Genomic DNA, 72,089 nt, shown 5'->3' on the forward strand with positions numbered 1-72,089 from the left:
CCCTACCTGAGGTGGTCACCCAAGCTCAGCACCAGGTTTATCATTTGTAAGGCACAGGCATCCCTTGTGCCGCCCTAATGCTGCACTAACAAAGCCTTGGCTGTAGCAGTATCCGACACTGCCACATCTCTGGGAGTAAGAGACAAGACACGGAGACAGGTCAGGAGAGGGCAGAGAGCGTAGCAGAGAGGTCCCACAAACACCCCCAGACAGGAAAATCTGTGAGAAAGACACTTTCTTTGCACAGAGAAAAAGTAGAAGAGGAAGCACATCCACCAACAGGCAAAAGATACAAGAAAGACAGCACTGGTCAAGTGCCTCTTTTTTTCCAACGAAGGACAAAAAGAAGCCACCTAAATTTGCAAGAAACAGACTGAACCTAGATTTGAGAGCAAACTTCCCTAGTGAAAATGAGCAACCACAGGGGAAAGGCTGGCCAGATAGAATTTGAAATTCCTGCCTTTGGATCAGGGATGTTCCAGATGTTTTTAGGTTTTTAGATGAACATCTATGAGGGCTAACCGAGGTATAATTGACCCTTAGGTATTGCAGAGGATTCAATAAAAAAATCTTTGCTGAGATCCATCCCTATATGCCCTCGGTTTGTGTTCCTTCAGCTTTTCTATCCTAAGGAAGAAACAAACACAGAAACTCGGATGTGCCATAATTTGTGTACAGGTATAGGGTAGTCCTATCATGCCAAATTTCTAAAGACTGAAAATAAAAGGAAAAGAAAATAAGATAAATGCAGAGAATGGAAAGGAACCTGAGAAACAGTGATAAAATCGTTAAGATACAGAATGACAACACATTTAAGGAACGAAGAGTAAATGGAAAGAAATTATGTATGTGAGAACCTTGTCTTTCCGACACTAGATGGCTCTGCAACCCCGAGGAAAGCTTGCCTTGCTGGGTATCCTTCCTTTTGCTTCGGAAAATAAAAGCAGCAAAGGGAAGCAGTGGTGGTGAGAATGCTTCCAGTCCGTCTTTAATAAAGAAGAGCAACATGGCAACTGCAGAGACTCTCTTCTAGATTAAAGAGCTCAATTATGCCAATGTATTTTGATTGTATATGCTTTGTGCTTCACAACAGCCTTTAAAATACTTTATTTAAGGTTATTGGACATAGTGTGTAAAAGTATACATTGCATTGCTATATAAATATGGATTGCTTAAAATGTGTGAGAAAATAAGGTTTAACTACTTGGTAGACTACCATGGGATAAAGCCCTGGAGGGAAGAGGGGCCCAAGAAATCTGGATGACACTCAAGGACCACCTCCTCCAAGCTCAGGAATGATGCATCACAATGAAGTGGAAGTCAGGCAAAAAAGCCAAGAGGCCTGAATGGACAAACAGGTCCTGGACAAACTCAAGCAAAAAAAGAAAACCTACAGAGGGTGGCAGCAAGGGCAGGTAGCCTGGGATGAATACAGAGACTTTGTCCAAGCAGCCAGGTACCAGGTTAAAAGAGCTAAAGCAGTGGCAGAATTAAATCTGTGCAGAAGTGTCAAGGGTGACAAGAAAAGATTCTATAAATATGTGGGCAATAAAAGGAAGACTAGAGAGAACATGGGCTCACTCCAGAAGGAAATTGAAGACTTGGTTACCCAATGACTTTTTTGCCTCTGTCATCACCAGCAAATGCCCCAGCCACATCACTAAAGTTGCAGAAGGTGAAAGTAGGGCTTGGGAGAATGTAGAATCGCCTGCTATAGGAGATCAGGTTCAAGGCCATCTAAGGAATCTGAAGGTGCAGAAGTCCATGGGACCTAATGACATGCATCCTCAGGTCCTAAAAAGGCAGATGAAGTTGCTATGCCACTATCCATCATATTTCAGAAGTCATGGCAGTTGGGTGAAGTTCTCAGTGACTGGAAAAGAGGAACTATAATCCTCACTTTTAAGAAATGAAAGAAGGAAGACCTGGGGAACTACGGCAAGTTCATGGAGGAAATCCTGCTGGAACCTATGCTGAGGCACATGGGTGATTGGCGACAGCTAACATGACTTTACTAAGGACAAATTGGGCCTGACAAATTTGATGGCCTTCTCTGATGGTGTTCCAGGACTGGTGAATAAAGGAACAGAGACTGACACCATCTACATGGACTTGTACAAAGCATGTGACACTGTTCTGCATGACATCCTTGTCGCTAAACTGGAGAGACATGGATTTGATGGACAAAAAAAGCACTTGGTGGATAAGGAATTGGCTGGTTGGTTGCATTTAGATTTGTGGTCAATGGCTCAATGTTGAAGTGGAGACCAGTGACAAGTGGTATTCCTCAGAGTCAGCATTGGGACTGGTGCTATTTAACACCTTTGTCGGCGACATGAACAGTGGGACCGTGCACCTTCAGCAAGTTCATTGGTGACACCAAACTGGGCAGTGTGGTCAATGTGCCGGAGGGAAAGGAAGCCATCCATAGGGACCTGGACAGGCTTGAGAAGTGGCCTGTGTGGACCTCTTGAGGTTCAACAAGGCCAAGTGCAAGGCTCTGCACAAGGATCAGGGCAATCCCAAGCACAAACACAGGCTAGGCAAAGAAAGGACTGAGAGAGCCCCAAGGAAGAAGACTTGGGAGGTGCTGGTGGATGAGAGGTGGGACAGGACCCAGCTATGTGTGCTTGCAGCCCAGAAAGTCAGTCGTATCCTGGGCTGCATCCAAAGCAGCGTGGTCAGCAGGGCAAGGGAGGAAATTCTGCCCCTCTACTCGGCTCTGGTGAGACCCCACCTGGAGTGCTGCATCCAGCTCTGGGGCGACCAACATAAGGATATGGACCTGTTGGAGCAATCCCAGAGGAGGCCACAAAGGACTAGAGCACCTCTCTATGAAGGCAGGCTGAGAGAGTTGGGGTTATTCATCCCGGACAGAAGAAGACTCCAAAAAGACCCTGTAGAAGCCTTCCAGTACTTAAAGGGAGCCTACAAGAAAACTGGAGAGGGACATTTGACAAGAACATGTAGGAATAAAACAAGGGGTAATGGCTTCAAATAGAACGAGGGTGATCTTAGATTAGATATTAGAAAGAAATTCACTGTGAGGGTGGTGATTCACCGGCATAGGTTTCCCAGAGAAGCTGTGGATGCCCCACCCCTGAAGTGTTCTAGGGCAGGGCAGCCTGATCTAGTGGAAAACGTCCATGCTCATGGCAAGGGGATTGGAACCAGATGATTTTTAAAGTGCCTTCTAATACAAACCATTCTGTGATTCTATGATTTTATGACCATGTGGATCTTATATCATGGTTCATTATAATACTGGCACATTGAAACATTTTAGTAAGAATCAGTAATTTAATATCAGGTATGGTCAATTTTACAGAAGGACAGTGAGCAAGCAGTGAGTAGTACAAGAACACAAGGAGATCTGAAAGAAGTTTGGGTTTAGGGAACTTTAATAACCTGTCTTTGATACAAAATTTTTAAACAACAAACAATGCAACTCCATAAATAAACACGTTAATTGCAAAAAATATATATGCTTTTTCTTATTATGCTTTTTATTTATATCAGAATGGTAGAAGAAGATCCACTGAAGTCAGAGTTTTCTATATTATGTTATAAAGCATCAGTACTTAGAAAAAGTATTATCAGGAAGGTAATTTAGTTTATAAGGATTTAGTTTCCCTTGGCACAGAGCCTGTCCTTCTTATTTTAGCGTGCTGTATTAAGCTACTAAAAACTTCCTTAGATTTTTGTCACTTTGCACTTATCTTTCTGTATTTTTGTTGGTCTCCTGGTAGGGAACTCTGCCTATATCAATCCATCCAAACCACTGTTGCTAGGGAAGGTCACCTTCCTTTTCTTCTATTCTTCCTTTGTCACTTCACTCTGAAAGCTGTCAATTGGTGCAACATATCAATTCTTCATTTTCTCATATTTAGGGGCTTACCTACTGTTTTCTCTATGCATCCAAGTTATGAAGAGCAATTACACAACCTTGCATTAATGGCTTATTTCTTAGAAGCTTATTAGAGCTCATAATGCAAATATTTGCTAATAACATGAATTACATGTATGAGTGGCACCTGAATTTGTTTTTTTACATTGTGATTTACAAATCGAAGTTGTTTCATTGCACTCCTTAGACATCTGGTTGAGAGAGAAACATTTCTTCAGCCTGCGAGGTTTAAAATCTCTATGATAACCTTACCCAGGTGGAGTTTATCTTAGTTTTATTCCTATTACCTGTTGCATTCTGCAATATCTATTAGTGAATGACTTAATTAAAAATGACTTTTGATGCTGTGTATCAGAGTGAAGAAATATGAAATAAAAGTCTAGGAGGAACCTCTGTGAAGAAAGTGTTTCTGAGAGGGCAGAAGGCACTGGAGTAGAGGCAGGAGATAAGTGTTTGGGATGGTATGAGACTGTTAGGATTTCTCCAGAGTCTCCTTCATGCATCTGAATATGTACATTTGAGTATACAGACTCAAAGATCAAAGCCAGTGCCTTTTTTCCATGGGCTGAACACAACCTAACAAACAAGATGGGGGAAGGGCCCTGCTTTACTGCCTTGAGCTCAGATGGTCCCATATCTTGAAATACCATAGTAATTATTGTGCATGAAAGATAATCCTGATCTGTAGCAACCTCAGGGGTTTAGTGTGACGTCTGAAGGCGTATGCAAGGGACAAGCAGCAGAGACCATTTTTTCCAGTGTAAGGAAGAGGTAAGAGTAATGTACAGGTCTGTGTTCACATTTTATGAGAGACATTGAAGTTCATGAGAAAAGTGCAGAAGAGGGAAGCAGTAAAAGAGGAAGAATAGAAAAATGAAAGGTGGTTTGATTACACTGAATTTACGTTCACAAGTAAAAAATTAAAGGTCCAGAGACAGAGCAAAAGCTGGCAGCTGGAAGCCGAAGCCAAAGCCTTACATGTCTGATCACACTGTTTGATCAAGGGCAATTCTCAGGTGAATTGTCTGCCTCTTGTTGAATTCATATGAGTGCTGGACCTCTTCCAGAAACTGCTGAGGCAGGAGCACTCTTGGGAGGAGAAATGGTCATGCAGAAAGAATGGAGGTGAATATGCTTCATGACAGATCTTTGTTTGTCTGGGCTGTGCCAAGGGATGCTGTGGGTGAGAGGGAGAACCCCAGCAGCCGCCAGAGGCAGATGGCATGTCATATCCCACCTGCATGGGTGTATCAGTCCTCACACTGATCATCCCCTGACTCCATTCAAACACCACTCAGTGAAACCTGATGTTCTCATATATGTATCAAGTCATTATAGTGAAATAATGACCCTCTCTGGCTAAGTAGTAAAGCCAGGCTGTTTACAAAAGAGTTGTGGAAGGTCCTTGAAGAATCATAGCCATCACCTCCCACACAGCAGGCAGGAGAGCCAGCTGGATAGAGGTTACATGTCTGCCCAAGAACCTGAGCTGGTGTGTGTGATGGTGGGTTGGCCATCTCCGTGCTGCTGGCACAGTGCACAGAGCTTCTTGCTCCGTGTGGTGAAGGAGCCTGCAGCCTAATGGGAAAGGGAGCCTCCATAGTCTGGACTAGCTAGTTTAGGTTTTTCTTCTGAGTATGTAGCAGCTGTTACTGGGTTTTTTTCCCTTGGGCTTTTTTTGAATAAAAACTCTCCAGCAACTCTGCATTTGAGAGCTGAGCCAGCTGCAGGTCCAGCTGAAGGCCAAACGGCTGGGACAAACCTTATTCTGTGCTGAAAGTTGAGGGAAAAGAAACGCAGCAGGTTTGTTCCGACTTAGGCTGTTCAAATAAAGCTGCATGAACTTTCACACTTTATACTATTTTTTATGATGTTTTTCAAAATGAACCACAGATGTTCTACTTTGTTGAGTTTTTTTATCCCTGGTTGAGTCACCTATTATCCTATTATGCCACATCTGGGCAGCTCAAACAGGAGTCTCAATGAAGAACTCTCAGAAAGAAAGTCAATATTTTATTTGAGTTTTAGATAACCCTCTGCACATACCTAAAACCATAATGGAATAAACGTAATTTCTACTAATGACATGGTGTAAAATGTTGGGAAGCAATGGATCCTGTTCAAACTGCTGGTGTTTCCCATCACTTAAATTGAATCAATGAGGATGAGTTAGGATTAAATTTTGTCTACAGTTTGCAGCTTTTCTTTAAATATTCTGCTCTGATTGCAACATAGGAGTAGAGGAGATCGAAAAGTTTCTGAGAAACCTTTGATCTTAACTGTATATCTTTAGCTCTCTTGAGCAAATGGGATCCAACCAAACAAATCAAACTGGAAATATTATGTAAAATGTCAATATGTTGGCAAATGGCCAAAGACATGTTCTGAAAAATGCCAAATGTCACAGCAGGGCGTGGAAATAGTCCTTACTTCTCCTTTTTAAAAAAAAATGGTCACATATTCTGTGACAAAATATGTCAACATGTTATGGCAATATCCTTTGGGGTTGATACCTATGTGCAGGAAAAAAGATAAATTATCTGGCAAGAATAAATAAATGTAACTCACTCTGTAGTCTGCTGAGTCCTTCTTAGAAAGAAGAACAGAGATCTGGCTGTAGACAGCAGATTGAGAGTAGTAGATGTCAGCCCATTTGAAACAAATGTTCCCATCCAAACACATCCCTGGGCTTTTTTACTGAGGTTTTTTGTTTTCGAAGAGTTGCGTAATAATACATTCATATCCTCAGAATACATGTTATAGTTTTAACAGAGCATTGTCCTTGGAAAGTTTTCAAAGTGGTTCTGTATATTTGCACTATCTGTAGTTAGCACACTAAAAGTCAGTGATTCATTTCCTGCCCAGTGGCCGCTTGTCGTTTCATGCTTCATTTTTTTTTTTTAATTGGCTGTACCTTTACAAATATAATAGAAAAATCACTACTTGCAGGTAATGAAAGTAAAGGAATTAAAAATGAAGAGACATAACAGAAAATGTCAGCCACGGAAACTCATTTGCAAATGCCAGTGCAGACCAGTACTTTGTATTAAATAGCTGTGGTAAGTGCCTACATATTTGCAGTTAGAGAGTCAGTAGTTAGAGCCTTGGGTTACTTCTACAGTGTAAGTTCCTGAGTGGTGAAAACTAAAAAAAGGTCCATTTTATTGCTTAATAATTGACAATTCAGTGTATTCTTGTTTGGAGTGAATCTGTTAATCATGACCCTGAGAGTAGCTCAGTTGGTCAGAGCATGGTGCTTATAACACCAAGGTCATAGGTTTGGTCGCTGCACAGGCTCATTCCCTTAGGAGCAGGACTCGATGATCCAGATGCAGGTCCCTTCTGACTCAGAATATTCTGTGATTCTGTGACTAATGCTTTGTATATCTAGTCATCAGTAATTTTTCTTTGAAGGTGCAGTCTCTCTAGAGACTGTCAGGTATTATACATGTAGGTGAGGTCTGAGGAGTAGAGTTTTACTTGTGACGTTTGGGTCTTACCAATTCCAGAGTCTGCCAAAACCAGGTCCATGCTAATGAAGTAAACCTTATTGTATGTTGGATTACCTCCCTAAATTTGGTCTATTTTTACTAAAGAAAAATATAAAGAAGCCATTGGACTCCTCTAGTCAGTCAGGTCAGAGCAAAACAGGAGTCCACAGGAGGCTTTAACCAAAGCATTCATGTATTTCTATGGCTCACATCCTATGTTTGTCCTAGGAAGTGACCTAGCAATGCCAAGGGCCATTGGGAGAAAAGCAGCAGCAGAAAGGCGAGAGGTACTAATTAATACTAAAGATACACTAGCAGTAGACAGTGAAGTGTCCTGTCATGCTCTCAGAAGGAGTTAATTTGACTGAAGTCATATACTTGACGAAGGACTTTTGGTTACAAAATCTGATATCTTTTCTATTTGAATTCAGGAAAATCCAGGAAAAAGAGGCACTGCACCTCTAAGAAAATCCAAGATTATATATGATCCCTGATTCTATCCTCTGATTTTATCTTCCTGGGAAGATCTGATCTTCAAATAGCATGAGCTAGTGTCAAGAACTGTGACTGGTTTAATGTAGAAAGAGAACTTTGTGGCCCTCCATTTTGGAGGATATTGTAGAAGTCATCCACAACAATAAAGGGTCAGATCAGGGGGTCTTTTATTATTATTATGACTGGGTTTTAATCTGTTTCTGACCATGGAAAGTGGAGAGACTGAATCATCCAGATTCAGATACTGAAAAGATCAAAGAATCACAGGATGGGCAAGGCTGGCAGGAACCTCTGGAGATCACCCAGTCTAACTCTTCTGCTCAGGCTATTTTGTTCACAGCCATGCCCCGTCAGGTTCTGAATATCTCCAAAGATGGAGAGCCCACAGCTTCTTTGGGCAACCTATGCAAGTGCGCAGTCACCCTCACAATAAAAAAGTGTTTCCTGTGTTTCAGTTTGTGTTCTCTCCCCATAGGGTACTGCTGAGAAAAGCCTGACTCCCTCTCCTTCCCCTCAGGTATGTACACACATAGATAAAATCCCCCTGAGACTTCCTTTCTCCAGGCTGAATGAAGAGTCTCATCTCTCTCAGCCTTTCCTCATTTGAGAGATGCTCCAGTTCCTTAATTGTCTTTGTAGCCCTTTTCCAGACTCACCCCAGTATGTTCATGTGGTTTTTGAACTGGTGAGCCCAGAACTGGACCTAGCACTCCTAGCACACCAATGATGAGTAGAGGGGTAAGATTCCCTCTTCAATCTGCTGGAGTCCAGTTCCTAGTGCAGTCCAGGAGATTGTTGAACTTCTAGACTGCAAGAGCACATGCCTATCTCATGTTCAACTTGGTGTCCATCAGGACCCTCAAGGCCATATCTGCCTGATTTCCAGACCTTCAGTCCCCAGCCTGTACTGGTGTCTGGGGTTACTCTTCACAAAATGAAGGACTCTGCATTTCCCCTTGTTGAAGTTCATGAAGATCCTGCCAGTCCATTCTTCTGGCCTGTCCAGGTCCCTCTGCATGGCAGGACAATGCTCTGGTCTATCAACCACTCCTCCTGATTAGTACTTCAAACTTGCTGAGTGTGCACTCTGTCCCATCATGTAGGTCATTCCTGAAGTTGTTAAACCTGTTATTCTCTACTCATTGTTGTCTTTGGGAGATTAACAGAAGCAGGAGTGCCTGTCAATGCCCTTACATGAATGGGGCTTCTCTCATGGTGTCACAGAACAGTGTGAGCCACCTGGCTTGTGGACAGACCATCAGTGAGTGGCTTGGAGGCAGGCAGCAGTATGAGCAGCCCAGGGAAACAGCTGAGAGTGAAGACAAAGGCATGGGGGTTTCGGGCTGGGAGGGAAATGGATGGCTCTACCTGAGCTGCTGGAGGACCACCAAAGTCACGTATTCAAAGTGGATAAGAAAGCTACCAAGGATTTCCAGGATAAACTGGCAATGAACCAACTTCCAGATCTTTCAGCTGGTCTTCAGTTTGTGGATCAAGGTCAGTGGATGGATGCCAGATGACTGTGAATGGCTCTGGAATTTGCCATATTACTTAAATTTTTTCTTGTAGTAGTGCAACAGAAAAGGAAGCAGGTGCTAGCAAGGAAGATGGCTGCAGATCATTAATGAGCCTAATTACTCCAGCTCTGTGTCTTGCTGAAAGTCAGCAGTTCTGGTGTGACTCATGACAAAGTGTGAAGGACCAGAAAACAACTCAGTTTGCAATGATAACAATTCTGTTTCAAAACATATGAAATGGTCAGACAGAAGAGGATGGAGCATCACAAATGTAGATGACTCTGAAGTGGACACTGAGGAAGCATCTGAGTGTATGAAAATCAGTTTTATGGTTAAGTCTGGGTGCATAAATAACAATTGTAGGCTTTTTAATATTGAGTACACATTGCATAAGATTAGCAAACAGTGTAGTCACAAGACAAAACTTCAACGATTTTCTGGAGAGTGAGGGATTCTGACTGGAGCTGAAAACCAGACATCTCATTCTTCAGTGAACAGGTAAACTCAAACATCCATTTGGAGGTCATTACAGCTTCTGAATTTGCAGTAAAGAACAGGTGTAGTATAATACACGGACAAATCCAAGCATGATTATTTTTTAAAGTGGTTTGTGCAATGTTTGGGCATTTGTCAGCAAAAGCAGTTAACAGCTTTCAGGAACAGTTGTAGGGTCCTCTCACTGAGAAAAGGACCTTGCAAAGTAAAATCAGGGTACTATCAAGCTGCATCCTGACACCAGCATCATGACTGGCTTTACTGACTGAAGTTCTTGTCAAATTAAAGCAAGAAGTGTTATTTTTTCATAGATATTCACTATCCAGCAAAGGCAATCAGCTCCATCGCTGGATTTTACTTCTAATTTGCAGGACCCCACATGTTGCCTGACCATCTACATGAGTACCTGCTGTACATGCAGCTATGCATATACGTACTTCTCTTTGCTCTCCTGGCATCTCCAGACTGTGCTGCAGGCGCCACAGAGGTTGTGTAAAGCCTGGAGAAGTCTCTCTAACACACCTTATTCTCTCCTGTTGCAGCATTCTGGGCAAGAATTTGAAAAGGATGTTCTTGCTGTATTACAAGCTTCACCACCAGAGCAAACCTGGGCTGTGTTTACTCTCCTTTTTGCTGTGTGAAAAAAAACATTGTTTATCACTGATCTCAGTTGGAGCCATTTGATGGTTTCTTTTTCAGCTCACTTTGCTTCCAATTCAATAAGAACTAAAAATAATAACATAGATAATCTAATTGCAGATCAGTAGATATCCTGGCTGCTCTCAGTCTCAGAACATGTATCCCACGTACACTGGATGCACACACACTGCATGAGCTTTCTAGCAGCAGTAGCTTTTCACCTAGGACAAGGGTGACATTTGTGAACTGTAAAGCCTATCAATGTTACCCTGCCCAGCTGATACAGTGCAGAGGCTTTCTTAAAATAAATAACATATGTTGATCTCTTTCTGTGATTGCATACCACAGACAAGGGGAAAAAATGTTTAAACCCTTGAATTTCATTTGCTCTGAAGAAATCTCTGCTAGAAGAAAACAGGAAAGCATTTGTAATATTAAAAATAGATTGCTTCCTGGAAGTAACAACCATGATGTTCTTATTAACTTTTTTTCCATGTTAAATGCCATATACAGAAGCAGAGCCACTCAGCTCCTACTTTTATTTTAAATTTGCCTGAAATACAAAATTTATATTGTAAATTTTAAACTTTGATTTTATTCTTTCTCATTTATTTTTATGCAATAATTTTCTATTTAAAATATGTTATTATAGGCTGTGATGGGAAAGACTGACTTTAGAGAAGCATCTCAACCTTAAATGTCATAAGTAAGCAGGGTAAATATTCCGGACTGTTACCTCAGCTTTTACTGGTTGTTGTGGCAGGTAAAAACTAAGTATCAGAGCAGAAAGATTATTACAAAAATAAATATTCTGAATAACATTACAAATTCTGCTAAAACCCTTGTCATAGGCATTCTGAGTTTCAGTGGCAGCTTGAAGCACATTGTACCTTGCTGCCCTGTTGATGCCTGAAATACAGACTAATTCCCCATGAAATTAACTGTTTATACACACTTGAGTTGTGTCCCCATGTTTTGCCTTGGATAAACAATGGCCAAAGTGGTTTATATGCTATGGTTGTTTTCCTTCTGAAAGGTGATTCCTTAAACAACTTCAATCAAAAGACGTGCGAAGATGAATGATGATTTTCTTTTTCCAAGGCTCTTTCAACCCTTGTTTAAGGTGCCTTTCTACAGTTAGGCTCAATTTTTCTATAAATGAATCACTGCTTTCTTGCCATTAATTGCAATCTTTTATTAGTCAATGATCCTTATTTTTACAGTGTAAATATTACACTTCAATATTAGGTCATTGCCAGTCATCTTGTTAACCAGATAAACCCAATGCCTTATTTCAAAAGCATGCAGCTTAATTCCAGGACAGATGAGTGTTGACGACATCCAAATGTTGATAGTAAAATTAGTTTATCCACATGCAACCCTTATCCTGTAAGTGGGCATGGCTCAGTATTAAAACCTTGTCCCTCCAAGCACATCTCATTTGACCTCCGTTGGCCCCTGGGGCTTGTCCCTGCTGGTTACGATGTAAAGCCCTGACTAGCCAGAGCAAGCTCCATCCTGGTCTTGCTTCTCAGGTAATTTGCTACAAGTTCTATGTGGAAATAGATAATAAAAACAAAAGAAATAGAGGCTTCCAACTACCTAAACTGGAGGACACAGAGTGAGAAGACAGTCTCTTACACTTTATCTTTTCCCAAGCCTGATCTCTTCCCAAGATCTGACTAAAACATGCAGCTTGGCCAGTGCAACAAGTCATCCTTCACACCACTTATTTTTTGATCTGTTTTACTGCACTCCTTTGGTGTGTCTGGGTAGCAGGGCCAGTTGGGCAGAAACATATCTGCTACCCTGCCTAGTCATCTTTACCTGTTCTCACTTCATTCAGGAGGTGAAGGGAATCATTTTCCCAGGCCAGTTGTCTTCATCCCTGAGCTCACGGTTGATGACTTCTCACCTTACTTACCAGGGACAGAAAAGGGAATGTTCAAGCGTGAATTCAAACTCCATTATCTCCCTACAAATTTGAGTTGGGTTATTGCAAAACCTCTCTCCTCCTTTGCTCTCTTATAAAATCTTGAAACCTAAATTAAAATAAATCAAAATTACCACTAAGACTAAAAGCACCACATGAACTTGACTTAGAAAAATGGAAACAAAACCAGATGATCAGATAAATGCAAGCTAATAGGAGCAGAAGGAAAAGAAATTGTGGTTTACCTAGTGAGGAATGCAGTGTTGGGAAATACTCTAAACTGCTTAAAAAGCACATCATTCCCTTTAAGGATGGATTCATGGAACATCAACAGCTGATGCAAAAAGAAGATCCTGTTTCTTTGGAGAAACACACCAAATGCTTTGGAAAGGGGATGTAGCACACTTTCTAAATCATGAAGCAGAAAAAGATACAGACACCTCGTTTCTTTGTAGGTCTTTGTTGAAGGTTCCTGTTAGTCCGTACTAGCTCTTTCCTCCACCATCTCAGGATCTTGCTTGAGATGGCCTGGAATGGTATGACCTTCCCCAGAGCTTCTGTCCAACATATCCCTCTATTATACATCAAATTCCCTGAGACACAACCACATCTGAATGTACTTGTGAATTATATGCCCTGTGATTATTTCCAGGCATCCAGAAACTAGGGTGTCTTCCCAAAGTCAAAACAGAGAAAAGTGTTTATCAGTAGACCAGAAGCCACGATTATTCAAGGTGATGGTGCTGACAGGTTCTCCCCTCTCTCTTATCCCTTTTTGAAATGGCAGGTTTTAAGTTTTAGGACTGATTTAAGTGCATAATCCTAACTTTTTCCTTTTTTTCTTTTTTTTTTTTTTAAAGAAGGGGAATGCTATAATATCTTTCAGCACAATTAGGTTGATATGATGCTGGTGAAATGACAACGCTTCCATTAATTTCAAGGAGCAGAAGCTGACTTTCTTATTATCCCTCATTTGCTATTCATTATGATGGGAAGAAACCTGCTTAACTGATATACTACCTGATGGATGAGCAAGTTACAGAAAAGTAAGCAGTAGGAATAATGGTTGTAATGGTAGCAATCAGAAGCCAATAAAACACATCTGATGCTGACCTCAATTAACACCAACATGCTCTCTCATTTTAGCAGTAATATCAAGTGACTGCTACAACATAGTTAAAACCCAGAGCTCCGTTTTCAAGCGATGCTTGTGACAGTTCTGTTTTCAAAACAAACAATTAGAGGCCACAAATCAGGATACCAAGTTGAAATGTGGTCTCCTGAGGATCTCATGATCCTGAGCTTGAGCTGTCAGATAAACACAGTACTGCTACAGAGCGAGTCACATTGCTTTTCTCATTCCAGATGATAAACAGGTGTAACCTGCAATTTTAAAATCCTGCCAGGAGTGGAGCAAACATCTACAGCTGGGATGACACAGGCATTCTTCCAGTTTATAAAGGCAGATAATATGAGATACTCACTGAGCAGCAGGCTTAACCTTTGAGGTTAGAAAGTTCAAACCAATTTGTTGAGAAAAGCTGAAGGCTTATATTAACAAGTCGTAGGAAAGGACTGGACAAGGAGAGGGACCTGGACTAACGGTGATATGGAAACTCCTACAGTCAAGACCAGTATTCAGGGTGGGTAGCTCAGGCTGTACTGACCTTAGCAATTTTGTTCCTTTTTGAAGGAACATTTTAGAAGCAAATCTTCCACTCCTGCTCATGGCTGAATTCTTTGCTCACATTACAGCTTGTGTAAACCAGGATCCCTTCAGACGATGCCAGACAAAAGGGTGAGCTCTAGAAACACAACTGACGTGCCCCAGCCACTGAAGGGCATTCGGGCTCCGAGTCAGATTAAAAACAGTTCAAAGCAACCTCCCCTCGCCACATACAGCGTGGTCACTGAGTCCTTGGCACCAGCTCATGAATCATGCTACAGAGTTGCACTGATGCTAATGTAGACATAGCCTTATAGACAATTCCTCTTCGTCAACAAATCCAAGAGTACTTACAAGAAATTACCCAGGTACAATGGCAAAAAACCAAGTGAGATTCTCCAGGATGACAAAAGGCTTACTCACCTTCCAGTAGAATTAATCTGAGCCTGCACCTTTTTTAATGCCTCACCAGCATTTGCAAGGGAGGGAATTCCCCACACAGCAGAATTTTGCCTGTCCTTCCCAGGATAATATCTCACATGACTGGAAAAAGACTCTCAGAAAAATCTTGAGCCAAACAAAACTGGGCATGTCTTTCTATGGATCACAACTGCATGTGGAAGCCCTAGCACTTGTGAGGATCCAGGCACTTATTCTGAGCTTTCCAAGGAGCTACATATGAAATTACATGTACTGGTGTCCTCCCGGTACTTGAAAGGCAATAGCGTCTGTATAATGGTATAATGCATGTAAAGATGTAACTGTGGCTCTGGCTGGGCTGGCTGCTGCTTTCTACATTGACTGCAGCAGAAAGCTCACAAAGGTCAGTGCAGAGTCCAAACATTCCAGGCAGACAATCCAAGAATGAACCATCATTGGTACAAGTGAGTGATGAATAATCCAGCATTAATTGCTAAAATGTTACAGTTGTCTATGGATGGAAAGAGCAGTTTACCCCCAGGCACATGATGTGACTCTTTGGGATGGTCCATGGCCAGAATTTGGACCTCGATGATCCTTGTGGGTCCCTTTCAATTCAGAATATTCTGATTCTGTGATAAAGATGTTTTTATCTTGGGTCGTAAATGGCTATACACCTCTTTCATTAGGACAGCCCACTTATCCCAGTTATTCCTGCTGTAGATATTTAAGCATATGTAAGCATATCTCCTGTTGTGTGGATTGAGGCCATCTAGCTCTTTTTTAGGTTTAAGTATTGAATTCTCTCTAAATGAAAGGATTGTCTCCTTTGAGTCAACATATCACCTGGACAGGAGCAACAGAAACTTAAGAGTCAGATGTCATCTATAGTTTGATCCTTTAAGCTTGCTGGTTGACATCCATTAATCATCACAGAGCCTTTATTTCTCATCTAGTATCATATAGACATATTGAATAGAAAATGCAAGAGATTAGACCCCTGTGGTAGCCCCCAGAAGAGCTCACAAGGCTGAGGACCAACTACCTCAAAATATTTTCTTGGCTTTCTGGGGTTAACTGAAAGACTGAAGTGACTCTGGACCCTCCAAAAGTTGTAGCTACAGTCCAATGAGATGCAAGGTCCCTCTGTATGGTCTTTGGAAAGTCAGTGAAACTGGGAGAGGCCTCTCTCTAATGACTGGAGAAAAGCTACACACACATGGTCAGAAAAGACCAAAAAGGACAACCCAGAGCACTGCAGACAGTCAGCATCACTTTGATCCCTGGGAAAATTTTGAAACAAGTACTCTTGCAAGATATTTTTTGGCATATAAGGAAATGAAGGTGATTGGTATCAGTTAGCATGGACTTAAGAGTGGTAAGTCATGTCTGATCAACCCGATTGTCTCCTGTGATAAAGTAACTGGCTTTGCAGGTGACAGGAGAGCAGTGCATGTTGTTTACCTAAAGCCTTTAGTGAGGCTTTAGAGGTTGCTGCTCACAATGATCTTGAACCCCATGTTGAAGCTCTACACACTGGATGGGTGGATAACTAGAGGGCTGAAAAATTGGTTGAATAATCAGGGTTTGAGGGTTAATGGGTCATCCTCCACCTAGAAGCTGGTAACAAGTGGGGTACCATGGGTGTCCATCTTGTAAACTCTTGTATTTAACATCTTTATCAATATCTCAAAGGGCGTGGTGAAATGCACTTTCATCTAACCTCAGAGCTGGCCATGCTTCAGCAGGAGCCTGGAGCAGAGACATTCTGTAGTCCCTTCCAAACTCAGTTATCTCTAGAACCTGTGAGAAGACATTAAATGCACTCCATGCACTTCTTTCAGAGAATATTAACATTTGATGTGTAGCATGCATCAGCATTCTTTGCACTTCATCACAATGCCTGCTGCAGGCAATTTCCCTGTCTGTTTTTTGCCTAGTGGGTATGTCCTTCACAGGAGACCAAGATGGGTCAAAAGACTTTGTTGCTGACAGTTCACATGCTGAAGCTGTGGTTTGGTTTTCTCTCTGTTTTCACTCATGCAGTGAATTTCAGCTCTCAGCTCTCACTTCATACATTCTAGCTGTCACTATGGTTTCAAATCAGTCCAAGGTTTCCCACTTAAGGAGTTAAAAAGAGGTGCAATATTCCAGCACTAATGAGTCAAATACTATAGCTGAAAAAGGGCTGTGTGTCCTGAAATAGATTGGAGAGGATCAGTGCTGTAACCAAGTTTCCGTGTGAACCTCTGACTTTTATAAATACCAGAGACTCTTTCCTTTAGGATCCCAGGTTTACCTTCCTCATCTGGCTTGTTGCTTCCTTTAGCTGCATTGGGAGGGGACTGCTGTTTTGTAGGGAGAAGCCTGGGTTATTGTTGTCTAACTGGACTTGTTGTTTTTTTCCACAGATACTGTCCCATGGGCTTCAGAAACTGTGAGGCCAGTGAAAGGTGATTTTTCTATGCACGGTTCTTGCAGAGACAGCAAAACTTAAAATATTGGCTGGATTAAAATCCAGGGTGAAACACTCTTGGGTTTCAATGAGAACAAAGTTTCACACAGTTCTTTCTGCAGGATGATGCTCCTCACAGGGAGGAGGTTTATAAGAGGGAAAAAATCCTGCGAACTTCAGAGAAAACTGGTTCCCTAGACTGTCTAAAAAATGTATTTGGTCATTGTGGTATAATATGTATGGCATTTAAGCTTTTGCATAACATCACTCTGATGGTTCTTGCACATCCTGGGCAGGAAATCACTCTAATATGATCACACTGTCTGCCTGTTCTCCCTTCCTGACCCCTGCAGTAACTTTTTAGTCAACTAACTATTTGAATCTACTATTTTCCATTTTATTACTTTATATATAGTCCAGTGCTGGCAAAAGACTTCAGATGGAGTTTGTGACTTATTAGGCACTAAGAAATCTGACCGCGAGAACAGGAGCCACAGCTAGTTCAGCTTCTATGCTTAGAGGGCAGACCTGTCTGCTTTCCCCTTTTATTTCAGTTTCAGGTGGTATTAGCATATTCTTCCTCTAATGAGTTTTATTTTAACATGACCTTGTCTGCAGAGAGCTGAGTTGAGAGAAAACCAGATGTAACTTGAGTTTTCCCTACTGCTTTCCTAGCAGAACAGCAAACATTTGTTCCCAGGGGCTGATTAGTTCCTGCTTTGACAATGCCAGTCACAGCCTTGCTTGCATCTCCATCTATTCCCAGCAACGACTAAGGAAAGCTATACCAGAGCCTTTCTAGAGTCTTGCTCTAAAGATAGCAGGGAGGGTGACTGAAATGTTAAGGTGTCAGAGTGTAGTGAAACAAGGGAATAAGGAAGAAACAACCTATTTAAATAGTTAACACCTAGGGTCTAACCTTAAAATTTTAAGGTAGAGTATTTTTAAGGGAGAATAAAGTAAGTTGTGTCTTAAATTTCCTGTGGCCCCACCCCAGATTTACAGAGATATTTGCAGAATAAACTTGTTTACAAGCTTACATTATACTTCTCACATGGGAGAACACTTAAAGTGAGCCAGTGACTTGCTGGAAAAGGACACAGATAGTAGTGAGGTGTCAGCTGAAACAGGGAGCTGGGTTTTCCAGAGGGCAGCTTTATCAGACTCTTTGTTCTGTTTCTTCAGCCTTATGGGAAAGGCTTGGAAGAAGTCAGACAGGTGAACTGCTGTGTTACAGTCTTGTGAAGGCCTCTAACCTGTATTGCATCACACATGGTTTGTACAACCCCTGGATCCAGATCTCTCACATACCTGCTGTGCATGGCCTGACAGAGCTGCAGCAGTACTGTCAGATATTTGGTGCTTGTCTGCACCAAGTACCAAGCTTTAAACCTGACAGGGTGTTTCTGCTCAGGCTCATATTCAGGGCAGTTTTTCATTTGTCTGCAGAGAGGCTGTTGATGCACAAGTCCCACCAGCTGCAGGACTGAGCTCAGTGTATCCAGCTATGTTTTGTCACTGGGGATTTTACTGAGGCCCGAATATTGACTCTCTCTTAATGGTTGATGCCACAGGGAAACATCCATAGACACTAAAGTAAACAGCCTTTACATGTCATGGGCTTTCAGCAGTTGTTTAGAATTTCCATGCTTTAGGCTCGAGGAAATTTTTCCTTGTAAAATTACTAACTACACAGGCATCCCAATGGTGTCAATGAGCTTTCCCTCTCCGTGCATTGCTGAGCACGGTCTCATGTTGTGTTCAGTGAACTTTGAGCTAGAAGCATGGAGTGATAAGAAAAATGTGATTTAGTTTTTCCTTTATGAATTACCAATTTACATTCACCTTTTGGTTTTTTCCATCTTAAAAAAAAATGGTAAACAGGTTGACTTCTTCACCAAGACTATGGGGAAGTACAGGATATATATATTTAGCACCAGTCAATCTGCTGAGAATGAGTAGGAAACTCATCAGTTCCTGAGGCTGTAATAGGTTTCCTCTGCACAACATGTTAGCAGCCTGATGGAGCTGAGGATATTCTGCCTATGTACTTGAAATGTCAGGAATGCAGTGTTTATTTGCAGCAAAAAGGCTGAAAATCAGGGCCCAAAATCTCTCTCCCAGAAGGTACATGGCTCTTCAACAGGCTGCTAGAGAGGTACAAGCTGTGCAGCTGGTACTTGGTGATGATGAAGCATCACTGAAATCGAACTGCAGGCTGCAGCCACGCATGTGAAGTACAGTGTCTGGTCCACTGTCCTTCACCCTCTCTTTGGAGACACAGTCATTTTTCAAGGGCTTGGAACCACTTAGAGCAATTTTAGCAGGATTTGTTTTACCAATGTATATGGTGCTCATTGCAGAGCACTTTGTGTGTTGGAAAACCCACATTTATCATCTTTTACATGCAGCCCAAAAACGGCAACACTTGCAGAGAATTAGTGTCAAGACAATGTTTTAGTTAACAATTAGAGCTTACAAGTTCACTTATAAAAGCTTCAGGGGATCATATTGCAGTACACCAAAGCACCATTCTAGGAGCTTTAGCAGTCGACAGTGGAAGCCAGAGGAACAGTAAATCAGCAGGATAAGCACATAGAGAACTTCTCCCAAACACTCTGTCTCAGTTTCCCATGATTTGCAGCTCAGAGATTTCCTGAACTTGTGATGGTGTTTTAGGTATTTAGTACTTCTGAATGCTTTCTTCTGCCATTAATTTGCTCAACAGTTTGCTCAACTGATGTAAATTTTTACAACCTGTGGAAAAGAATTTCACAAGTTTACTAAGCACAGATGAAAACTGTATTAATGTGTTTGCAGCTGATGGTCACTAGTTCTTATGCTGGAAGAGATAGAAAACAGGTTTTCCCTTCAACTCTACTTCTGTAAAACAAAACCTATGTGAGGAGCGACCAAAGTACTATCTATTCTCTGTATTATCTTATTGTCTGTGACACAAGTAAAAGGAATGCAGAGAACTCTTTTGATGAAGACTTTTACACATCTGAAGGAATATCTCCAAGTTTACTTGAAGTTCCTTCACTAGTGAAGAAAAACCAAGTACATAGTGGATAGGGGAAAATGTCTTTCTTACCATTTCAGAAAATGCCCCAGATGGGAGCAGTGGGTGACTCTCCCCCATTTGCAGCTCACAGCCACATAGACATACTGTGCTACATCCGAAAAAGGTTGCAGTGGTTTTAGTTTCACAAGCAGTGTTAGCTGGAGGAAGGACTGAAGCTGTGCCTCTCCACTACTGCCAGCACCCACAGCTTTCTCTCCTGCAGCTGCCGTGTCCCTTTTTATAGCTGTGATGCTCAGCAAACTATGTCCCAGGAGTTGAGTTCAAAATAACCAATCAAGCAACCAAATAACCCCACCCCAATTTGTTTTCAGTCATCTCTGTCCTTTGCTGGCACAAAAAACCCCACAGAACACAGGGTAAGAGTTAAGCCCAAGAGTCCTAAGGCAAATTTAGGGAGTTTCTTCTATTGAAGAAACTGCCCAACTCTGACACTTAATGTCAGAGTGTCAGAGAAATGCTGGGCTGAGCTATACTGAAAGTATATATAGTGCAAGTACAGCTCATGAAATGAGATGTACCTTACATTTTTTGCCATGATATATAAGCTCTGATGAACTTTGATCTGCCCAAACCTAAGGATATGCTATTAAAAAAGAAAAAGCATCATATAATGAAAAATAAAAAGCACTTCATCAATTCAGATGAGAAATCTGTCACAGACACTTCTGTGGCAAAGAGTTCTTCACCTTAGGCTAGTGAATTTTTGGAGTAATTGACAAACTGGTTTATGACATGGTGATTTGAATATGCATATTTATGTGAATATATTGATTTGCTTGAAAGCTATATAGTGGTCAGGAATTTTAATGATGTTTAGGAGTCAGAAGAGGGGAAAAATTTTTAAACATGCAGCAATGATTTTTTACAGTCTACTTGTAAAACTGTTAATTGAATACAAAGATTTAAGACTGAGGACAGATTTTGCAGCCTTCTCTTCAATGTCTAAGACATCTATCTCATAACGCAAAGCCCAGTTTCAGCAGAATTATAAAGATTCCTCCTTATTTGATTTCAAAGCTGGCCCCATAACAGACTCAATGAAATACAGCTATTAAGGGACTCTACATGATACAATATTGATTTCTTTAATAGCTATATAATTATACTGAGAAGCAAATTGCTCATCAAACTTAATAATCCTCCTGAAAAATTAGCAACATTAGCCTGCAAGCAGGCTTGAAATGACTAAAGCCATTGTTCTGATAGCATTACCAAACATATATTAATAGTTGTATTGCATTAGCTGCACACTCCCTGCTGTTTTAGTACTTAACTAAACTGAAATGCTAAATAGTTGTTGCCAATTTAAGAAGTTTATCAGACAATATAAAGATGCCTTTGTGACTGTAATACAAAACTACACATAAGTGCACCAAAAAAGTTCTGCTGGTGAAGTTATCTCCTAAGAGCTCTGTTTATGGGTATTACCCAAAGTTTAAAGAGAGCTTTTATACCCCTGAGTCTAACTGAGTAAGTCACTGATAAGATAGGCCTGGCTTTCCCTCTGTTCTGCTGGTTCATGGTGGTAAATGGTGCTCCTGTTTGTGCTGCATTTCAGTCACCCAGCCCCTGCCTTCTGCCCCTTATCCCTCCCTGCAGCCAGCCAGGAGCCAGCACAAACAGCCTGGGAACGGGGCGACGCTGCACACAGGAGACAAGTCCAGCCCAACCCCGGGAAACCTTTCACCAGCCAAAAATAGCAGTGCTGAGAAGATGCCGGCAAAGTCGGGTCTTGACATTGACTGATGTTTGCCAATGCTGCGGTACATCCGTCATGCGAGTCAGTTGACAAAACACGGTCCTCTTCTGACTGTCCCACACCCTCCTTCCTCCCGACGGAAGCCGGGTATCTTGCGGAGACCTGCTTCGGAATCATGCCAGACAGATGTCACCTTCTCACCAAGGGGCCCTATTTACAGGTTTGGGGAGATGCAAACAGATTTTACAGGAATACTCTGATTCGAAAGGGAAAGACTGGGAGATAGCTGTCTATAAAATCCTAAATAACATGAAGGAAGCGGGTAGGGAAAACTTGATCAACGTACTGGAAAATAGCTTTGGCCATCAAGTGAAAATCTGCATGCAAACAGCTCTTGCTGCAGGATGTTGCAGATGTTAAGGGTTACACATGAGTTCAAAAAGTGGAAAATCCATCAAAGGATGTTAAACATAAGGGTCCATTGCTGGTTCAGATGCCTTGCCCAACTCATCAGCTCTTAAACCATAGCCTGAACATGGTGAACAGAGAAATAAATGGAGCAAATGTACAAGTGAAACCCTAGAAAACGTCAGGAACTGTCCTTCCTAGGAATAAAGGGGCCCTACTTCTGCATGAAACATGCACTGTAAAGCAGCCTCTACGTAACTAGCAGCAAGCAGTGCTGGTCTTCCAATTTGACAGTGCAACCTGAAGGTCTCTAACAAGCAAAACCCCTTTGCTCTTCCTTGGTTCCTGGTGCTAAAGCACAACTCTCCAGTATAAGTACCTATGCATAATTAAAAAGGATATACACGATTATTAAAATTTTCTTTCAGTCTTTGGCTCCTCTCCCCTGCTCCGTGCAATACAGCACTGCCAAGTCTAGGCCGTGTCAGTCCCAAAACCAAGGCCACCTCTGCCTGCTGACCCCCACCAGCTGCAGAGTTAACCAGAGTCTACAGATCCAGGGTCTGGTACACTGGGAGTAAGTGATGGAAAACAACCTGCCATCTTCAAATGATTCAAACAGACTTTGCTATGTGCCCCACTATCATGGGGCACACAGCCATCACTACAACGGGTGATGCTGGGCCAAGCAGAAGTCTAGGCTGCTGAGCTCTCACTGGTACTGCTGCTTAGCGAGGCAGGACGAAAACTACCTTACATCTCTCTACAATGAGTGGCAATCATGCTTCTGACTGTAGTGTGAAAATAGACTGAGAGAAATAAAACTAAACACTCTTTGCGAAAACATTGCTAATCAAGTCACTTAGCATGACTATACTGAAAGAGAGAGCAGCATGGAGCTCAGGGAAACAGCTCTGTAGGATGGTGAACAGATTCAGCTCTCCTTGGAAAAGATAACTGAACTTCATTTCATACATTCCAACTTATAAGGAAGTCTTTTTTTGACCAGGACTCAGGAAACCACACGGCACTTCCATATTACCTGGCACCAGAGGCTGTGTCTGACATTACAGCTGGGTCTGTAAATCGAATTCATTTCCCCCCTGCTCTGCCCCAAAACTTACAGAGCAGTCATCATTCACCATAACATGTCATCCTAACAAGCTGCAAGGAAGAGATACTTCACATTTGAACCAACCGGTGGCAGACAGTGAACAATGCCTAGGTAACCAGAACACCCTTCATCATGAATCTGATATGTTTAACAGCTAATTAAACCTGTGTAGGGATTAGGCTTTACATTGTACAGTTTTATGGCAACAAAACCTGAGCTTCCTAAGATTACATTGACCAGCTCCTTATCTCTGATGCTGAGATGTTTATCAGCACCATATGTTACAAGCTCCTGCTATGTTTCCCAATGACCTTCGGGGACTTAATCAGCCTGAATGTCAGGGGTTGAGGAGCTGAGGACATATATCACAACACAGAATGCAACACTCAGCCAGGCAGAATAAAAATACAGGGCTGAAGTCCAAAGGAAAGGTCTCTGTCGGTTAACTCCTGTCCCTAATAAATTTGTCAATTAGAAAGAACAAACGTTAACTTTGTTTTCCTTGCCCTTGCTGTTGCTTTGTGAGGTCCCATACTGCGAGGTAACACAGGGTGTGTACTCAAGTATCAGTGATGAGGGGAAACCTCAGATGATTCATGGTTTGGGAATGTTTCGCATAAAAATAGCAGATTCCAGCTTTGTATCTGGAGGCTATCCATGCTACCCAGTTACGTTTTGCAGCCTTGGAACCATAAAAAGAGATGCCATTAAAAGGAAATTTTTGTCCCCAATGTCAGCAGCTCTGTGATTGTAGTGGTTTTAGTAACATACTGCTTTTATAATTAATAAGCACTCTGTCCCAAAAGTCTCCAGGCACGGTCTTTCGGGACGCCCGCATTAGAAGACATGGAATATTATCCTAACACTTTTATTCTCATGTGAAATGCACTTGTTTGCAATTGGAGATGCATTAATAAGAAAAGCTTAGGCTGGATTTGCCAAGACATTTCCATGCAAAGGATGAGATACATTTTACAGTGTCTTTTGCAGGGACAAGGATCTACCTACCATGCTTGAACACCCCTGCATTCTTCAGGTGGGCTGTGTTTACATTGATAAGAGCTGACATGAGCCATCTCCAAGCCCTGAAACTGCCTATTTCTGGCATGGCTGTGCCTGATTCCCCACATCCTAACCCACCAGCCATTACAGTTCATTCTGGCAGTTCCTCTGAACAAGACAAGTCAATCCCATCACTGCTTCTCCTCACTCCAACCCAGCTGCTCACAGTGATATGTTTGGATACATAATCTTGTAAGTGTCCCTTCTATCTGTAGCTTACTGGGCTCAGATCCAGGCTGAATTTCATGGATAAGGATGCTGATCCAAATGTTGACGCTTTGCTGCATGGCTGCAGGGTAGAGATAAAGCTGGGACTGGTTTGCAAGGCATTTGCAAATCTGTGCATTATATGTCTGTTGTTTCATTGAAAATATCCTTTTTGGAATTTAAAGCATCTCAAAGACAGATGCGGCATGACTAGGGTTCCGCTGAATGTGCTGTATTCAGAATACAACAAAAAGTCCAGGTGTTTTAAAGGATGTAATGGCCATGGTTTAAGAAAAGAATTGTGTAACTGGATGCCAAATATATGAACACATTTATAGAACCTTTGCTTGTTTCTGACAGTGAATATATGGTTTGGGTTGATTTTTTTTTTAGAAACCAATTTCCTTTCCTAAAGCAGGTGTGTGCTAGTTGCCACATTTTCCAGGCATATTTAAAACTATTTGGACGCAGAAGAGAGCTTAATTGGCTGATTAGGATTGTAAGCGTGAACTTAGTAACTGACATGGCTATGTCTTGAAACTTCATCAGTCTGCATCGTGGTGGGTGGCTCTTTTAGAGGTACCATGAACACCCAGGGAAGCCTCCGACTGCGTTTATATGGCACATATTGTGTGTTACACCAAGCTGGAGAGGAAAAAAGCTACAAGATGAGATGTCTAAACTGAACATCCCAAACTTTGGGTAGTGCAGGTATCAATGACACACCTCCATCTCCACCTCACTGTTAGGACTCTCCAACATGTGCCTCATCAATGTTCTCTCAGTGTCAGTACTTTATGTCCCTTGTGTAATAATACATAGAAGAGCATTTTCATTAAAGATATTGAAAAATATTGCAGAGGGGGGATGTTAAAGGATGTAGCATTGTCTGTTGAGCATACTCTGATTGCTAGACTGTTGCCTGGGAAGCAAGACAAATGTCAAATATATACATGAAAATACAAGTCCTTCATAGAACCCCTTGCACAAAATTTAGGAAGTCTCTCCCTTTTTTTTCTATCTGACCTCCCTGCTCCTGATTTCCTCGCTGTAAAATGCTTTAGATTTAGGGGGAGCAATAGAGAAACATTTACACCTTGATATCTCATAATCTTGTATTTGGGCAATGCACATAATGTGCAGAAGGCATCAGTCCCATATTCAGCCTGAGAAGAATTCAGCAGTGAGATCTCTCACTTCCTAGACAAGTGTTCTCACTATGCAGTAGCCTGTCTCATTTCAAACTGCAATAAAGAGAAGCTGAATTAAAGTCTGCAATTTGTGGCTTAATTTCCCTTGCACTTTATTTTAGCATAAGCTGTTATGTCCCTAGCAGTGGACAGCCTTGCCCTGAGAGCAAAGGCCTACACAGTGCAGAAGAGAAAGTTAAAAATTGGGCAACAGAGTGAAAAGGTAGGAGCTTTAAGTACAGATCTAAAATAAAGGAAGACTTCGCTGCACAAGAGCAGAGACGACATTTAGTCAGTGAGAAGTGAGCTGGAAGAAACACAAGTGGGAAAAGATGAATAAGGCTTTAAGGGAAAATGCCACTCCCCAGGCAAAAGCCACTATACAATTAGATCAACCATCCCCAACTGAACATAATAAACTCTTTCAGAGGAGATTCAGCTTGCACAAGCAGTCTCTTCCTCTGTCCATTTCTCTAAAGGTATTTATTGCCAACTGCTAAAAACCACTGAAGTTTCCTTGACTACACATGTTCATAGACTTGAAACAAGTAGTACTTTAGAATCTTCCCTATCAACAGAAAGGATATAATGAAAGAAAACAAACCTACTTGTAGCCCCCCACTGTAAATTTCCAGTCCCTTTTAATGAAGTGAAAGTTTTAGCTATTAAAAAATTTTGTGACCTTTGCAATGTTACAGAACACCGATACAAAATGTGAATAGTACAATATCTGTTATATAATATATATTTATATTTTAATATATTACATTTATTTCTACATAAAGAGGCTATAAATACTGTATATGCCTTATATTCATGGTTCCCAGCATTTGACATTATAGTAAGTACAAACAAAAAAATACTTAAAAAAATACAAAAAGAACTCAGTAGAAATAGCTTTACACTTTAAAATCTTGTAGTCCTCACTGTGTCTATCAATAGAGTTCTGGGACTACAAGAGCACAGGTAAGAAGTTGTCCAACAATTAGGCACAATTTCATCACTCGGAGAAGATCAGAGCTGCCATGAAACCAGCCACGGATTCCCAAGGCTACCTAAACTGAGATCTCTGCCACTCCAAACAGACTTTGAGTTTTCAAAGTGAAAGAGTCAGACCTAAATCTGTGGGAGGGGGGATGAAATGAGAGGTAGGGTGCCCTTAGGATGCCCCACCAGAACCACAGAGCTTCCTGTGTCCTAGGGTAAATGACATTGCCTTTTCTCCCTGTTGTAAGTGGTGATTTGGGGGGAGGGGAATATTTTTTGCAGCAGTTTCAGGCAGCTCAGAGGCAGGCAGGCAGGCATTTGGTGTGAGTCAAGGGTGCTGGGGATGAAAGGGGAGCAGAGCCATCCTCAGAGGTCAGGCACGGCCCTGCCATTTGAGTCCCATCACTCGGCTCAATGCTCTGCCTTCTCCCTGCTAACCAACTTCACTGAGAAAATGCAGCTCATGAGGACTTGTACAGCAGCCTTTTTCCTCTGCCAAGGACAGAGACCATCACCCCTACCTATATTTAGCCCAGCCTATGTTTAGTCTCAGGCTGTCAGTGAGTGCCAGAGCCTTGAGCTGGAGGTTCCTTTTTTTGTTTGTGAAGGTACAAGCAAGGAATAACTCTGAGAAACAAGAAGCCAGTGCCGTGCTGTTTCCTTCCTGGAGTCCAGCCACACAAGGGGAAAAACAAACAAAAAAACCCCCACAAAAGCAGGGATGTGCCATTATTTCGTACAAGTAGAAACATTTAAGTTGAATGCCGTGATGCTGCCTGCATCAGGCAGATGCTCCACATCTCCACAGGGTCAGCTCCTGCCATGGCGTTGGCACAGCCCACACACCACGGCTGGGGCTTTGCACCCTCAGCCACCAGCATCTCTTGAGGAAAGAACCCCAGTCTGGCACAGTGCAGTTTTGCTGCCAGATGCTTCTGCATCATCTTCAGGAAAAATAAATGTCTTTTCTTACAGATGCCATCTTTCAATACGTCAAACCTGAATACCACCAGCCCAGGCAATGAAGGCACATCCCAGGGGGAGCTGGAGCTGCCAGCTTCACCCTAGAGTGGCGCGGGGCTCTCGTAGGGGAGCCCATGAGCACGGCAGAGGGGGGGCGAAGCCTCCTGGGCACACAAGAGTTCCGTTTCCTCGCTGGAGTAGACGGTGGTGTCCATGTCATCCGAGTGGTATCCTGACTGGTACCCACTTGTCTGGTTGGAGGCTTCAGACATGACGGACTCATTACTCTTGCTGGGCACCAGTGTGCTGCAAAAAAAAACCAGAAACAGGGCTGAGAGAGCTGTGGAGAGAGCTGTCTTCTGGAGGGCAGGTGGGCGACTCCAGATGGCAGCTGCTTTCCATCACAACAACAACCAAAGCAAAAGGCTGTACTTAAACCTGGCTTCAAGCCTTTTTAAACATGCATTTGATTATAAGGAGAAACCTTTTCATATGCCCTAACTTCACTAATGCATGAAAAAGATGTTTAATTTTATGACAGTACAAGGAGTTAGATTGCAACCACAGATGAAATTAAGAGAAAGCTTTTAGAGGCTTTACTTCAGCTGTGGTGCAATTGTAACTGCAGTATATCAGTCTGCACTGAAGTTGTTCTGGAAAAAAATAATTCCTGAGAAGCTCTCAGACAGCATACGTGAGGTTTCAGCTCCATGCACACCACTGTGCTTCCTGTGAACTGCACAATGAAACCCCTGTAAAATGCTCTGAAAATACACCTAGGTACACCCTGAAAATTTGTGTGTCAGCTATTTAAAAAAAAAAAAAAAAAAGAAAGAAAAAGCAAGCAGAAAACCAAAACCAAGAGTTCAGACAGGTCCTTGTGCTCAGTTTTGTGCACCAGCTCAGTAGCTTCGAGGGCTGATTGATACTATTGCAGCTGATAAATACAAGTCCTTTCTGGGTGCTGACTGGCGCTTCCAAAAGCTGCATTACCTCTCCTCTCCTAATACCAAATGCAGATGACCAGGCATACCGGGCACAATTTTGCTTTCTGTTTTTGAAAATACTTTAAGAAAAGATTTTGTCTTCCAAACAATTCTACAAACCAATCAGTCTTCTGACATACTGCAGGTAAAAGGTCATATTCAATCCTATAAGCCTTACCTAAAGGGTATTTTCACTTGTTTTTCATTCTCTTCCAATGCCTTCAGCTCTTCAGATGCAAGAACCATCCCACTATCTGTCTGGTTTTCCTGCAAAGATGTTGGAAATGCATTAAATGGAAAAAGAATAAAAACACAAAAAAAATGTATAATAGAAGGAAGCATGTATAAATAGACAAACTCACCTCCTGAACAACTTTTACAGTGGTTACCAAAGGGACATCTTCAAATGTTTTCACACTCACTGGGCGGCTTTTTCTCTTGCTACCTTGTCGGTACTGACTGCAAAGAAAACAAAACAATAAAATTCTGTGTCCACTATCCACAACTTGGCTGCAAACAGCACAATGATATCAGAACCCTTTTATCTCTCTTCAGAGAAGTTAATCCTTTTGTCAAAACATATTATGCAAACTTCAAAATATCTATTTATTGAAAGGGATGAACAGCCTAGAAAGTGGCATATTTCTGACCTGCTCCTGACAATATTGATCTCTGAGCAAATTCTAAGAAATGACTTTGAGAAAACAGCTTCTTTCCTCAGTTACACTGGAGGGCTTCACTTCCTGCAAGCTTTGCTTAGAAGTATAATAAACAGAGAAGCCTGGAGCACAGACGTGTGTCTCTTCCTTCGGACAGCACTTCTGAGACCCCTGGCTGGACCTAGGACAACAACAGCAGACTCAGCACACTGCTGCCCTTCAGCCGTGGGGATCAGGACAGGGAGTGCTAAATCTCTCTTGAAGGCTCTTCTCCAAAAGAAGCCCTCTGGTTCAGGATGACATCCATAAAAAATATTGGACAAAAAAAAAAAATTTACTTTCATGGAGATACTAATACAGCAAACAAAACGGCACCCTCAGCTTTCTGCCTAAGTGAATATGGAATGAAATGGATGGTGTCCCAGTTAAACAGGGCAAATTTATGTTCTTAACAGCTAATGAAGGAAAATCCATGGAGTTAGTAGAGTAAGCTGCATCCACTTGAAGTGCAAAGCTAGGGACAGTTAAGAGTATCATTCACCCCTTTTCCCAGCTTTGAGTCTAGCTCTGCTGAATCCTGCTTATCTCCAACAGAAATTTATTTAAACTGGTGGGGATTTTACAAGTTCCTTTTGTAGCCTGCTCAGGTGCTCAATCACACTTTAGAATGATTTTCAAATATTAAACCCAAGTATTTGCTGCAAATCAAATTTTTCCTAATGCTGGGGACACAGAACAATTATTTAACATCCTCTTTGGAGCAAATTTTCATGTACTGAAAACTGCTACTATGTTCCCTCTCTATTTTCTCTTCCTAAACAACAAAACCAGTTCTTTTCAAGCTCTCTGCACTGGCCATGTCTTCTGCTCCTCTGCAGTGGTATCTAATCTATTTCCCATCCAACACTACCAGGACCAAAACCATCAAATGGACAATCTAGTCCACTCACCCTTCTGGACAACTTGATCTTGTACGACCAGAAGTTTATTCCACAACTTGCCTTCTAAGTTTGGAAGCTCCCTCTGTGCTTGCATTTAAATGTCCACCCAGGCACAGAGCTGCATGGCCAGCACTACAGTTTTCCAGGGTGGTGAGGACTGAGAAGCCCAGCCTCTTGATCTGAATGACTTCCCAAGTATGGGAGACCTGCCTCTGCTCAGCCCAGACAAGAGGCAGCCTACAAGGGCTACAGTGAATGAGATCCTCCTGGTTAAGCAAACTACTGTTCAAATAGGACTAGAAACAGTGTGCAGGCAGAGAGAGGCTATGCATGGAGTCTGACTCCTGCTCGGTGGCAGTGAGAGCTCAGCTGATGTCCTCAGAGTATTTCCTGACATTTGCTTGCATTTTGTATTAGATTGTCCCATTAAGAAAAGGCCAAAAATGTTCTACAGGAAATCAAAATGCATCTTCTCTGCTATCCTCCAGGTCAATTATTCTCTCTAAGAATGAAACTTCGATTACTTTGACTTGATTTGTTCTTGATGAATCCATGCTGGCCATTTTTTAGTTATTTTCCTGTAGGCATTTACCATTATTTATCTGAACATTTATTCCACAATCGTTCCCAGAATTCAAATTAAACTGATTTCAGAATTACATTTTTTCTGTTCTTTCTAAGAGTAGGCATTACCTTTACACTTTACACTAACTCTTCTATACCTCACCTGACTGTTTTTAATGACAATCTTTCAAGGTTCAGAAATTGCATATCTATTTACTAAGCGAAATATGGCAGATGCTAGGACATCCTGCTGATTTTAATTTACATCAGCAATCTAAGAATTCTTTAAGACTCTCCATGTTTTCCCTGTGCTTGTTATCCTCCTCCAGCTTTGATTAAGAGATTATATTTATCAGCCTTTCCTCATAGTTAATACTCTTGTGAAGATTGAAAAAGACATCTCTAAACAGATCAATCTTTTCCACTACCTATATAGCAAGATCCATGCTTACAAAATCGTTTTCAGCTACCAGAACGTAAGAATAAAGCCCCTAAGCATGACTTAACCTCCTCACTTTGCCTCTCCTACCATGATTTCCACAAGTGCTTTCACAATCCTATAAGACGAGAAAAAAGAGATTCAAAGTCTCCTTCAAACGTTGACAGAGTGCTTTTACTTCTGTTCATAACAGGAAATGGGGACCAGGAAAAGCCATATAGGAAGTATTAAAAGTGGAAAATAAGTGTGATATTTTCAGTGTTGAATCATGCTTTTTTGTCTTTTAAACATGTATAGTTTGAACTGTCCCACTACTAAAACATGGGTTCAGCTGCAGGATCATAAGTTCAGCTGAAGTGTGAAATGTATTGTGCCCAGGTAGTCTCTTCTAGGACCACATAGAAATGTTCTCTTGCTGTACCCCAAATCATCGGGAACTCCGTCTGTGGTGAGTATGATACACGCAGCGAGGCAGAGGGCTCTGCTTCATGGAAACCACATGAAACCTGCCAACAGACTCTGTCTCCACCCTGACGGTTGCATCCATCTCTTTCTATCCTCCTTCTTCTGAGACTGGATTGAGCAACCCAGAGCTCCCAGCATCTCAGTGGCTGCGCTGGATGAGAAAATGCCTTTCTCCCTTACATCCCAAGCCAGAGGTCCTCAAAGTGTCCAATATAAGCCCCTGAAGTGCATTAGTACAAACTCCGTACTGGAAAGTCACCTCTGCCATGATACCCAACAGCATCTACCATTATGGATGTCCTAGGAGCCCACCAGAAGCAAGCAGTGGACAAAACCCAATGACAACACTATTTACATCACGTTCCTCTTGGCTATCAATTCATGACCTATTTTCCAGTATTTCATTTTAGGAGGAGAAATGCCAGAGAGATTATTAATGACAGATCTATCATCATTAATACTCTTGGCAGCTGCAACACAAGAACACTGCGAACACAACTGAATTGGACCAGTAAAACCTTCTATATGTTCTGGTTCTTCAAAAACAAATAACAGATATTGTCATGTTTTTTGCTTTTTTTGTTTGTTTTTGAATGAGAATACCAGATCTTGAAAGGGTAGCAACATTTAAAATAAATAAGAAAATCACTAATTGGGAAGGTAAGAAACAAGCTTTTGCCTACAAAAGCTTTACAAATTCCTTCTTATCCCTATGGAGAAGGTTAAATATGGACCAGGCAGCTGAAATCTCTTCCTTTCATTTTCCCTTCCCCCAGCATGAACAAAACCTTCCCAGAGGCCCCAGTAGGATGTCCACCATATAAAATACCTAATTCCTGCTGTGTTGTCATAATGGAATTTAGGATCACAGACTTCCTCTTCCTCCCTACAGGAAGCAGGTGAAGTTGGGAGAGAGAGACCCGAATCCTCTTCCATATTCAGTGATACTGACAAAGGAAGGACAATGTAGTCTTTACCATCCTGTAGAATGCAGTGAAAAAATACAAAAAATAAATAGGCTACAGAGACACACAGACATAAACAGACACATGCATGTACATGGAGAATGCATCAGCCCAACAGTGTGGGTGTTTTATTAAACTGTGAACAGTATACCACCTCTGCAGGAGCAGCTACATTAAAAGAAAGAAGCTTAATAAGAACCACTTTCAAGTAGTTTTGAATTTTAAAAAAATAGATTTTTATATGATCTACTGTAACATAATGTATAAACTGGACTTTTTATTGACATCTTTGAAAAAATAGAAGTAGATTTTGATAATGTTTGAGTCCCAATGCCACAAAGAAAATGAACCTGATGTTTTAGAGGGGCAGTGTAATTTGCATCATCACTGATAGGCTAGAAAGGGAGAGTTTGTCTAATAGGGGAGCACACAGCCAAATAAATCCTCCTTCATTCAGTGGGCTCACATCTATTGCCCCGGCCTTGTCCACTTCTGTAGTAACTGAAGAGGAAGCCACAAGATGGAGAGCCTGAAAGGGAAGCCCATGTACCCACCTGGTCGCAGTGGGCTCTTTTACTGGAATGCCTGCACACAGGTCATGCCTTAATACATTAATTTGCGTGGAGCTGCTCACAGGCAATGAAGTTTTTGTATCCTTGTTTTCCAGGATAGCCATTAAAAGCATTGCAGCCCACAACCTCACATACACGAAGATAACCATCTTTGGCACAGTAAGATCAACAGGAGCTACCTGCTGGAATGCGTCTGCAGCATGCAGAGAAATCAGCAGCAGAGCAGGGAACTGAGCCTGTGCCAACAACTCCCCAGCAAAGACAGCAGTAGTGTCATGGGAAGGCTTACTGGCAGGGCGGAGTGACCTGTGGTTACCACAACACAGCCTCCGGGATCTTTACACTGCAAGTCACTCTCTGCTAGTCGGAGACCCAGCTGGTGGTCAGTAATGGGAGCGCTAGAAGAAGCCCAGCTCCGTGACAGCTCCAGCAGACAGTACCCAACTATGGAATGCTGTGGTGGCTGGCAGAACAGGACAGATTCAGCTGGTGGTTTTAGCAACCAGAGAATACAGTTCACGTACCTGACGGACGTTGGCTTGCAGTAAATTCCCCAGGTGCTCCACGAGCTCTGAAAAAGTTGGTCTCTGCTTAGGATCTCCATGCCAGCAATCCAACATTGTTTGGTACCTAGAACAACAAAACCAATTAAAATACCAGCATAAAGAAAACAGCACCTATTGCTTGCTCCTGCACCTGCTAGTAGTGTGGGGTAAAGGTGGGCAGCTGGAAGAACAGTTTCTCACATTTCTGGTGTTGTATAATCTGGTGCTCTCATTCTCGTTCCTTCTTTCAGTCTTCTGCAAAATTCTTCATCAATTTTCACTCCAGGGTACGGTGATGCACCTAAAATGAAAGCAACGGTAATTTTAATGCATTAGACTCTTAAATTTTGGGATTAATTTTCAAGCAAATAACTTGTTATGGTTTGTGTTAATAAGGCAATTCGGTGTATTTGGATGTGTAAACAATTTATACTTATGATGGAAACAGCAACTGATTGAGTAAATGAGGCACATCATCACGTACTGAAATTGCATGAAGAAGCATTTCAAGCCTACGTTCCTACATTTGCATTTTGAAGAAAATTTTGGTGTTTTATTTTGATGGAGGAAATATATAGGAATTTTTCAAGAAGTAAAAAGAAAATGCAACAGAGGATCCAAGAACACTTTGACTGTTTTCTTCAGACTCTTTTGTTTAGAGATGGTTCAGTAAAATTAAAGTGACTCACCTAACGAAAATATTTCCCACAGCAGAACTCCAAAGGACCATACATCACTCTGAATGGTATACACTCTATCAAAAATGGTTTCTGGTGCCATCCATTTTAGGGGTAGTCTGGCCTAAAAGCATTTTCATAAACAAAATGGTATCACAGTTTAGCAAAACACTGAGTTTCCACAAACTTCTTTAAGGGAAAAAAAGAAAAAAGAAGTCCTTATTTCATATTAATTCTCTATCAAACCGATAATCTGAAACTTACATCTCCTTTCCTGACGTAATCTGGGTCTTTGTAGATGTCTCGAGCCAAGCCAAAATCACAGATTTTGACCACATTATTGTCTGACAAGAGGATATTACGAGCAGCCAGGTCCCTGTGGATGCACTGCAAAGAGAAGTAAACAACATCATATGCTGCCTGTGGTCACAGCTCTGTCCACAGGGCTGATCTCTTTCACATATGTGCTCTCCTACCCTCAAAGGCCAGATAATTCTTAAAACCTTTTAAGAAAAAGAAACCTCAGCATCAACAGTTGCTGATTTTAAGTGCTTTTTTGATGGTCACAACTGATTTGGCTCAGGGAGACTTGTGTTCTCAAGTCCAAACATACATCTGTTTATCCACTGTGCAGAGAGGACCTTTGAAGTTAGCTAATTAATTATCCTAAGAAGCTGACACAAAACAGCTGATCTGATTACCTTTAGATTTACTTAGGTTCACTCAAATCTGTGTACTCCACTATTTCTCTGAAAAACACCACACTAAAATGCTGACTTGATTCCAACACAAACTAATCTTTACTACAGAGAAAGAAGTCCACATCTCTACCTATGCAGAACAACAGCTTAGTTAACAACCAAACAGTTCAAAACTCAAGCCTCAATAGCCTGAAGTAAAAAAATCAGGCTCTGAAAGTGGCTACAGGTTTGCTTCTAGTATGGACTGAAACTGCAGATTCTGGAAGAAGGTATTTTTACATATGCACATCAATCAAGATGTATGAAAGGCAGACAAGAGCATGTTTTTAGAAAAAGACTCTGAAGTCTGCTCTTGAACACCTAGCCTGCACTCTAGAGCAGTGTTGTATTTCCTGCTTCTATTTTCTTTTCCCATTTCTAAGTATTTTTTGTTTCTATACAGCTGCAGGCAATTCCTCACTCTTGCTGGAATTGTCATCCTTTGAAATATGTGCTCTACATATTTAGGCTCAAACCACAGAAAAATACTTCTAGAAGGCCAAAATGCAAGTGAGGTGCTGTTGACTGCCAGGGTGTCTTCTGCAAGAGATTATCCAAGAAGTTTCATAGCTGAGTATCGTCTCTCCTCACATTGCCCCTCCAATCCCAGTGCACAAGGTACAAGAAACTTTTTGCTCCTCAGAGAAAAATCTTTTATTCTCATTTGGCTCCTGTTACCAGGGATTTGTCCCTAATTCCCTTAACTGTCCTTAGAAGTCAGCTCCCCTCCTCCAACCACTTAACCATTCTTCTGTGAAGTGGTGGCCCATAAACCTTATACAGATCACTAACATTTGTGTCAATAAATGCACACGCTGTTTCACTCTGTAGCATGAATGATTTGGGTATGTCTTAGAGCAAAAAGAAAATGTTGCGGGTGACTGCTAGTCCAAAGATGAACATGCTGTTTCCTTCTATAGACCTACAGCATTACTTCCTACAGTCAAATAAATAACATGCCACTCTTCCTGAGAAGTTCCTTACTTTGCGTGAAGCCAAGAACTCCATTCCCCTTGCCACCTGGAAGCTATAACAGATGAGGTCCTCCATGGTCAAAGGGTTCTTGCAAAGGTCTTCAGGACCAGCTGCAAAGAATCAGATGACAGTCAAACATGCCCTTTGTCACTGATTTCACCAATAACTGCTGTTAGGTAAAAGTCCATGTGAACCTTATGCCACACTGGACTGGAAGAGCAAATCAAGCACTTTTTTTGGCTGTATAATTATCACTAACAACCCATTTTACATCAAACTAGTCCTGTGTAAAATAAATTTTGAGATGATGGGCTATACCCTAGGCCTCCTTGCTTATTTCCAGAGTTCCCACCAGAGGAAAGATTTGCAAAACAATCCCAAAAGCAAAACAACTGAAACCCAGCTCTCAAGTCCCTAGGACAGTAAAGCTTTCTGTGGTTTCAGTTGAACTTAGAAACGAAGGAGAGGGAGGCCCCACCTAGTCTTTATGAGGAAAGAATGTGCCATAGGGAGAAAGACTTCAATTCAGCAAAAAGCCCTGCTAATTTAGTGTAGAAGAACCCTAACCTCATCCTCTAGTAACCTGGAGGAATAATGTACTCAAATATCCAAAGATACCTAGGCATTTAGTTCATGCTGAAATAAACAACTCTTTGCTCAGCTCCTCATTTTAAGCAGGCATCTACCAAGAACTACAGCACTGGTGGCTAAAACCTTAACCTAAAGGCTGCTTCAGGTAACATCCCAGCTCAGAGGGTGAATGTTTACACCAGGGAGTACTGGAAAGGGACCATGATGGTGTGGAAATGTATGTGTGACATTACCTATTGGATTGCATTGAAACTGCAAGATCATTCTCCCTGTTCACATACTGATGATGATGTCACCCTAGGTGAAATTAGCAGCCTCTGAAATGGCAGCACTGAGCATTTTGTGCTGCATCTGCCAAAGGAGGACACGGCAAATGTATCAGTGAAACCACTGCAGAGGATATGTGCATCCTGGGGAGGCTTTGAATGAGCGGATAATTCAGGCTTCCTGTTCCTGACAGACCACCTGGGCCGAGGGAAGGCAAAGCAAGCTCTCTGCTAACAAGCAGTGAAGCAAATAGCATTTCACAGTATTTAACTTCTGGGTAAACTTTAAGGAAATTCAGTTAGCACCCTGGTGCATCCCTCTCTGCACTGCCTTTGGAGTTTGTGCTCTGTGATTTTACCGGAAGATATAGGGGCATTAAACACACACATCTCCAAAAGGCTTCACACTAAAAACAGACCCTTTTCAGACAGGACATTATCTGGGACTGGGCTGAGGGGTTTGGGATCCTGATCTAGATAATCCATAGCTCAGGAACTTTGGTCAACCAGAGAATAGCCTGCACATAGCTTTGAGGGAGCTTCGGAAATCACAGAGTCCCCAATGTCCCTCATCAGCCCCACCAATGACACATGTTCCAACACCAGGAGAAGACATATCCTACCATCCTCCTCTTCCACGTCACTCAGGGACCGCTCCTCCACAAATCCAGAGCTTGCTGAGCTCTGGCTGCTTGTGATGCTGTCCAACCGTCGCTTCAGGTCAGAAGAGACATCACCAACGTAGTTCTCTTTCCCCTGCCGAAATCTGGCACATTTGGTCTAGAAATATGAGGGGAGGGTGAGAAAAATCAGAAGCTGAAAGCATGCCAGAAGCTTCTACTGGAGAGGCAGTGGTGCTCCCTATGGTCTGTGCCAAGGTGACCAGGGAAGGCAGGGACAGCAACCCAGTGAAGGCATGATCAGCTGCTCTGCTCCAAGCCAGCGCTGGTTGGGGCACCAGGCCGGTGCACTGACAGTACCAGCAAAACCCAACCCATGGCCATGCAGGTTCACCAGCTGGAGCACCCTCTGCCACTCCACAGCACAACTTTTGCCTGCTTTCACCACGTCCCAGCCAAACCCAGCAACATCTCCACATGCTGGGGACTAAATGCCCACTTAGGAGCTGGTCTCCTCAGTCTCTGGTGCCCCCCACCTGTGAAACAAACATGGATGGATGCTGCCAAACCCTCTCATACACTCCAGCCTCTCCGTACTGCTATGGCTTTACCTCCTGCTGCTGCAAAGAGCCTCCTGCTAAACCTCTACCTTGGCCAAAACTCTAACAGCCATCTGACTTATTTCCTTCTTCCCCTAAGCCACTGCATGCCTCTAGGGAGGAATTCAGCCCCAGAGGCGTCTTCCAAAACATTTTCATTTTCTCCATTGCTTTGGTTTGGTGATTTTTTTCCCTGGCAGAGCTGTTTTTTACCATTGCCAAATCCCATTCCTGCCGCTTGTGTAAGCAAGGGTCAGCACCCTCAAGAAACCCTGTCTCTTCCTTCAAGGCCTTTCAGATATTTGTTTATCTTTTTACCTCACAAGAAGACGCAGTGAGCTGCCTTTGCCAATACAAAATAGTAAACAATGTCTCCAAGGATAAAGAAAAATAACCCCCTGGAGAACCAACAAGCAGTGGGAAGAAGCTCTGATCTAAACACAGCAGCTGCATGAAGATTCAAGTCTACCAACATGGCAGAGCACAGCCCAGAGGCCTCCCTCTTAGCTGTGGGTGGAAAAGGGTTGGGTCCCCAGGGTGACCCTGAGTGCTGGGTACACACAGCCAAGTTCTTCAGACAGCAATCTGACCCTCAGAGGGCATGGATCCTCCAGAGGGATCCTCTAAAGAAATAATACTCCTCCCAGAGCTACCCAGAAATGAGTTTGAAAATGCTGGTCTTCATCCTCCCCCTTCTTTCAAATCAGGGTGCAGAGGGGGTGCTGTGATGGAGCTCCTGTTTGCAAAGGACTTGGGAGTTGAAAAGCTGAATGTAAGCTCATGAGTTACATCAATTATACAAAACTATTAACAGCAAAAGAAATGTATAGCCTCGTTCAGCAACGAGCCAAGGGAACAGATAATCACGTGATAGTAGATACCTATGGATATCTGATGGATATATACACTAAAAAAGGAGTGCAGTTATTTAAGGTGGTCTGGAGCTTAACTACGAAAGGAAAAAATTCAGGCTGATAATCAGAAAAAACTTCCTGAAAGATATGGCCAAGTGTAGAACAGTCTGCCAAAGGAAATAGTGGAAGCCCAGTTCCTTTGCACATTTTAAGCTAACAATAACAAAACAGCTACATTGCAGGGGCCAGGGGAAAGACTAGATGACCTCTGATGTCTTTGCCATCTCTCATTCCCATGAGAAGTACACTAAGACGTTCAGCGTCCCCAAGGATTGCTGCTTCAGCCTGCACTAGAAGAAGAAACATTGTGTGTGGAAAAAACCCCACCAAACCAAACATGCTACTGTTAACCTTGACTCCTTACCTTGTAGGGGACAAATTCACTCCTCTTGCTCCGTAGGTAAGCTGACAAATTTCCGAACTTGCAATATTCCACAATCACCATGAGTGGGCCTGTACAACGCATAAAGCAATTCATTAGACCATTAATATCCCACCTTATCTCACAGCACAACTTCCAGCTAGAAACACATACAGTTCAAAGAGTATTCTGACAGCCAAAGGTTTTAAAAAATATCAGTAATAAAAAAAAATAAAATCTAATCAAAACACTGAAATTATTCATTTTTCTTCTGTTTAAGGGAAGAAAACAAAGCACATAATTTTGAAAATCACAGGCTTAGTTTCATATGCCAGAAAGTATAGTGGTGTGCTTATACTTGAAGCACCAATAACAGCCCAAGTTAATTGACATTGTAAGGATGCGACATAAATATTTGAATGAACTTAAGTGCAATTAACCTCTGCAATAAAATACACACATGATTATCCATGCACTTTTCTACAGGCAGTTAAAGTACTAAAAATTTAAAACTGGAATCTTGATTTCAGACATAGATGCTTTAATGTACAATCTAAATGTGGTATTTCATGTTCAAATTTACTTCATACAGGCATATGCTGTGGTGAAAAATTTCCATCCTAGGTTTCACATACTGTCCATTTCTATTTTATTATGGAATAAACAAGGAAATAAATATTTATGGATTATGTTTCCTTCAACTACTGACTTCTGTCATGGAACTTTACAAATTAAATTTTCATCCCATTGTAAGCCAACAAGTTAGTGTCCCTGAAAAATTATTACTGAGTTACTTTACACTGAATTTCTTCCAAATTAATTTGTAGCACTAGATTTGCTAAACAAAACATCTGTCCCTGATTATAAAGTGAAATAGGTTCATCCACCCAGAGCTGGACTCCAAATTGAAATCTCCCCTCCTACACACACACAGAGGCACCAACAGCCCATCTAAAGACAGAAAGGGGAAGTCCCAGCTTGCAGTCATGCTGTAGCTGGTGACAAGACTAAGAGTAACTGGTTAAATCTGGTGTTAGACTCAGCTCTGAAGTCTGTTACACATGGGCTGTCCACTATAAAGATATATCTCAAGTACAGAAAAGCAAAGTGAGAGAACAACTAAGGGATGGAGCTGCATGGCCCTTATTCCACCTTTATTTCACCTCTGGCCTGCTCACTCTTATCAGATTTTTTTTTTTTAAGAAAGAACTACTCTTTCCAATCCTCAATTTGAATTTTAATTGCCTATGCAGCAGAAACGGAAGAAATAGGGTTTTTATTAGCACCTCCTCACCCACTAAGAAGTTACTCACCTCCCGGCTTTGTGCAGGCTCCAAGTAAATTGACAACATTGAGATGATGGCCAATATGAATGAGTATCTTCAGCTCTGACATAAGTGCTCTGTGCTCACTATGGGTTGCCCCTTCTGCAGAGGTAAAGCAACGCAGGTCAGGAGCATCATAGACAGAAAGGTTTTTCCCTCCTACCCATTCTCTTCTGGTATTTATCCAGCCTATCATGTGAGGAGCCTTGTTGGCTGGTAGGCTGTGTCAGCAATGCCAGTACAGCACAGGGTGGAATACAGCCCCTAGCTGCTGGCAGCCCCATTTCGCTGCCCTATTACATGTTCTTTAGAAACAATGTGTCTGGGAACCACACATTTCAACTTTCCTGTGGCAAATGTGAGGCAGTATAGTATGATTTAAAGTGAGGAGAAAGCTATTCCAAATTACAACTCAGTTTGGAGCGTGCCTAAGCCATTGTCTTGAGACTTGCAGAAAACTTCCCACGAGGATGCATAAGGCAAAAATGGACATGTGCAAATTGATTGCAGGAGCAACTTTATGTTCTGGACCTAAGTGGAATTATAAAAGCAGTGGCTAGGAAACCACTATTGCTCCAGTTATCAGTGAGGGAAAGGCACATACTTTCTCTAATCATTGCTTCATGATAACACCTGTTAAACTAAACTTTTACAACAATGGGTACAATAGTTATAGTGTTGACAAATATCCCTATATTGTATATTCAAGTTGAAGTTATTATTTTTACCTTTAAGCATTTTGACTGCCACTGTTTTGCAGGTAGCAGTTTTGTCAATCCCAAACGCATCTGCTTCTATGACCTGGCCAAAAGCTCCACGTCCAAGAGGTTTACCTTGAAGTGAGAACACAAACATATTCTCTTGGCACAGCAGGCAAAAGTTGTAGAATAAAAAGCAACTCCAAAATGAGTTAATGAAGCAGAAATTAACAGAGGACTTGAAATGTAGACAGGATGCACCACATCCTATGGGAACACAGAGCCCACTTAGGGATCACGCAGCAGAGCAGTCCCGTGGTGAGCCAGGACCCAAAACACCCTCCAGCATAGTGCTGGCTGCAGCATCACTAATGGCTTATGCAATGAAAACTCACCTAGCTTTAGCCGATCTCTGGGAAACTCCCACTTGCTGGCATCATATGGGAGCCTCTCACAGTGCTCATCTATAGGAACTTCATCCGGATCCATGATGATTGACAAGTAGCCAGTCTTCATGTCCCCTCCGTTGGCCTGGAAAATGGTATTAGTTGCAGTTGCACAGTTTTTTGCTAGCAACGTGCAGGCAAAATGCCATTTTCTCACTTTAGAGTATTTCATTAGTTCCCAGAAATGCCAGGCTACCATTTCCCTACACCATGTCATCATGAGTGTGATCATTGTTAATTACTTGCACTTTTCTTTTCTCGCTCTCTCTTTTTGTTTTTTTAATAAACAGAACCAGATGAAACATTTTTCTCTTGCAAGGGCCTGTTCAATTAAAAACAAATTTCTGCACTCCTGGTTCCAGGAAAGAATGTTATGGCATGAAGAGAAAAAATGTGTCTGTTGATTTAAGAACAATGGAAAGAAGCAACACAAAAGGCCTCAAGTCAGCTCTCATTTGTCATGCAAGACCAGTGCTGATAGGACAGTATGAGAATTTTTTCATTACCCGCTTAACGGTCCGGAGGATGATTACGAGAAGCAACCAGAAGAACATGGCAATCACTGCAGTGCCAACGAGGATAATGAGCTCCAGATTTGTTTTCTCTTCAGCGCCTGGGAAGAAATAAATGAATATTTGAGTGATAGTTGGAAGCATATTTGTTTTGTTCATTCATTAAAGTAAAGAACAGAGCTCCTTGTTCTGAAGGTTCATTTTAAAAGTGCAACATAGAGCAAGGAAACGAAATCCAAACAAAACAAAAAGCTTGGGGGGTTATGTTGGAATATTACAGTTCCATGTTGCTTTACACACCATCCAATTTCTCAGCATCAACTTTGTTCCGAGGACAGTGTCTGAACCTTTGACAAATATAAAAAAAGTAAAATTCACATTTTGGAAAGAAATAATTGTTTTAGAATACCAAAAACTAATTACTCTTTCTTTAGAAAGATACCCCCATCATATAGAAAAACACCCCCATCATATAGAAAATAAAGAGCTGTGAGAATGACCCAGGGAACAATCTCTCTCTTGTCTCTTGACATCATTCATCTGGGCCATGAAAAATGTGGATCTACAAGAACCCATGATAATAAGGTCTTATTTACAACGTTCCTTTTCCCGTAAAATAGTGGCCAGCAGATACCACTTGAACATCTTTTAGTGCACAGAGGCAGCTCTCTTCTTCAGCTCCTGTTTGCCACATCATGCTCCTGTATTTCATCCTTTGCACCACAGAGATTTTCCCACACAGTAGCACACTCCATTGCATGACCCCAATGAGCTGCACTAAAAACTTCTTGGAGTGAAACAGTATGTCTCACACAGATTTCAAATTTCTACAGACGTGCCCCAGCCATATTTACCACATCAGCTGAGATCTACATCGATATCATCTGCAGATAATTTCCACCCCATGTAAACATTTGCCCAACATCTAAATATCCTAAAGGGACCTATGAGGATAACATGATATTGCTTTAATTACCTTAATGGAACAGATCAGACAACCACCTTGACTGTAAAGACAGAGGTTTGTGAAGGGTTCAGTGACTAAAGTATGCAAATGTACTAATACCAAGAGCAAGGAGCTTTTAGTTTCAGGCTTCTTGTTGCAACTTTTGAAAGTCCATCGTGGTCCCAGCTACCCACATTGCAGACTAACCTCTTGCTAGGATTTATTGTTTGTCATTGCAACTTGTATTTTGGTGTGCCACAACAGGACTGGAACAAGTGAGAGATGGGTCTCACAAATGCTGCTTTCAGAGTGTGATGGACCAAAGCTGGAGTCCCCTAACTCAAAATCACTACCTGTTTCAATGAAATGGGACAGCAATCACAACAGACTGCAAAAACTCTTCACTATGTTTTTCTTAGATGCTGTGAGAACAATGACATAATTTTGAAAGGTACAACATCCTATGCTAAAAAAAATAGTATGTCATTTATGTTACCTAGACAACAGAGATGCCCCAGGATAGCTGCATGTTTATGTAGCTCTGTTGTATGGGTTTGCATGTAATATAGATTGGCAGAGTTTTCTTTGCAAAAAAAGTAAGATAGATGCAGTTTTTGTTGAAAAGCTCTAAACAGCATAGTGGAGAAGAAAGCATCAACCTCAACAGCTGGTTTATGACAGCTATGACAGCACCAAATTTGAGCTTGTTAGGAACGGTCAGGACTTTTCACAAATTTCATAGCGTATTTTTAGATCTCCCATCAGGATAGCCAGTATTATGCACAATCTGGAAAGAAGCTAACACCAACCTTCCACTGAAAAAAAAGCCACTGCTTTACTGCATCCGAGGACATTGCATGCAAGGCAGGTGTATAGCCCTCCATCTTCTTTCCTCACTCGACGGATGGTTAGTGTTTTGTTCCCATCTTTCAAAACAATACCTGGAAAAAAATTATGGTTCTTAATTTTGCTATTTTTATGCTAATTTTTGTTAAGAATTCAAAATGAAACTTTCATGGTGAAAATCAGCAGTCAGTCCCATGAAAGAAAGCATTTTAATGACAATAGCAAGGCAGCAATCCTCACCTGAATCTTCCACAAGGGTCTCGTTATTTTTAAACCACGTGATGCTTGGAGGAGGAATGCCATTCACTGCACATGACACTTCTATAGTTTCACCAATGTTTGTTGTTTGATTTTCCAGATTTCCAACAAGTGTGGGTGCTATGGGCTCTGTTGATTTGAAAATACAGTAAAATTACTGATTATTAATAAAAAGATCAATTAGTAGCCATTCATGTCCCAGTAACAAAGTATCAGATCCTTTTATTACACCAAGAGCCACAGCATTCATGTTAAGATCATAGCTCAACTTCCACATGACATGAAAGGATTAATATAGCCAAGAAAATTTCAACAGTATTGATATAAATTGCTTTAGCTGATTTAATTTGTAAATCAGCTCAGGCTGCTGAGGGAAGAGGGAATACTTGAGAAATTGCTTCCCTCACATTTCTACGTCCAGGGTCGTTATGAGAGGCTTGACACTCTTAGTCCATTAAACATCCATTCAAGATGGGCCATGAACATGTATAAGTATTTTCCTGAATCTGCCTAATCAACCTAGACATCTAGGTCCCAAAGCAAAGTCATCACTATTTTTGTGAAATCTGACTGATTATCAGCTTGCATTGCTTGTGCCTGAATACCAGTATCACTTATGGCAGTTTTAAATTATAGGCACTGCTTCAGACTCGAGAGACAGCCACACAAAGCAACAGCATTAATGCTATGAATACACATGTGCATATACAGCTACAGAGAAAAATGTGTTCTGAAAAGTAGAGTTGAGAAGTTACTGAGCTAAACACATTACCTCAGCAGGAGCCAAACACTTCTCCTTGCACAGTACAGTGGCTCAGTCAGTGTTTCCTCACTGGCATTAATGAAAGAGTCCCTGCTGCCTGGACAAGCCCCAGAAGTGTGTGTTACAACAACTGGTTTAAATCTATTTAACACACTGAGTGCACCATTAACCAAACACATGCAAAGCCTGAACACACCAAAAACTGCCACTACTGCAATGATTTTCATACACAACCACTCATTTTGCTTCAGAGTAAGAGATTAGTACCTTGAACAGTAAGGTGCTTCACCAGGCAGTGCTGTGTCTTAGCCTTTTTGTCCTGAGCAATGCAAACATAGTCCCCTCCATCTTGCAGGGAGATGTTACGAAGGATGAGCTCCAAGGTGATGTTTTCACCATTGGTATTTGAAACTGTCTCATTCAGCTTCTGGAGAGCATTGAGGTTCTTGCAAACAGGCATGGGCAGCCCTCCAAAGGGAGTCTGTGAAACGTGAGCACTGAGTTTGTACCATGATAGCTTCTCAAAGGTGAATTTGTCTGCTGTGCATCGCAAGGACATGTTATCCTTCTCTGTCAGTTGATTCTGAGGCTGGAGATTAATTTCAAGACCCCCTGCAAGTTAAAAAAGTAAAAGAAATTCCTATTTGATTCTGCATTTTGTGGCTAACATTAACTTGAAAAAGTAATTTTGGAAATACAGATATTGTCATCCTATCTGGTTAGAAATAAGGAAAAGAAACACTGAAAAAGAGCAATCAAATCAATCAGTCATTTAACCAATCAATTATCTAAGGAGTACAATCTCATTAAAAGCAATATATTTCAAATGGATCAAATGAAAGACTGTGTAACGAATACAGTTGCTTTTCCTGTAGAAACTTACAGCAACCTAAGATGGTTCTCAGCACTATCTTATAGTTAATTTTAAAATTTGGATTAAAATAAAATTTTGGCGTGTGAATATGGGGACCGATTGTTAAGGAGACAGAAGCTCTTTGCCACAGGTTTTGAAAATGTTAGTCTTAGCTCTTACAGTATGTCTTTATTCATTTTGTGACATTACCATATTTTCTCTGTAGCTCTTTTAAGTGACTGTAAAAGCTTAAAAGTAGTCACTCTTGGGAGAACAGCGCCCATCTTGCATCACCTTCACTGGCCCGCCACTCCACTGATACTAGCAGAACTAATCACTTGGCTGAAATTAGTGGCAACTTTAAAGGCTGCCTAAAGAAAACCTTAGGTAAACCTAAAATCCAAAAGAATTAAAGGATTTCATAAAGGACGGGAATCAGATAACAGCACTGAAGTGCCTTTCACTAGCAAACAGACAAAATAACATTAATTTAACATGGCTGTCCTTGGCAGGGTGCACTTACTGGTCACATGGAAGGAGATCACTCTCTCACTTGACCCAGCCCTGTTCGTAGCCATACATCTGTACAAAGCAGATACATTTGCTGCTTGAATCACGAGGGTGCTCACAGTCTACGAAAGAACAATCAAGCAATTTCATACCACATCAGTGCTGAAGTAACACCCAACCACCTCAACAGCTCAGCAAAGGGCTCTGCAGATATCTGCACAACCGAAAATCCCTCCAAAGCACAAGTCCATGGCATGGTAGAAGCACAGTCCCCTTCTGAAGTTTACATTTTTGTCCTTAACTGTGTAACAACCAGCTAAAAGGAAACGGGAAGAAGCAGAAGGTGGACTTTGGTATACGTGTTAAAAAATATTGTACACACAATTTTTTCTGCTTTTCAGTCTCTTCAGCTTCTAATTACAGTTAATTGGCAAGATTAACTCATCTAACTTCAGACCACTAAAAGGTAGTTACTGAAATCTAAGTCAGTTATATTCCTCCATGAAGACTCTCTTCAGATCAGTGTTCAAAGGACCTGAAAGTGTGTATCTGCCCCTTGGCTTCAGCAGGAGCTTGCCTGGCTAGCTAAGAGTAGATCCCTGAGCTTAACAATAGGTGAAAAGAGTCTCATCTCTAGTGATGTATTTCCAGATATGTGGACTGCCTGAACAGGGTTAATCATCCCCAGCCAAGTGAAAAGAAACTCTGCTCACCTTTGTTTTCCCAGCAATAGTAACGACCCGGTGCTTAATTTCAACCTGATTCCCACCCTTTCTCTCTGAGATCACTTTCCATTTCTTGCATGCATATGGATTGCCTCCTGAGCGAACCTTCCTGAAATGTAAGTAGACACATATGCATTAGATAAGAGGAATATTTGCCCTTCAAGAGAGTGATTTTGGGTTCTCCTTAAAATATGCAGGTATCTATGAGTCAGATGCATCACTGGCCACAGCTTGCATCTGTGAGGGAAGCATATGCTTCTGGAAGTATTTCTATTAAATTTCACCCTATAACCTCCTGACACCTTCATGCTCTTCAAAGTAAAGGACCCCCAAGCCTAAAGGTGAATTTCCTAATTAATCTGCCTGTGTCAGCTCAGTCGGGATGGTTGGAGGAAAGCAGCTATTCTGGGAACAAACCTCCATTCATAAATGGATGATCCAAGTTGATTTAGTTCAAAGGAAGACAGAGAGACATAGAAATTACTGAACTCCCTACAAGAATTTCTTGAGGACAGTAGCTATTGTGTAGGAAGCAACCAGGCACCAAAGGAAGAAACTAGTGGAATCATTTTAAAAACAACAACAGGAAAGAAGAATGCTTTTTTTTTTGTCCCTGGCCTTTTTTTTTTTAAAGGAAATCTGGGCTTATGGCAGGCCCAGATAAGGGAAGCTGCGTGAATCTCAGTCAGGCACTCTCTCTATCATTCCCCAACATCAATCAGTGCACTTCCTCTGAGATACACTTTCACACAGATAAAGAGCACCATCACACTCAGCACTTGAGCACAAGAAAAAAAACACCACAAGGACGCGTAATTAGCATAAACAGCAAATTTCCTCTGTTTGGGATGGAGTTTTGGGCCTGCAGCCCACAGGGGGATCTGAGGGAAGGGCATGTGAACAGCTGCATTTGAAACCCCGTGCAAGTCGAGATGCCCTTCAAGAGAGCCCGACAGCAACATGCCAGCACTGCTGGATCCTCTCTGCGGGTGGCCCTCGCCTCTGCCAACAACGACCTTGGCAGAGCCTGCCTGCAGCAATCTGCAAATTAAGTACAACAATCTTTTCTTCACTGGCCATTGGGTTTGCACTCAGTAATGAGCCTGGATGAGGGAGGCACCAAACAAACCCCAACCCAACACAAACATCCCTTAAGATCTACATAAGCTGAGAAGATAGCAAGGACGTGGCACTCACTGGGGGCTGAAAGTGCACTCCTCCTCCAGCTGCCAGTGCCAGAGCACGGTGGTGGGTGGTGGGACAGCGTAGACGGTGCAGGTGAGCACTTGTGCCGAGCCGTACTTGTAGGAGTCCACGGGGGCCATCAGCGCATTCTCACCGATCTGGGGGGGCACTGCAGGAGAGAGCAGCAGGTCACACCTCCTGCTGAAGGCTCCCCAGCGTGCATGCCATTAGACCCAGGGTGACCAATTCACACTATGCCCCCGAGTGCAACACAGAGCGTCTCCAAGGACATGTGGGGAAGCAGTGAACCTGCCCAACACTTTGAGGATCGGGATACTTAGGGTCTCCTACAAAATCTCCCTTCAATCCTCCATGGTTTCAAATGCAGTTCCTGGACTCTCACCACCATTCCCAGCCATTAAGTGCACATTATTCCCCAGGCCTGATCCCACTGCACGTAGCTTCGCTGACCTTTTCAAGACCTGCTGTCTTCAAAGCACAGGCTGTTTCCTGGGGAGCAGAAAGGAGGAGGTAGGGGAGGAGGAGGAGGAGGGTTGTAGAGGGCAGGGCAGAAGAGGAGGGATAGCCTGTGTGGGGCAGGAAGGATGGGTGAGGCGGGACAGGACCAGGATGGAGCGGGGTGGAGGAGGACTCCAGCAGCACAGCCAGCAAGAAGGGCAGGAAAAGAGCAGGACACAGAGGCAAAGAATAATATACAGAAAAAAACCCAAACCAAAACAAAAAAACCCACCCCACACATAGTATCATCACAACACCAACACCCAGAGTCTGCAGCCTCTTGACTGACACATCCTAGAGACAGGAGAGACAGGTCACCTCTGCCCTCCCAGGGCTGAGATTCAAGGGCTGTTCTTCCTCAGTACTTAAATCTTCATAGCTATGGGATGAATTAAGCCTAAGGATGGTAATATACCACATCCACACATGAAAGAAAGGCACCTCTGATACCCCACTTACCATTCACCAGCAGGGTAAATGTATGTCTTTTCTGCATCTTGTTAATGGGATTTGTAAGGACAACTGTGTAATTCCCTGCGTCCTTTTCAGTTGCTTCAGTGATCACTAATGCATAGCCAAGTTTAACTGTATGATTCGCATTGATGGCTTTTCCATTTTTATACCTGAAGAAAATACAGAGCACTTTGAATATTTAATTATTTTCTTTAACTAAGAAAATCTCACTTTTTCAAACACATTATATCCCAGTTCTTACCATTTAGCCTCTGGTGGAGGATATCCTTTAAACTTGACAGGAATTTTGACTGTGTCACCTAGCCTTGTCTCAACGACATTGTCCATTCTCTCCAGATGAATAAAAGGACTTTCTGGGGAAAAAAAAAAGGAATTAAACTAAATGGTCCTTCCTTGTGGACCAAAACAAAAGTGCTTTCCATTTGGGTTAGCACCTAAGAAGATGACAAATAGAAGTTAGTGATAGGGCTATGGGTCACTGGTAAAGCACAGCTGGCTCCCAACTGGACTCTGGAGAGATGCCATCATGAAAACCTAGTCCTTTCCTTCACACAGAGGAACAGACCAGTTCCCTCACCGAGGAGCTCTGGAGAGCAGAGACAAGACTCAGCTCTCAGGAAAGTGTGCCAACTGTCACACCTGTATACACATACACATATATACATATCATAAAACTCTCTCAGTATACTCATTCCAGGAAATTAGACTATTCAAAACTACAGTGTGATAAAGTTAGATACTCTCAGACTATTCTCAAGTATGTATTTGAACCACTGCGGTCACAGAGTACTTTGAAATTATTTACATTACTTGTTATAAGTTATAAACTTGCATTCAGACATAAGACAGTGATTAGCCTTTTGACTGAATTAGACTTTTGACTAAGATTTAGAATGGTTTAGACTTAGTATCTGGTATATTCAGTATAACACATGATCTCATTTTGGCTCCTGAAGAGCAGAACAGAAAGAACCCAGCAGAAAATTCAGTATATCTTGAAACAAATAACTTTCAAACTTATTGTGGGCATAGTGATTCTTCTTAAAAGTTCCATTAATATTCTGGCTCCTGAAATCAGACCTCAGGAAAACCAGTCTCCTTCAAAATATAAATCTCTTTGTCTGACTTGGTGATTAAAAATGAGCCATTCTCATGCTGGTAATTTTTTTCTATAAGTAAGTTAGTGGAGCTGGGGCTGTGCCCAAGAGGGGGTTGAGAAAAGGGTGTAGGATGTGGCCTCATACTTATCTATTCACTTAGCCAAAGCTGTTTCCCTTGCATCATTTCCGTATGACCAAAACTCCATTTGATTCATCTATTCATAACGCAAAAGCTGAAAGTTTTATTTTCTTAGCTTCATTCATGCTGACCCAGACTCTTGTGTCACAGAGCCACCAAAATCTAGCCTTAGTTCACCAAGAGTGAGAACAGGCAGCCCTTATACAAAGCCACCTACCCAAACTGAGTTTTACAGGACCTTAAGGAAGTCAATGCAGAAGAGGATGGAGGCTTACATCAGTTTATTCTACTGCCCACTTTCTGGTGGGATTCTACAGCTTACAGTAACATACAGCATCCTTTAAAATCTTATTATTAACTAAGGTTGTGATAAAAAAATAATCCCATACTAGTTGCAAGAGAAATACTGTAGCTGCAGCTTGGTTCATTTCTGTCATTTGATTCATCATCGAGATGCCTTCTGCATCCCAGTAATTAATCCCAAATCTGAAACAACCAACAAAACTGAAGCGGACGATGTCATACCATGGATAACAAAGTAACTGCTGTTTTTCATGTTCATACGACCACTGGATGCTGCACAAGTATATCGACCCTTGTCACTTAAGGACACACTGTCAATGGTAAGGGTGCTTACAAACTTCTTTATTTCTCCTGCAGTGGTTTTTACATCCCTAATAGTGGCACGTTTTTCCTGTAATAGACAAAAGACAGAGATGTTTGGAAATGTCATTGTTATTCCTTCTGTCACCTTTTGCACACTTGTATATGCCAGAAATTTCGTTGTATATTATCATCTTCTTTCTCAATGTTTTGAAGGGGGAAGTGACATTATACCTAGATCAAATTGCATTGTGATGAAGGCACCTGTAAGTTAGTACAACTTTACCTTGATGGAAGGGTAGTCCCATTTAAAATCGATTCCCACATTCAGCTCTGTCCTTACAGTGCAATTGAGAACAAGTTTTTCTCCTACTGCCAGCTCTACTTCATCGTGCGGGTTCATTGTCAGGTCATAAATTCGGTACCCTAGAGGAAGAAAAAGGCACGCAAAAAACACGGGGGTAAGAAGAGTTTTCTTTATGGCACTCAGCACCAAATTTCCCAGGTGAATGCACCAAAACTCTACTGAAACCCCAGCTACAAAAAAGCTCCTTGATACCCCACTGCAGCACAATAATGGGTGTACAAAGGAGCCTGGAGAGAAGTGATGTGCCTGCCCTGAGCACTTCCCAGCTGAGCCCTGTGTCAGACAGTGACACGGCAGAATGTGTGCACTTGATCAGAGCCCCTCCAGTGGGGGGAGCAAGCAAGAGACAGTGACTCACACAGTTCCTCTGCCTTAGACACCTTCTTCTTATCCTTATGAGACCTAAAACTAAAGGAGATATATACCCATTCCCAGCAGTAAGCAAGAACTTTACAGAGAATAACAGTGGAGCATTAGCAAAATTATCCAAAGTTTACTTTGTGCAGTAAAAAAACTCAAAACAGAGTATTCTGAATGCAGAAATTCTACAGATATTCTGAGATTCCTCCAAATCAGAGGGAGGACTTGTGAATTTGGTGGAGAAGTAAAAGCCTTCTGCACAGAGTAAAGAGGGGAGGGCTGCTATGCCTTCCTGACAAGCCAGGAGAGACTGCCTTGGTGCCATTTGGATACTTTAAATGGTCACTGTGTCCTCAGCTGAAGGAGAAATAGCTGCTGAGTTTCAGCTCAGACTTAAGCCTCCACAGAATTATCACATTATTTCTGGGGTTGGATGAACAACTGACAAAATATACCAGGAAAGCATAAAACCCTGTGAGAGTCAAGATACAGGTCTTTAGAGAGACAAGATAACCCAGCTTGTTGTGCAGCCTTCAGATCCACCCTTCCTTTGGTACCCCTTCAGAGCAATTTCTTTTCATCTGCTGCTGATGGATGCTTGCCTCTCACTTCCTTCAACTATGACTTGCATTGTGGATAAGTGATTTTAGGAAAAAGGTCTGCATTGTCAGAAAAAAAAAATTAAAATCCCTGGCATCTATGTAAAACACTAAAAATAGAAGCACTTATCCCAACGACCAATCAGAAAGAACACAATACATTGCATTTAAAAGAAAACTGATATAAATCTCAACATCCATTTTGCATTAGCTGCATTGTCAGTATTGAATAACCTAGTGTCCAACCAAATGTAATTGGTTCAGTATGCTGTAGAAAGCAAAAGAACATTGGTTATAGAGAAATAAAAAACTTTGGCTTACCTACAACTGCAACTATGTATATCACAGACTGGTAGCTTTCATCATCTATTTTAGCTTCACAGAAGACCATGCCCGCATAGTTGATTAAGTGACTGGGTATAGTGAAGCCTTTTTTATTATTCCACGAAATGGATTTACCATCAGGAACAAATATCTTTTCTGGATATTTCTGTTTGAAATATTGATAAAATACATAGTCAAAAATCAAACAACCCTGAATTGTCACCTCCAGCATTGTCCACAACTGCAGGGCCCCCATTTTAACATCCTAGCTCAGGGAATTAGTACACGCTTTGAGAGTGCAGTGCCACAGACGAGTACAGGTACAGCACTCACCTTGTAATCACAGACTATAAAACTCACAAGGATGGAAAGAAGTTTTTAAGAAATATATTTATACTTCAAGCAACATATTTATGCCACAGTGATTTCAACTAACTCTTGAAAAAATAACAGGCTTTTTCCTTACCGCATGTAGAGATACATTGAGATTTGATACGGTTCCAAGGCACGGCACTACCACAGTTTTATTCTTAGTGATGTATACAACGCCAAGCTGATCACTAACTGAAGTCACAAATGGTGATCTGTAATCTAGAATAATATTCAATAGATAAATGGGTATTATTTGTCACATGATTATGGAGAAAACTTTTCCAGTTTTCTTCTTTCCCTATTATTTCACAAATCAGTTTTATTATTTTCTATGTCATAAAGCACTGAGAAAATGAGACTAAATAGGGGAGGTACATGTTTTTATAGATACCCCACCCCCCAGATTTAGAGTATCATTATTCTCAAAACAGTTATCAGCAGCAGAGTGCACTTTGGAGAATGGCTTCCCGCTACAGCAGTCCTTTTGCCAACAAAAAACTGATTTGCCCTAGTGTGACTTTCCTTGCATAAGTATTACAGGAAATATCAGTTAAAAGTTGTGACATGTTACACTGGCTCCCTTGATGGCAGCATCCTTTTCAAAGTCAGACCAAAAACCAAAAAAAATAGGACCATGACATTATAAAACAAGCTAACTCATGTACATGATTACATCTCATTTCTCCAAGTGGTAACTCTAAGTTAACGATAAAAAGGAAACAGGATGCACATGGGAACGAGGGTGAAGCCAGCAGTGCAAAAAGGCAGATGCCACAATGAATGCACTTACTGAAGCTGAGCGTGTAACCGGAGGCTCTGCAGTGTCTGCGACACTCAGCTGTGCTGCTGCCAGCACAACTGACAGCCCGAGTCTGAAAACTGAGCTCTAACGGCCTACATAGATTTTACCACCACGGTCAGCAAATGTAGGGAAGTTTATGGTTCGGGTGGTTTCTCTGAGTTTTTTTAATGGTATCAGTACAAATTATACATGGGATTGGATCTGTAATTTTTAATATACAGTCTCTGTAATCCTCTCTCGTATGAAACTCCTGCTGAGGTCAGTAATAGCTCTGCATTCATGAGGACAGGCTCAGAGCTCAGCAGAGATATGTATGCTACATTCTGGGTGGAGATCAGCAGACCACGTACTGCATATGGCCGATAAGTTCAGAATTATAGGTACGAAAGCTTTTGTGTTGATGGCAACTAGCATACCTGAATTTAATTACTCAACATGAAAACAAGAAAAAATTTTCATAGGATCAAAAATTCTAGGATTAATAAATTTTAGCATCAAAACTGTTTTGAGACACTTGATACCCTTTTTTTCTCTTGATGCTAGGGAAAGAGACACCTGAGAGTGTAAGCACTTACCTTGAACATAAACATAAATGGTTGTAGCTGCCTGGTTGTCCCTGTAAAGGCACTTGTAGTCCCCCGTGTCATTGCCGATGACTTTGCTCAGAGTAAGTGTCTTGCAGTAGGGGCCATCACTGCAGTCTGTCACCGAGATACGCTTCTCAGCACTGCTCTGCTTGCTTGGCCACGACCACTCCAGTGGTCTCTGACCGCTGGGAAAGCAAATGTTAGAGGAGCACACACTTGTGATATGTGCCAGCACTGATGCCCTGGTGGTGAACCCCAGCCCCTCTGTGGCTATGGAGAGGGGTGGGCTTCACCCCGTCACACAGAAAGAGCGTCAAACCACGTAGACAAATTCACATACACACCCTATTGTTAACAGCTACAAGGAAGCTACTTGAGGTTTACATTCTGCTGAATCTAAGTGACAAAGCACCCAAAAGAGAGTGTTGAGATTATGGCTCACCAGCAGGATCCACAAGGACCCAGCTGATTCTTCCTCCTCCCAGCCACCCTACACTCCCCAGCTCTCTCTTGCTGCAACCCTCCCACATAATTTCTAAAACTTGTCAGGGGAAAGTGAGGCAGAAGGCACAAAGGGAGTGGGGAGAAAACAGGAGTAATGACAGGAGGAAGATCACATCTCACTACATAAATTACCAATCATCAAAATCATGCTAACAGATTTGATCTTACCTGCAAGTAATATTTAGTGTGTTGTTTGCCGTTATTGTGAGGACATCTTTTTGGATGCTAAGGGTTGGCTGATCCAGAGAAATAAATAAACCTGTGAAAACATGTATGAAACCCCTCAAATCAACCCACTAAACAAAGTAAATGCTACTCTATCAGAAAAGTATTATATACAGGGATATGCACCATGTTTTAAATGGACACTTTCACATCACCTACTTAGCAGCGAAGGGTAAATAATGATTTTTCACGCATCCCAAAAAGTTCAAAAACTCTGTCATAACAGGAAGCAAAGGCAGATGGTCAGGAGCTAGCTGCAGAGCATTACAATTCAGCCAGCCAGGGTGGAGTTCCTGTTTTCTTGTGTTGCCAACTTCAAGGTCTAACAAGAGGATGTGGGACATTGAAACGAAGTGAACCTTCATTTGATGATCTCACTCCTTGGGGATTACCAACTTTTCTTATAATAAATAGAATATACTTCTTTGAGACTACTGGTCAATGAATTATGTGAAGAAACTATTTAACAGTTCATCACAAATTTGAGATCCCATGAATTTATTTTATCCCTTGATTTTCTAAGGTTATCTCTCTCCTCCTAAGCAGTTAGGCAAAACTCTATTACTACTGAACTCTTGGCACAACGGCTTGTATTGCACGCACCCGGAGCCACTGACGCTTGTGAGGGCTGTGATCTGGGTGGCAGTGCTTGCTCTGAGGCACAAGCCCAGCTTGTGCAACATTGGGGGGTACCACAGGGAGAGATTTTCAGTCCGCCCTAGCTGCTGCCATCACCTTCAGGAATCCCGCCTCACCGGGCCGAGCCGCAGCTCCGACCGTGACAGCTCGGCCGGCTTCCACGGGCAACAAGAAAGCGTGGCCAGACCGGGACATTCCCTATTTCGCCAGCATTTCCCCGTGCTTTAATCACTCGCATTCCGAGCAGGTCCTTCGCTGATGACAGGTTTCCCGCGTTTGGCTCCAGGGACATTTTGGTCTCGGAAACGACAGCTGATGCTGGAGCCAAGCGAGCAGGACACTATGCCAAGGCAGGGAGCCCTCTCCGACGGCCCAGCACCAGCCGGCCGGACAGGAGAGGCCAAGAGGACAGGACAGGAGGGGTCAGCAAGCCCGCGTCCCGTCCCACCCGGCGGCTCGCACTGTCTCATCCGCTCAAGTAGCCCCGACAAACTCATAGAAAAGCGGCACCCGCGCCCTTCGCGGCACCCGGGCATCCCCGCGCCCCCGCTCCTCGGGGTCCCGCGGGGCTGCCGGACCCCGCGGCTCCCCGACACCCCGGACCAGGGGCACGCGGGGCTCCCCGAGGGCTTACCGGGAGCCAGGCACAGCAGGACCGCCAGCAGCCGCGCCGCGCCGAGCTCCATCCCGCGGCCGCCGGGGCTGCGGGGCGCCAAGCGAGCCCTCTGCCCGACGGCAGCCGCGCCGCGTCCGCCGAGCCGAGCCGAGCCGAGCCGAGCCGAGCCGAGCCGAGCCGAGCCGAGCCGAGCCGAGCCGAGCCGAGCCGAGCCGAGCCGCTCCGCACGCCCCGCAGCGCCCGGCGGGATGCGGGACCCGGCGAGCGGCACCGCCCCTCTCGTGCCCGGGGAGGGGCCCGGGGCCGAGCCCCCGCCCACCCCGGCACAGCCCCGCCCCCCGGCCCGGCCCCGGGCTCCCCCGGCGCGTCCCAGCGGGATGCTCCGCTTCGGACGAGCACCGGGAGCTCTCCCTCCTCCCTGCTCGGCGGCAGGAGGGCCTCAGCAGTAAAATTCAGCGTCTTCTGGCGCTTCATCGTGCTTTTTTGGGGTTTCTTAAAATCCCCTCAACAGGAAAGATCCCAAAGGCCAGCCATATGAGGTACTGCCATGTGAGACACAGCCACGTCCCTGCTGGCAGCGGCTGTACCCCCGGGTTGAAGTGTCTGGCAGCATCAGTGCTGAGTTCACACCGTGGAGTCCCCTAGCCGGGTAGCACGTACCCAACCGCCCTGGCTGGCCACATCACCGCTTGTGGGATCCAACAAGTGCCTGCCAGAGCCACCCTTCCCACCCATCAGCATCCGCATCCTGCGCTCTGTGGGATACTCCCCGTGGCACTAGCCATTGCCTTCTCACACCAAACGCTGGAATTTTTTTACAAAAATGAACCCCCCAACCGGAACTATACCTTTTAATCAAAACTGTTAACTAGTTAAAGAGAAGTTTGTGAGGTAGTCCTTTGAGAAAAATAAACACATGGTTTATTAATGTGTTATCCATGCACATAATATAAAGCCTCTTGGGGAGATAGATAGACAGATAGATAGATAGATAGATCAGCAATGAGAGGTACGTAGATGAAAAGGTAGATAATCAGGTACATAGAAAAACACAGCTGTGTATACATATATGCATGCATATATGTATATGCACCTCTACAGGCTACCTTTTCCTCTTTCCCTTCAAGTCTGCGTGGGAGCTTGTCCACAAGTGACTAAGTTAATGAAGCAGTAATTTTATTTTGCATGCAATGCAATTCCAGCTGTTTTACTGTACTGGGGAAAGAGTGTAATTTCCTTTGAAATTTCACCCATGTTGCTCACAGAAAGATACAGGGAATGGGAGAAGCCAAAGTTTTCCTAGAGATCAAATAAAATCCATGAAAAGTCAAATAAGACTCGTGATTCAAGTGGCAGCAAGTCAGCACCATGCAAATAAAAACTGCACTTGCTATTCATATGAGCTCTTAAACCAGAATATTGGCAGCCCTCCTTAATATCCCCCCCTCCTCCATCGTACTGCGTGTCAGGTCATTGGTATTGCTGAGTGATTTGGGGAACTCAGGCAGTGAGTTCAACTACTGACCTTGCTGATATTAGGCTGCATTTAAGGTTTCTATGCTAGTGACTGATACTTAGAGAAAACCAAACATACCTACTGCTAAAAAAGCCAGTTTGGTAACTTGGTTTGTGGTGATCCTGGTTTTGTTGGGTTTGACTATAAAGAGAAAAAAAATTGGTAAGGGTTGGATGACCTGCAAGAAGTGTTTGCCTCAAAAGCAGTTTAAGTAGTCAACAAAGAAAATGAAATTGTCAGAGTAAGTTAAAAACTATTTACGTGAAATTGTTACACAGTAAACAATTCAGAACACAGTAAAATCACAGGTAGCTCACTTTAATGCTTCCTGTGTTCCTATATGAGCTTCCAAAATGCAGCTGTAGAGAATATGCCCCTATTTTGATTTTAACAAGTAACTTTTCTAGAATTCAGTCAGATGATGTGCAGCTACAGCTTACTGCAATACCACTTGGGCTCTGTTTTCATGCAGAGTCATTGCTATTAAATGAGAGATTTGGAGGGGGGTGGCTGCTTTCTTTGTTGAAAATTATTGTGGTGCCTGAGCTTTATGGAAACAAATAACCACTGTTTGCCCTAAGCATATCTAAGCCAAGATAGAGGAATGCTAGCCCTCTACAGGCCCTTTGGCATTTGCCATGTCCCCTGCCTCCTTCTCCCCTGCAGCATCCTGAGGAAGGAAAGAAAAGAGAGGGGCTGACCCTTCAAACACACAAACCTGGTGAGTGCACACATTGAACTGAGCAGCTGGCAGCAAGGAGCTTGCACGTTGTGACTGTAGTGCATCCACAGGGAACTGCACATTTCAAAAGCACGAAGTGTTTTTATCTCCCTGAGTGATCCCAACGAGATCTCAATTTTTACACTGTGCTTCCTAAATGGGACACAATCCTTCAGCACTTTGCCTGTCTGTCAATATAATCTTGGTAACTAGAATAATGCTGCAGGAACTGCTGCTTCACTGTATGAATTGCCATCCCTGTAGTACCAGGGACATTTGTGGTACCAATGAGAACAAGAAGGCAACTTCTTTGAATGGGGCCCTAACCCTGTAAACATTTAAGCACAAAAATAACTTTACTCTGAAGAGTCATTCAACAGATGCAGGACTTTTCATCTAATTCAAATTACTTATATGGTGTTGGTGAGACTAATCCTCTAGGAAGATCAAATAAAAACTAGAGCCAAGTATCATTGAAAATGGTAGATGTTAGGGTAAAGTGAGAACTGGAAAAGGTGTGAGGTGACTTTACCAATACATGATGTATGATGTCATATGTATTTTGCGAAACTGATTTTTCTATTTTGAGCTTCAGTGGGTCTTTTGAAAGAGGATTTTCACTGGAAGATGCCATGGGGAACCTCTGAGACAAGAATCAACCAGAGCAGAGAGGAAAGACAGTCACCTAAAATCCAAGTGGAAGATTCATGTAAATATATTGCTACTGTGATAGCTATGGGACACAGATGTCTGGTTAAAAAACCAAAACCCCAGCGCTTTAAGGGATGGCAGCTTTCTCATCCAGCCTTTTAGGCTGTGATCTCTGCACAGCCTTTGTGTCATCCTCCAGACTTGTAGATTATCTAGCATAGCCCAGATTGCACCAGAGACTATCCATGCTGAACCACAGGGAGCTAGTGAAAGAAGCCAAACATATTAATGTAGTTCAGTGAGTACAGGATGGGATCTCCTCCCTATCCAGAGACAGTGTGAATCTGGAAAACTTCCTGGGATCTAAATCTAGCCTGCAATGGCTTCTAAAGATACTCTACCCTCTGTCTCAGCATTCTCACCTGCCTTGAATAACAGGAAAATCCATTGAGACTTTTTAAATCTGTCCTACTTCAAAAAAGTGCCTCTGCCTTGGCCAGACAATAACAGCAAAGAAACGTGGGGCTAGAAGGAGCTCCATGAAACTTCAGCCATCCTGCCACACTGAGCAGATCTCAGCTCAGCATGAGACCAGACCTGGAGATTTGTGGGAGAACTGGTAGCTGACAGACAGAATGCAGTCAAACCCTGTGCATCACTCTGTGCTTCATCAGATTGACTGCCAGTTCACACAGCATCTCCCAGAGCCCCTCGGAGAGCAGCTTCCATCCTGAAATCAGCGTGTTCCCAGTCCCTGCGCTTATCTTCCTCCTTCCCTGCAGCCTCTTTCTGCTGCAGCCTGCACGCAGGGAAAGCCCCATGTCCACGAACGGTCCCTGGGAATGATCTGTGCAGTGGGAGGGGGCACCAAGCTTTGCCTTGGCCAAACAGGGCCGGCGAGCCTTTGTGCATCTGCTCCTCTGATCGCCAAAGCTCATTTAAAACAAGACACAAAGAAGCAGCAGAGGAACCGGACAAGCCCCCTCCCCTTTCCTCCCCGACCTGTCGCACTCCCCCAGGCTCTCTGGCTCTGTCAGGGCTTCCCGGGCAGCCCTGCCCGGCTAGAGGACAGAGCAGCAGCAGCCAAGCGGCCCTTTGCTTAATTATTCAACTAACAACCTGGGGGGAGATAAGGGCTGGCCCTGGCACCACCGATTATGTTCTTTCCTGCTCCTGTAACTCAAAAAGTTTGCAAGCGGTCAGCATCCCGTGCAGAATACATCTGGAATGAGGCAGCCGGCAGCTGTACTGCCTCTCGGTCACAACCTCTGTGCCACAGCCACGGCTGCAAGCACCTCAGCATCAAGTGCAGGAGTGGGTGCTCCCTTCAGCTCTGTCTACATTGCAGACTGCACCACTGCAGCAGCCTGCAGCCTTGGCCCTAGTGTGGCTTTCTTCAGGCCTGCATCCACGGCACACCGACAAACTTTGATGAGGCAGACATGGAAGTACATTTGAGATGCCACTTCAAGAAAATGAGATGGCATTCATGTAAATGCCAGGCAAAATCAGAAATACATTTACTACAACATGTACTTCATGTGTAGACCACACAAAACATGTTGGTTTGCAAGGGGCATTGCAAAGGACAAAATCTAACCTTCCAGCTAGAAATGAAATAATAACTGTCTCAGGTGAGAACAGATGTGGAAGTAGGAATGAGACAGTATAAACCCACTAATTTTCAGACAGTTGCCTAAAGGTAGAGGTTTGAATACTTCTATTTTCAGAGTATGCCAAAAATGTTGACACCTTTGCTGAAATCTAGGGATATGTGCTTTGTATTTGGCTTTGTCCATCTATAAACAGGAGGTGTGTGTTCAGTGTGCATGGACATCCCCAAAGCGGCTTTATTCTAGCTTGGCTGGGTGCTGCAGGTAACAAAACTGGAGGAGCAAGTTCATTGCTGTTAAGCCCCAGACTAGTCTAAAGTGCCTTGGATATGTCTCTCCACTCCTAGGCATGTAATTATGGTTGGAGGCATGTGGAATTTTAGGGACACACCTTTGAAAAACTGAATTTATTTCATTGTTTATTTGCTTGTCCCCATAGTGTCCTAAAACTCTGCATAACTACTCATGCCAGGATAACAGGGTCCTACACATCCCTCATTGAAGGAGTTCCTTTTTTTACCCTATCAAGTCGCTTTTTGCCACCAAACTCTTTGTGGGGCAAGGGCTTTGTGGAGAAGGGACAAATGCCTTTGTTGTTTTTGTGGCTGAAGTCTATGGAAATTTCTCTGCTGCTTGCAGCAGGAAGCAGCTCTGAAGCATCACTTTCTGAGCAGGAAGCAGAGGGTGCCTGGGCCCCCTGGTCAGTTTGGCTAATGGATGGGCAACTGGTGACAGGGACAAGCTACAGATTCTTACACAGAAGTGGCACGTAATATTTTTTTTCTTGTTTCTTTTCCTTCTTTTTTTCCCCTTGACTTTTCTTTTTCCTTTTTGGGGCTCAAAGTTAAAAGTCTCTAAAAAAAGTCTCAAAGCCTAAGTTAACAAAACTGCCAGAGAAGAACAAAAACCTTTTTTCCATTAGTTGCCAGGTGCAGCATGCTTTCACTGCATCCTCTCCTGTGAAGAGATTTGCATTCACAAGAATACCCTCACCTCCATGCTGCAGGAATGGAAAACAGCATCCTTAGGCACTTTGTCCAAATGGCTGTGTTTTTACGTGAATTCCCTTAATATTCACTGAAGGAAAACAAGGGAGTAAGTATCACACTACTCACAAAGAAGATCCTAGAGCAAAGACCTGGATTCTGGACCTTGCACCTGCAAATATGGAAGGAGTTTGATATGAAACAGAACCATCAGGAAAACTGAAATGGCTACCTGTTATGGCATGGTGTCTGAGGCTTTCTAGTGACACAAAGCCAGGCCTCCCACAGCTGAATTTCCATGGTAGTGGAATTCTAACTTTGGGAAAGAGTCTGCCAAAGATATGTGTTATGAAATAAAGAAAAAAATGTGAATGTATCTGACAGAGAGCCAGCCGATCCAACATATTCTTGCAAGCCATCATTGCGTTCAGAGTAAAAGCAATGCACCCCAGATCCCAGGGTGTTTGTGTGTCCCATACTACATAAGGAACAATCTGAAGGGTTTTGGGTTGTTTGTAGCACTTTTCTGCTACGGAGGTACCTCAGTGTCTGCTAAGGATTTTATCATGTTGCAGCCTTTCACTGGTGAGAACTCTGAGATGTCTCTCCTACACCTTACCACTTCTTAAATGAAATAAATATGGACCTAATATCTTAGAGATATTTAACCACTGTCACGTTTGCTTGAAACTGGCAGAAGAGTTAAAAAATTATGAGTCAAGTAGATATAAAAAGTAAACAGACAGACATAAAATGTGATTAGGTAAGTCCTATTTCCCTAGGGAACCAGCCTAAAATTTACAGGTCACAACAACTGGAAAAAACTGCCAGCACTTCATAGGACAGCATTAAAAGTTGAAACTGGAGGAAACTCAAAGGAGAGAAACAGGCTGTCAGAAATTGTGAAAACTCAGCCTACAAGGAAAGGCTGACAGATTTGAGACTGTTCAATCTTGAAGAAGAGGAGACCAGACAGACAGGTGCGATAACAACCTTCCAGAGGGGACAGACTGGAGGTCCCTGATCAATTATCCTTATAGTCACCAAAGGTAAAAGAGGAAATAATCAGTCTAATTTTCTAGACAGGAGATTTATCTCAGATAATGGGGAACAGTTTCTGATTTTCAGGGCAGTTAAGCACCAAATAAGGTTGTCTGGAGAGTCTGGGACTGACATCAACTGAGGTATTTAAGATCAGGTCTGTCAGATATTTATAAGGGATGAAATTTAATTCTGATTTACAATAGAAGTCAGTATTAGAGAGTCTTCTCAGGTTTATTCACATCCCATGTATTCATAATTAATAGGAATACAATTTGTGGTTTCCCATTCTTTAATAAAACAGCCCAAAAATTAGGTACTTCTTTATTGGGCCAAGTGTAATACTTCATCCAGCCTACAACAACATTTCAGCACTCCTTTTCAGCTAGAAGAACTAATGTGACCAGTCTGAGTTGATACCTCTTTTACACCTTTTTCTTGGAAGGTATCTTGAAGTGACTAGATTTCCTGTCATTTTTTGTGTGTTCAGCAACAAAATTGAAAAAAATCCCAAACCACCCAACCTCCAAACCATTATTCACATCACCCTACTTCCAGCTAGGAACTCCTGGGAGATACCTGAGGGCAAAAATTGGTGAGGACTTCTGAAATGTGTCAACGGTTGCCAAAGTACAAGCAGCATTTTATAGTGATGGTTCAAAATTACATCAAACGACTTTCCCAAATCAGGGCCAATTGCACAAAGCATGTGACTTCTCTTTCCCAACTGTTGCTTGCCAGTACATTTAAACTGCATTTGGGGAAACTCCCAAACTGGTTCCTTCCAGGTAACTCATTTTCTTCCCAAATGTTTTCACAGCCAAGATAACTGAATAGTAACTGAACATGTTTTTTATTATGGGACACAATGTAGGGACTTAAGAACGCAAAGAACTTTGAGATCCACAAAAGACGCAGCAAGGGCTCCTACAGACATAGGAGGGATCTCCATCTCTCTACCGTTCTTCTGAAGACCTTTTTGGGTACTAGCACACCTGGCTCTCACAGTCCCTCTGAAGAACTGAACCTCCCAGCAGTGAGGAAACCTTGTTTTCATGGTCAAAATTTACTTGCATAGCAGATATCTTAAATGTGATTAACTCTTTAACGTTGTAATACAAGAGTTGATTTTTAACACCCATGTCTCAAAAGCCTTTTCTTACAAAGTGTAAAAGTTCATCACAACTAATTGTATTTGCATGTTAATATTTTGTTTACAAAACACCCATTTTGTTTATTTCATACCCATTTTAGTGAGATAACGGTCATCATTTTTTCCAAAGAAAAGAACTGTTCCACTAAGTGCAAGTTCAGCTTCTGTTCAGGTTTCCCTTCCAGGACACAAATCAGTCAGGTTTGAAAAGGAACAAGAAGAATATCACAGCTTCTTTGCTGATCAAAGTACTCTCTTTACAGAGGTACAAATCGTGTTTCAACAGTCTGGGGAAGCAGACTACCTCAATTCTCAGATTCTTTACCCCAAAGCCAGAAACCGTAACCCAAAGCTCTGGTTTCTATGGATTTTGCCTTTATGAACAAGCTGACTGATTGATTACACTATTTTTAATCACCTGACTATTTTCTCACATCTCTAATCCAAGAAGAAATATCATAGCAAATATTGTACTACCTCCTCATTGTTTTCTGCTGTGGCTGTAGCTAAATGAATCCTCTGAACATTTAGTAGCTGATGTGTGGCGATGTGGGACCAGAAGAAAAGCATCAACAGGAAAGGAAAGGAAGTGACCAGGCACTGACTGTATTCTTCACTGGGTTTGTCTCACCAAAAGTTGTCACCAACCAAAGGTTAAAAAATACATTCCACATTGTTTTCTGGAGGGGGACGCCCAAACAGGCCACGCACAAAATTCATAGAATAATCATTAAGGACAGAAGGAAATATTAGGACATTCATTCTGACCTTTGAGAACCACGGGCAGCAAAGGGAGCCCACTGGGACACAGTGCTTCATTATTGAAGTACAAATTCTACTAGCAGAGAAGAGGAATATTTACTAGGAGCTTGAGCCTGGCTGAAGTTAGAGCCAGACAGTTAATAGCAGATGAAGGGCTCAGAGCCTGCATGTTATTCAGGAGGATTTTAGGATCATATATAATAGCAACCTTAGCACTGTGTTGAGATTATTCTAAAAAGACAAACTGTATGCTCATATATATGGGGGATATAATATATACATTTATATTTATACACATATATATCTGTACTTTGTGAGATGTCAGGAATATTTCTGCAATTCTACTAGTATAACATTTATTAACTACACAGTAAACATAGCTGATAAGCATTTTGAAATAATTTCATTTCACTGAATTGCTGATTCAGTTCTTGTAATACATTACCATTCCCACCCTTTCAGTTGTGGGAGTCACCAAGGCAACTCTTCCTTGTAACACTCATAGCAAGCAATGAGGACACTTTTTTCATCCTGCCCAGACTCAGAAGGAGCTGATTAAGGCTAACAATGCCAAGGAAACAATAAGGAAAGCACAGAACCTTGGGAGGGGCTGGAGGGTTTCCTAGAGAACCATCCTGCAGCTGAGGGAGCAGTGAGGGAAAGAGCCCAGCTCTGCTCCTTTCCATAGTCAGCATCACATTTTCCAGGCGAGCCCTGGATACAGAACACCACAGATTGGGAAAACTGATCTGCAGGAGGCTATGTGGTGGAGGCTGCCAGACTTTTCTCTGGGGCATTGCTTTCTCTGCAGAGGTCATAATTCAGTGGTAGCATTTTCAGCTGAGACCAGCAGTGAAATGCCAGGCAACGGAAACAAGGTGATTTTGGAATTTTGAGTCCAAGAATGACATGGTGCAAACTACACAGGTGCAGATGTAGATAGGGATGCCAAATCTCCAGGCTTAAATTGGTAGGAAGGACTTTTTCCTGAAGCCACAACTATCGCCAATAGAAATGAATGGTGAAAGCAACCATTTGGGTGAAAAGGGTGACAACCTTATGGAATTGACATGGACCTCAGATTATCTGGTTTTGGACTTTTGTCCATAAAATGCCACAGGATGTGAGTCAGCAGGAATTCTCCATAAGCCTGAAATTAGACCTTTATTGCAGGAAATACTATGCCAACTCTGAAGTGTTGGCACCACACAACACACACCTCCTTATTCTTTGACATCTGAAGACTGCCATGTGCCAAGAAAAAGGTAACTGAGCAGTTCAAGGAAGGAAGACACTGAGATCAGGGTCAATGATATCTGCCAAGAAGACTTATTTTATTTCAGACTTAGAAATACAGGAATGTTTGATTTATAAGGGGTGAGAATCTAAGCATAAAATTACCATTTCTAAATTCTTAAAAATCACAATATTTTTAACCCAAAAAATATAGCAACAGGGGTCAGTGAAGAACAAATCTGTCTAATGTCCACAGATGCATGAACAGTCACTGTGTAGAATAAGCCTCTGTCTCTTAATTCCTTTCTCTCTGCCTCATTTATAATGTCATTTACTGTATTCACACAGTTGAACTGTGAATTTGCTATCCTCTTGTTATCATTTCAGTCACTAGCTTTTTTGTGTGTGTGTGTGTCAACCTGTGAAAATATTTTGATTGAACTGGTGCAAAAATATTTCAGGCAAATCCAAGGTATGGATGTCAAAACTTGCTAAGAGAATAACACACCTACTGGTATGTAATAACACTATCCAGTTATTAAAGGAAGCAAGTGGGAAAGTACAGGTATATGGTTTCTAGCTAGTAGGGAAAAAAAAGGAAAAGACAGATTAAAAGTTCTTAAAGGACTTTGAATACTGCTTCCCTTCCTTAATCCATTTGGCCTACAAAGCATGGCGCCAGCTGGCCAGGAGAACACATGAAAAGTGGGAAGCTTTACCACACTCGCCTGGCGCCGTCAGCGAAAGTCACTTTCTGTAGCCTCTAGCCTTCCTCTTGGATGTGCGTGTCATCAGGAAAACTAAGTCCAGGCTCCCTACTTTCTCTTCCGCCCCTCTAGCTCCACATGTTTCCTGACCCTTGGCTCCTCTGCTGCGAGGGCTTGCCACCTGCACGCCGGCTCTGCTAGCACAACCACATCCTGTACCTTCCCGTGGCCAGGGTTCATTATTTTCATCAGCCCTTAGGATAGCTGTGTGATGGGAATGTATTGGGTTCAAACTGCCCTTGTGAATGAAAAGAAACCAGTGTTTCCATTGCAGGGTGCAGCAGGGATAGCTGAGTAGTAAAAAAGGAACCAAAGACCATGTAGCATCAGGCTGGTTGCCTCTTTGGGCAGGATGATGAATGGCTGGGGGGGATGGGGGCCTTGGCCTTTGCAAACTGGCATACAGGGGTTGCAGCGTGTGTGAAAAAGCTGAGCTCTGTTTCTCCAAATAAGTCTGTCTTCTTCTTCCAAGGGAGACGCTGCTATGAGTGACAGGGAAAAAAAGGTCATTTGCATTTTCTTCTATATTCCCAATCCCATCTGCCCCCCGCCCCCATTTTTTCTCTGGTAATTTTCCCAGGATAAGAATCTCTCCTTGTGAGATGCTGTTTCTGAGGAAACAAGAGAATAGCCACATCTGTAGGGTGAGAAGGAGACATCATCAAGGAGGTAACTTAATGGAGAAAAAACAGGCTTAAAAAGGCAGAGCCAGAAGGAGAAACATATCTCTCTCCATATGTTCAGGCATGGAAGAAAAAGTCACCTCAGTCCAATTAGAGCTCAGCATGGACTTTTTCCTACCTTTATTGATCCAGCTCCCAAGATGGCTGCTGTTCTGGTGCTACAGCAAATTAAATTACTGCCCACTTGCAGTTACCAGGCTGTACCATTGAAGGACAGAGACAGAGCAGTGGAAACAGGTCCTCCCACATGAGTCCCCAGTGCTGTGTTCTCCAAGAGGATGAAGCAGGCCAAAGAGTAGCACAACAATCTCTAGCTGTATGGTGACTTTGGAAAGCCATGCAAGCCCACAGCATGTTAATGAGGGTTACAACAAAGCCCAATGTGTTAATGTGTTACTATGTTCACCTGTACTGCAGGTGCCAAATGCCAAAGTGCCTTGGATTTATTTATCGCATACCATAGAAAAATGAAAGGCCAGTGCCTTCCAAAAAGAAACCACAGAGTTTCCAAATGAAGTCCAGTTCTGACCTCCTGTGCACTGATGCAGACTGGAAAACTCTGCATGAACATCCTTCACTGGTTAATGTAAGGTATCTAAAATGCCACTTAAAAATAACTCGCCTTGAGAGTGTCAAAGACAGAGGAAAAAATCCCCAACATTTCTGATAGAATTATTCAGCTTTATAATCCTTTTGACCGTAACTCAAATTCAGTAACCCTTAATTTCTCTGAAGCTGATAATGACTTCAGCTCAGTGTGATGAAAGAAGAAATGCCAAGTAGTTCTTCATCTGAAATATGATCTTCTGATTGCAGTGTAGAGTCCTCACACAGGACCAGAACTTCCACCAGTGAATAAAAAATAATTTTACCTGTGAGCTGATGTCAGATCTATTTTCTTAAAAACAACAGACAGTGTTGCATGTGAGAAAGAACCAACACAAAGAAGAGCACCTACTTTCATTCATCAGGAAGTGTTTGCACAGCCTATAGAAATCTGTTGGTTTTATAAAAATCCCACAACTTGGGGCAGGAACGCATCTTTGGAATTCAGCTACAATTGGTTTGAATAAATGGTAAGGATATTTCCACCAGAAAAGTCAATCTAGATTTCCTCAGTAGGAACAGGTTAGATTTCATTCTTAATGGCTGGATTTTACCAATTATCTACCTGAAGTCATTACTTTTAAAACTGTATTAGAGAAAGATATAATCCTCTACTGTGAGTGTGGTGGGGCTTTTTATGCATTAGGAATAGAGACATCATTTTCTTCCAAGTGAGCATCAACACACAGTGATAGACAATGAACTTCTGATACAGGGAAAAACTTGTGTCAAATTTTGGAGGTGATATTTGGGGACAGTTTTAACCTGGAAGAGATTTACTTTGGGAGATGACACAACAGCAAATCAGGCTCTCCACACTTTATCCATCACACTGAAGGGTTTGTACATTGTCCTTTTCCAGAGGTGAATGAAACTGCCCCTTATCTTTAGATCAACTTCAGTAATAGCCATATAGCACTTTGGAAATGCAGCCTTTATACCCTGGAGGATTTGTAATGGGCTGGATAAGGCAGAACTTCCATTTGATGTCAGACGGCAGGAAAGGCTGTGCAAAATGAACTTTTATGAAGGCTGGAAGTGTCTGGATTTGGTATGTTTAGTGGTAGAAAAATGCTCTAGTTGTGAGAGCGGATGCTATAGTGGGAAAATAACACAGTATCTGAAGAGATAATTCTTCTGAACATGTAAGTGAGAAAAGTAACTCAAGAGCTCTCACCTAACTGATAAAAGTTTTATAGGCATAGAAATATTTCCTTCTATGAAATACTTCTCAAGATGATAATTGTCAATCCAGAGGTCACAGTCTGTAAATATTTAGGTTTTTCTTTGGTTTTGTTAGAACCTGACAGTCTTAATCCAGTATTAGCAGCTATAGTTTTGAGTTACCATTGACCGGAAAGGGCATAAAACCCAAGCCATCCTTTCTTGGCTATGAAAGTTGACTACTGTGTTGTGTAACAAATGGGCTACTTTGGTGGGCTTTCCTAAAACAAAGGCCCTATAGTCATATTATAGCCCAGTGAAGCCAGTGTAGGAACAGAGGCCACTCTGCCTAGTTTCTGCATCACAGTGGAGGAGAGGGAGCTGCTGCAGCCAGTGTCACTCTGGCTATGGAGGCAGCACAACAAGCAGATACAATTTCCAGGTCCAACAGGGACCTCCAGACCAGCTCAGGTGCTAGATTGGAGTGGCTGATCAATGGAAGTACTTTTAAATCTTTGGATGGAGCGTCCATGTAAATCCTGTTTGAGGTGAATAAAGTCCCTTTTGTGCTTCTGGTCCTTTGATGCGCAAAGGATTTAAAGACCAGCAGTGTATTTATTTTACAATGCATTCAGCGTGTATACTTCTGAATGATAAGATGTTTTATCTGTCGTTTGCTTAATCTTTTCCTGTCATTCATGGAGATTAAGCACCATTTTCATTGCAAACATTCTCTCTGCTCCCTTCAGGATTCCCTAAGGATGCACTAGTTCAGATATCCCTTCAAATAATGAACAGGCAAGGACTAATAAATATTTCACACATAAAAGGAATCTTGTAGCAAAAGGTTCTAATAGCCCCCTTCATTATGGGGAATATTTCCATCTGGTTTTTACTCGTTGAATCTTTTCTTATAACTCAGAGCCAAATACAGATTTCCAGTGAAAGTGGCAAGCACACCCAGACCTAGATAAAATAAAATGATGGAAAATAAACTGTCAGAAGCAGAGCACTTATTTGGTGTGCCCATCCCACTTCCTATAATGCATTTCTAGCAGGGGCTGTCCTATATCCCAGCCCAATGAAGCTTACTATACATTTTTCCATTGTCATCTAAAGCACACTGTGCTTTTAAGACTAAAGATTAAGTAAGGGGAAATTGAAAACATAATATATGGTGAAATTTCTGTACATATCAAATCCAAGTTTAAAAAAAAGCAAATAAAGAAGAATACCAGAAGGCTCATATAGTTTTCCTTCTGCTGGTTTTTAAGTAAGAGTTGCCAGTCTATTCCATTTCTAGTCATCAGAGAGCAATTAATTAGTAAGGGATAAGGCATTTCATTTCAATGGTCCTGATAAATTCCCAGTGCCCAATCTGGGCAGAAATCATGCTGTCTTTGGTGTTTTTTCACACATTTTGAAGGTATTGCTTCCTTCAATTTTTTTACTGCCCAAGTACTCATTCTCTGAGAAAAAAACCCAAACAACAAAACAGTAGAGGAAGCTGTGTGAGTCTAAACATCTAATTCCTTTTCAACAAGAATCAGTAACTTTATCTGGGGGAAGTAAGTCCACAGACCCCAAATTTTACACATAGTTTCTTGTTTTGAAAGAAATGTAAATGGTTAAGAAAACAGAACTTGTGGTTTTTCTTTGAATAAAGGTCTGACTTATGAGCTGGAAAAACTCATGGTGATTTCAGTCTCCCGTTTCTCAGAAGCTGTTGCTTTTACTGTAGGACATCTCATTGGCCTCTGTGAATCCATGAGGTTTACAATCTGGCAAAATTGCAGAATGAGTGCCTATTTTGTGAAAAGATTATAAGCTGCAATGGTTCAGTAAGGACAATATCCTTTAGGAAAGAAGAAGACTGAAGAGATAGGGACCTGGACACCTAAATGCATCGCATCTCCCTGGATATGTATCCTGCTTCTGTGGAGTTGTTCCACAACATGGACTTAGCTGGTCAGGTAATACTTAGCCAGTTCTGTGGTACTTACATCCAGACACCTCTAAAGGAAGGTGATGACGGAGCATCACTGAACACAGAAGTGGCTTTGGAGCTCCCCCTTCCACTTTCTTACCAAGTCATGCTTACCCTTTGCTAACAAAAATATACTCATCAATCAGTCACTGCCAACATGGGCACAAGACCTCTGCGTTCACTCAGAGGTGTGCTCTTGATGCCATGGCTTGATCCCTCATCTTCCTTTTATGTGGTGACTGCTACTGTGCTCCCTGCCATGAGTTGAAATGAAACTGCATGAGTAGGAAGTTA

General features: G+C 42.3%; 1 protein-coding gene across 1 annotated transcript; it reads right to left on the reverse strand.

Moving 5' to 3' along the window:
* Window positions 1–26,407: 26,407 nt before the first annotated feature.
* On the reverse strand, window positions 26,408–57,033 carry KDR (kinase insert domain receptor). Its single transcript, XM_048304433.1, has 30 exons — window positions 56,928–57,033; window positions 55,598–55,688; window positions 54,914–55,110; window positions 53,631–53,755; window positions 53,162–53,330; window positions 51,801–51,940; window positions 51,437–51,605; window positions 49,914–50,025; window positions 49,658–49,821; window positions 48,692–48,848; window positions 47,483–47,603; window positions 46,783–46,891; window positions 45,674–46,018; window positions 44,626–44,772; window positions 44,349–44,480; window positions 42,588–42,694; window positions 42,031–42,166; window positions 41,666–41,770; window positions 40,926–41,039; window positions 39,616–39,704; window positions 37,742–37,898; window positions 36,271–36,371; window positions 34,811–34,933; window positions 34,559–34,670; window positions 34,071–34,170; window positions 33,849–33,954; window positions 32,617–32,768; window positions 29,082–29,178; window positions 28,898–28,986; window positions 26,408–28,039 (listed from the first exon to the last, which is right to left on the reverse strand). Exons 1-30 carry the CDS (start codon window positions 56,977–56,979, stop codon window positions 27,835–27,837), a joined length of 4,023 nt encoding a protein of 1,340 aa, XP_048160390.1. The 5' UTR covers window positions 56,980–57,033; the 3' UTR covers window positions 26,408–27,834.
* Window positions 57,034–72,089: the final 15,056 nt, after the last annotated feature.

Source organism: Corvus hawaiiensis, chromosome 5 (genome assembly GCF_020740725.1).
Source record: "Corvus hawaiiensis isolate bCorHaw1 chromosome 5, bCorHaw1.pri.cur, whole genome shotgun sequence".
NCBI lineage: Eukaryota > Metazoa > Chordata > Aves > Passeriformes > Corvidae > Corvus > Corvus hawaiiensis.

Bases quoted from the DNA above. Each gene is read 5' to 3' on its own strand.
- KDR (XM_048304433.1), bottom strand. From the start codon at position 56,979: ATGGAGCTCGGCGCGGCGCGGCTGCTGGCGGTCCTGCTGTGCCTGGCT. The intron at 46,892-47,482 runs GTGAGCAGAGTT...GTTCTTTCGTAG, and splicing joins CTATTGCTGGGAAAACAAAG to ACTGTGAGCACCCTCGTGAT. The intron at 28,987-29,081 runs GTGAGTTTGTCT...ACATCTTTGCAG, and splicing joins CTGTAAAAGTTGTTCAGGAG to GAAAACCAGACAGATAGTGG.